This window comes from Hyaena hyaena, unplaced genomic scaffold (assembly GCF_003009895.1).
Source record: "Hyaena hyaena isolate Hyena2069 unplaced genomic scaffold, ASM300989v1 scaffold_40, whole genome shotgun sequence".
Taxonomy (NCBI): Eukaryota; Metazoa; Chordata; class Mammalia; order Carnivora; family Hyaenidae; genus Hyaena; species Hyaena hyaena.
In genome coordinates this window covers 1855219-1911567 of record NW_024080672.1, presented here as the reverse complement: position 1 = coordinate 1911567, position 56349 = coordinate 1855219, and the positions used below count along the sequence as shown (strand labels likewise).

Below are 56349 nucleotides of genomic sequence, written 5' to 3'. Positions count from 1 at the left end.
TCTGGAGTTTTCGAAGCGGAGACGGAGGCTGTCCGGGACTGCTAAGCCCCCCGACCTAGTGGGTTCGGAGGCGCCCTTCCGGATTTGCGGACCTCTACGGAAGAGACGCTAGGGGCTTCCTGATTTATGCGCATTCCTTTAAAGTTGATCGAATGCGTGTCAGCAGCCGAAGACCTGGCGAATCAGAGAAATGTGGCAGCGAGCAGCTCACATCCCATTTTTCATAAACAACGATGTGGCGTTATCCAAGCGGCCCGCGGAGATTTATGCCTAGGTTTTAGGAACCGCACAGGATAATTAAGTTTGCATCTGCTAGGCCGCCGGATAAATAACAGCCGGCCTCGTTCTCTATGAAAGCACCCACTTTCTGATCGGCTGCTTCCATCCTCGAACCTCTGCCTAGCGCCGCCGAATGCCTGAGAGGTGTCTGCTATTTTTAATTTGATTTCAAAGGGAAGAAAGAAAAAGAAAAGAACGCCGGCACAGAAAAATCTCCCCATGAAAGCAGCTACGGCCTGGTCACAGTTGATTTCATTTCTGCCCGGCGCCGTCGCGCCGCTGAAGAGCTGGAAGCCTCCGCAGAAAGCATTAGCTCGGCCTCCTAGAGACGTTGAAACCCTGGCGGGCGGCAGCGCGGCGGCGCGGGGCTCGGCCCAGGTGCGGCCGTGCGCCCCAGCCCGGGAAGCGCTCGCCGAGGGCTCCGAGCGCCGCCTGATGTCGTGCCCCGGGGCAGAGGCGAGGCTCAAAACTCTCCCTACCTCTAAATGAACCCTCTGCTCAAAATGGAGGCTCAGCGCCTTCCAGAGCCGGCCTTGCTTGGAAGGCTCGTGTGTCGAAGGAGGCACGCAGCAGAACGTGCGGCCGAGGCCGAGGCGCTGGAGCCCGGGGCCCGCGCCCCGCGGACTCCGCAGGCCGGCCGCGCACCCGCGCCGGGGGGTCGCCCCGCAGCCGCAGGCTGACGTCACGGTCGCCGGAGAGAGCCGGGCCTTCGCGGGCCTCTCCAGGCGTGATCTGATGAGAACAAGCCGATTGAAACGAATGTTTTGTGCGGGTGCTCGCTTCTCCGCCCCGCCCCGCCCTCCCCAAGAGAATAATCGGGTATTTAATCTCTCCCGGTCTTAATTCTTGGCAGCGTGGAAGGTGGTTTGCACGGGAAATAAAACTTGACAGGAGCATTTTCTCTAAAAGGGGTTCTGAGACGGGCTGAACAGAAACCGTGTTTTTTCTCTACCAAATACTTCCGCTTTCTGAGCCCCCGGCCGAGGGGTGGGGTGACATCCGAGGGAGCAGAGGAGGAGCTGGGCACGCAGGACCGCGCTGTGGACCCGAACCCGGGCGTTCCGGGCAGCCCCGGGTCTGCGCCCGGGCCTGGGTCGGGAAGCGGCCTCCGGCCTCGCTGCGTCCAGCGCCTCTGTGGTTCTGCTCGGCCGTAGGCCGGCGCCGCCCGCAACCCGAGGCCAGGGCCCCTCTCGCGGGAAGCTGGCACCGGCACGGGCCCGGTTGGCACCCACAGTGGTACCCTGGCATTGGCTGCGGGCGGCTGGGGTCAAGCGAGAGAAGAGGACGCTGGGCAGGGCCTTGGACCGCTTGGCTTTAGCCCTGAGCCTTTCAGCCAAGGGGAGTTGGGGACAAGAGCTCGCAAAGGAGGTGGTGAGAGCACTGCTGGGGGCTTTGTTTCGGCTGCGGGTCTGCAGACACTGCACAAAATGGAGGGGGGTGGGGGGTGGGGGGGTGGAGGTGAACGGCTCAGCCTGCGTGGGTTGTCCGGGCTGCTATTGGGTGGGAGAAGCTGGAGAAAGCAGAATCCCCCTCTCGGCAGCTCGGAGAGCGCCCTCCCCTTGCCGCGCCGCAAAGGTCAAGTCCTCTGCACGGCCGCCTCCACGGTCAGGGCCGTGGCGGACACAGGAAGGCCCGGGACCCACACTTGGCCGGCTGCAAGCAGGTTATGATGGCCTGGACCCGCGGACTGGAGGCGGGGGTTCTTTCCTGGCTTCCCTACTGAAAAGGAATTCCCGCAGCCAGGGGTGGCCCAGGCTTTGTCCCCGTCGAGTCCTGGAAGAGCGAGTCTGGGACACTTCGGAGCTCGCGGAGGCCTAGCCCCGGCGAGAGGCAGCGCCTGCAAGCTCTGGAGAGCGAACGTGGTTGGATTAGAGTTTGGGCTCCGGCCGAAACAAGAGACCCGCAGGGCCTGTGGGCCAGCAGAGCCAGGAATAGGATAGGGGAGCAAGGACCCTGCTGGGAGCCTCTCTTAAGGTCTTTGAGTCCAGTTCTGCTCCTTCAAGTGCATGCTGATGCTTTGTGCACTTTGATGCTCTTCTTCTGCCTAAAATCTGTGCCAAGAAGTGAGGTGCACCCTGCCAAAGGTAAAAATCCCTGACTCCTGGGGCCCCCAACCCCACTCACTGTGCTCTGGGGGCGGGTGGAGCCTCTGCCCATAGCTTGCTGGCCCCCCCCACCCCAGTTCATCCATCAGGCCCATTGGTAAGCAAATAGCTTACACAGAGTCAGCCCTGAGTTTAGGCTCCAGGTGAGTCAAAGAGGCCCTGTAAAGGGTTTCATCGCTTTTTTTCACAGAGGACAAAAAAGCTGGGCTTTACCTCTAGAGCTGTCCTGGGCAGAGTAGGGCCTTTGAAGGGACACTAGCTGGAGGAATTGTCCATGGATAGGTATGGTCGCAGAACAGCCTGGAAGGGCACTTGAGGGAGACTCCTAGGGCAGCGTTGGACTGGGCATGGGCTTGCTGTTTTTAAGTCTGGAACATGAGCCATGGATTGCTGCCGGGATGGACACGAAGGAACCTGGGGAGTTGCCCCAGGAGGCAGCTGGAGCTGGGCACGGAGGCTTCCTAGGAGCCACAGCGGTGGAGATCAAGACCCTGAGGGCCACGGCCAGCCTTCTGGTTGGGCCGCCCTCTTTTGCCCTCTTAATTGCAGATATCCCCTGCTGGAGAAACCCGTTTGGGCCGAAGTCTCTGGGGGAATGGAAAGCAGATGCTGAGAACCAGGGCTTTGTCCTTGAAAGTCCCCCCCCCCCATTTGTTCTCACTTGATAAGATGGGGGGGTGATTTTTTTTTTTAAATAATGAATCCACAACAATAAAAATAAATATAGTTCTTCTCAAAGGAAGTAACTCTCTCCCATCAGTTTAGGACCCACTAAACTAAATATAACCAGATTGCCTGAATGTCTGGGACCCTCAGCTGAGCCCTGTGCCCCATTCTTTAGTGGCCAGAAGAAGGATGTGGAGTTCTTCAGATGTTTAGGGACCTTGGAAGATTGAACCTGGGAGTCAGATGAGAACCAACCATAAGGTCAAGTTCAAGGCATTACCTGTTCTTGTGCTATAGGGAAGGGTAGAAGAGCTTGTGGACAGGCCCGGGCCTTGCCAAGCCAAGGAGATAAAATAATCCCTGCCTCCACCCAGTAGTGACAGAGAGGGTCTCCAAATATTTCACTGCAGCCTCAGTGGCACCTCTGGACACCGCCTCAAAATGTGATAGATTGGCCATAATCTGCCAATAGACTTCCCTGAGAACAAATCCTGGGCGATCTCTTGGGCTTTCCCAGACAACCCATTATCCAGAATCACCATGGAGGACAATGCAGGAGACAACTCCCACTTAGAAGGAGACAGCCCTCACATAGAAGCCTGGCCTCCAATCCCAGAAAGGGCTCAGTGGCTGTTTCTCTGCTGGGCCACCAGTTGGGTTTTGCACCTGTATGCAGTATGGTCACTGGGGTTGACATAGTCTTCTGTGTAGCTTTTCTAGAAATAAGTGTGAGATTTTAGGGGCAGAGGTAGCTAGGGGCTCAGTACAACAAGAAAAGGCAAAAAAAAAAAAAAATGTTGGTGCCCTAAGCGATCCATAGGTAAATGACTGTAGACATTTGTGAGCGAGTTTTGGTGTGTCAAGTGGGCCTGCCCCCTACCAAGCTAGCTGCCTGCCATCCTGGAGCTAGGTCCTGAGAAGAGAAGGAAATATTGATGAGAGAAGGAGAGAAAAAGAACACGGTAGAGCCTTGGAATGGAGTGTTCAGAAGGATGAGGTAAGAGATCTAGTTCAGATCCCTGGTGGAGGCCTAAATTTAGGCGGGGGGGAGCAGTCGGGAACCTAACAGTCCCCTTTTCTGCGCTTGAGTACTGGGTGCCCTCCCGTGGCACCTCAGTTCTTGCTCAGCCTAGGAGGGGCACAGAAAAGGCCAGAGGCTGCAGAAGGGGAGAGTCCGCTGGAAACAGGATGGGGAGCCAGGCGAACAGGAGCTGCAGGGAGATAGGACCAGCTAGGGAGTATGGTGAGCGGGCAGCCTGGTATTGGCATTCACTCTTTTGGCTACATGCCGATAAGTCAAGGAGCTTGACTGGCATCAAGAGGCTGCAAGGGCAGGCACTGGGGACTTCAGATTCTGAGATTTGGGGGTCAGTGAGCTGCTCCCAGTGCCCAAGCTAGCACTAAGGGGGAAAGAGGGCAGCCTAGCAGCAGCGGCACTTGGGGTTGGGAATCCCAGAGTCGAGTGTTGCTCCCTGCCCGCTGCTCTATTCTCCCTTTGAGTGAGCAGGTGTTAAGTTGCCTATCAAGTGACAGTCCTTTCAGCTCACGTCCCTCAAATGACTGTGCTAGAAACATCCGCAGCGTGACAACCCCTCCCCGTCCCCCTCCCCGTGGAAGAGCCTCGCGTTGCCCTGGTGCGAACCGACCACACCAAAGCTACCCGGCCTGGGCACCACCAGCAGGCACCCTTCGGCTGCAAAAAGAAGTGGAGGCAGCAGTGCTGGGCAGAGACACCTGGACACAATTTATTCCAGTATCTTGCCTGGGAAGGTGGGTGGAGTATAGGATGCAGGAATCATCTCCACCAAGGCGCATTCAGCCCCAGCAGGAGGATCCGAGAGGTGCTACCGAACCCCCCAACCCCTCCCACCCCCAATTTAGGGCCAAATCAAACGGAGCCTTGCAAAGGCTTGGTCTGCTTTGCTGAGCAAATCGCCTCGTTAGCCGTTTCCGCCTGACAAGGCTGGCGTGGGCGCCAGCTTTCTCCTCTCCTGGTGGCCATCTCCAAACGCTGCCTGGGGGACGAAAGGGCCCGGCCCTGCGAGGGCTGCCTAGACCTTGAAGTTTGGAAAAACAACAAGAAGAGATTGAAACGGCTCCCTCCCTTCTCCGCAGACAGACGCGCACCGTCAGGCCGCCGCCACTTCCTGCCTTTGTTTTTCTTCCTCCAAAACATTTTTGGCCTTTTGCATTAGCTGCCGTGGGGCTCCGGGTTGAGGATAAAAGGAAATACATGCTGAAGACTGCTTTCGGGAGATGGCTCCGCTTTGTGGAGCTCCTAAGAACAGCTCGTGGGAAACCGGTCGCCAGGGCCAATGTCACAGCCGCATCCACTGGATCTCTTTAAGAAATACAACTCGGACTTGGCATTCCAGGGTGGCCTTAGCACCCGTCAGGTCTTCCCCTGAGCCGGGTGGACTCAGTTCGGCTCTAGGGCCTCCTGCAAAGCGGAAGAGTCAGTTAGGCTCAGAACAAAGTCAAAACCAAGTACCTGCAACTCTGCCCCTCTGCTTGCCCAGATTTGGTCTGATGCTCCAGTCTGTGCCCACCCCCAACGCCCCCCTCCCACCCCCGCAGACATTCACACTGCCAGTATATTCTGGGCAAGAGGGGCAGGAGCAGGCAAAGCTGGGAAAAGTCCGCAGCCTTGGGGATCTGAGCACCCCCTCCTGTCTCTGCTGCGGAAGTAAAAACATTCGCCACTCCAGGCATTTTCTTTTCTCCTGGCATCAAAAGCCTTTCCCTTCGTCCATCTTTACTGTAGCACCCCCACATGCCCTCTTCTGGGCTGTGTGTCCCTCCCGGCACCCTGCGTTGGTATAGCCTTCTTGAACCACCCTGCCAGCTGCTTTGGGAGAGCCTTCCCCCACCCCAGCCTTTCCTCGGAAATTTGCCTTTGTCTCCTACAGATAACCCATGGGATCCAGACCTGCTGGCACCCTCTCGGCTTGGCTCTCAAGGACACGGGAGTCATTGATTATGCAGAACAGCCTATATCCCCATACTGACCTTTCTGCGGGTACCCTCTCTCCGTGGCACTAAGGGGAAAACCGACCTAATTAAGAGAAGGGCTGCGTGCAGCTGGGGGAGGCAGCCTGGCGTCCCCAGCTAGCGGGCCACCTCAGCCGGTCTGCAAAGGCACAAGCTGAAGTTGACTGCCAAAACTGCTATAAAACCCCAGGTCTGTCTAGAACTGTTTTCGGTTCTCCTAGACGCCCCCGGGTTCAATTATAGTCTTAAAAGCCCTAATACAAGTGCAAGAATTTGTTTGCCTTCACCCAGGGGCGGGGCAAGCCCTGAAATGGTGGCGCCTTTGTTATGGCAAAGTCACTGAAACCCCTCAAGCATTCCTTTTGTTCGAGGGTCGGGGTGGCGGGGACTGGGTGGGCTACTAGGAGATAGTTTGGGAGAGCCAAAATCAAGTCCGGGAATGGCTCAAATACCACCATTCGCAAACCTCTCCTGCTCCCTTTTATATTCTGTCTCCAAGAAAGAGATGCTGCGGAGAAATAAATATTTTGCCTTGTTGGTCACTGCTGGAAATCAAAGGTTTTTCCGCTGCAGGGCAATCCCGTAACTGTGATTCCCAGCTTTAGGAGGTCTCAGGCTGCCCTTCCCCAGCAACCCTCCTTCCCACCAGACCTCACTCACACCACTGCTGCCCTCTGTACGGTGGACAAGCCACAGTGGACAAATATGTCAAGCTGAAGATGCACAAATAATTTCAAGTTCAACTCGCAGGGATTCAAGGGGTATGAAAGTTCTTGCAGCAAATCCTGAATATAGAGTTCATTAAACCAATGTGTCCAACCAGTTTGATTTGTGATAAGCAGCCCTTGTAAAGAAAGGGGGTAGGAGCCACATAAACTTAATGCTAATAAATTAGTTTACTCCACTGCAGAGTAATTACTCGATATTACTGATATTTACAGCGGGTATTCAAATGCAATGGTGGGCCATCATTTGGAGAAAATACATAATGAGAATAGTTCTTTTCCAGTGAAATACATGATTAGATTTGTTATTGAGTCACTTACAGTCAGCTCAGCAATAAATAAATAAATCGATGTTGACACTTAAATACCAAAGATCTTAGAGTTTATACTCTAAATCTCCCCAAGATATATAAATACCTTCGGCTATTTCCTGGATGGGGAAAGGGAAAAGGTTATCCTTTTTCATTTTTCGACTTTCCTTCAGCGACATCCAGCTCCTTCCAAGAAGATAGGTGTGGGGAGGCCCCAGGGCTGAGCCCCTCCCAGCTGCCGGTCCTGCCTGGCAGCTCTATGCCCCCTTCTTCACTTCTCCCAAACGTTGATCATTCAATCCTGCAGGGTGGCACGCATTTTTCACCGTCTTAATTTTTTTCTCTTTCCTTTTCCCAAGAAAGCTAAGACTCCTACTAGCAGCTATGGCTCCCGTCTCTACCTTTGGTTCAAGTCTAGCCTTTTCGAGGCGATCTTGTCACCCACGGTTCCGCGAGTGTGGGAAACATTGCTCTTTCCTTTGGCATTGTGTTTCTTCCGTGGGATGAGTAGCAGAAAAGGCGCCGAGCCTCTGAGTTTCTCCTTGCACATCACTGGCTCTCGCGCTTTGCAAGGAAGGAGGGGAAGCATGTTAGCCCTTTCTCAGCCAAGGCTCCCTGTCCCTAGCCTCCTCCTCACTGCCCCCACTCAGCTCTGAGGCTCCGCTGGCAGCCTGGTGAGCCCGCGGAAGGTGCAGCATACCTAGGAAAACGCTCCTCGGTTGTCAGCGCCCCTAAAGCAGCCCGAGGCTCGCCTCAACTGCATGGCTTCCCGAGTCCTCAGCTCCAGAAGACCAGGCAGGCGGGCGGACCCGTGCACCGTGGCGCAGCCCCCACAGCCCCGGCTCTGCGGGGCGACTCCGAACCCCGGCAGGCAACGAGGACGGGGGGGGGGGTTCTTCAAGGGCAGGGGGTGGAGTGAGGAGGCCGGCGGGGAGAATGAAGTGGAGGTGGATCCCGGGTAAGACGAAGGCCCTTCCGGGACCTGCAGATGCCTGACAAACCGCGGGGGAAGCCGCCCTGGTTGTTGGCGGTTTAGGGACGGAAGGCACTAAAGCGCTTCGGAAGTGACCATGAATGCGAGCGTGTAATCAAGTCACCGTGCAAATCGGGCAAGCCACGAGGCAGGCACATCCACGGCTGCGAACCCTGGCCCCGAAGGGGGTCCGGCCAGAGACGGAGGCGGAGGTGGTTTCCAGAGCAAGCCTGTGGGAGGGGGAGAGCGAAGAAGGAGGTGCGAACGCGAGCCTCCGGGAGAATAGATTCCAGGACCGCGCACGGGCCACGCAGCGACGAGCTCCCACCCGGCCACCCCCAGCCTGGGCATCCCTCACCCGGGGAGTGACGGGTGGCAGGATTTGAGCTCTCTCACCGCCCTCGGCGCACTTGAGGGCCAGGACCGTGCAGCTGAGCACAAGCGAGTGGCGTGGGGCGCACCCCAGCCTCGCCGCGCGCCGGGAGGCCCCCCAGCCAACATGAGTTACACCGGCGATTACGTGCTTTCGGTGAGAACACCGAGTGACGATCTGTTGCTTCCCCTGAGGTGGCTACAAAGAAAGGAAGCCGGGGAGGGAGGGAAAGGGGGGGGGAGAAGGAAAGGGGGGAAAAAAAAAAAGGCCCGGACCAGCTCGCAGCTTGTCAATTTCAACATCGGGTCACATGACCAGCACCTCCCTGCTAAGGATGGGGATAGATTTCCACGTCAGCTTACGTCTCCAAATTTCTACTTCACGGATCCGCTTCAAAGAGGCAGCTGCAGTGGAGAATCATGTTAAGCTCGGCTACTGCGGAGAGCCCAAGGTAGCCCAATGATGGATTTTGATGAGCGTGGTCCCTGCTCCTCTAACATGTATTTGCCAAGTTGTACTTACTACGTCTCGGGTCCAGATTTCTCCAGCCTCCCTTCTTTTCTGCCCCAGACCCCGTCTTCGCGCCCAATGACATACTCCTACTCTTCCAACCTGCCCCAGGTCCAACCCGTACGCGAAGTGACCTTCAGAGAGTACGCCATTGAGCCCGCCACTAAATGGCACCCCCGCGGCAATCTGGCTCACTGCTACTCCGCGGACGAGCTCGTGCACAGAGACTGCCTGCAGGCGCCCAGCGCGGCCGGCGTGCCTGGCGACGTGCTGGCCAAGAGCTCGGCCAACGTCTACCACCACCCCACCCCCGCCGTCTCTTCCAATTTCTATAGCACCGTGGGCAGGAACGGCGTTCTGCCACAGGCTTTCGACCAGTTTTTCGAGACGGCCTACGGCACCCCGGAAAACCTCGCCTCCTCCGACTACCCCGGGGACAAGAGCGCGGAGAAGGGGCCCCCGGCGGCCGCAGCGACTTCCGCGGCGGCGGCGGCGGCGGCGGCGGCGGCGGCGGCAGCAGCGGCCACGGGCACGGGCACGCCGGCAACTTCAAGTTCGGACGGCGGCGGCGGCGGCTGCCGGGAGGCGGCGGCGGCGGCGGCGGAGGAGAAGGAGCGGCGACGGCGCCCTGACAGCAGCAGCAGCCCCGAGTCGTCTTCCGGCCACACTGAGGACAAGGCCAGCGGCTCCAGTACGTATAAAGGCAAGCGCCCTGCGCTTTATGAAAGGGGAGTTGGAAATCTAGCGCAGCACCGCTGTTAAATTTTTATATGCTGTTTTATAAGCATATAAGGTTTATGAAGGGCCTTTAGGTTTCCCCCAACAAAACTTTGTTATAAAAGGCGGGATCACGTGGCGAGTGCTGAAATTGGCCGTGAAATACCCACCGGCCAAGGCATGCCTGCAAAAAAAAAAAAAAAAAAAAAGAAGACGAAGAAGAAGAAAAAAAAGAAAAAAAACACAACACACACACGCGCGCGCGCGCGCACACACACACACACGCACAACTCCCCTTTTCCCTTTTTTCCCTTCTCAGTCCCAAGTCCGGGCAGCTCGACCCCGCTCAGGGCAGATCGGGCTGGGGAGCCGGAGGTGGGCGCCTGTAAATTCCCCCTGCAAAGGCTCCGGGAGCCTTTGATAGCGAGGTAATCCGGAGATTTTTATAAAAGCCATGTGTTGCTCCGGGACTCCAGTCCCAGCCGGGATTCAAAGGCATCCCTGTTTAACGACGGCGCTAGGAGCGTGTTGAACAGATAAAATAGCCCGCCTTAGCTGGAGCAATACATTAAAAGGAACAAATTAAGGCAAAGTTGGCCTTTTTATCCAAAAGGAAGCCATTTTCCTCCAGCGCGGTGGCAATTACGTGCCGCCTTCTGTCCAACTGCATGTTATTCACAATTGTTATTCAATCTGTCAAAAGCGGGGTTTTTTTCTTTCCGTCTTGTGAAGTTTTATTGAAAAGGGGAGCAAGTCAAGCCTGCCCGCAGCTTTGGGAAACCCCTCTCCCCTCCACCCTATTGAAAACAGCACCCTTGCCCTACTGGGGGCCTGGGTGGCTCTGTGGCCTTGGTGCTCAGGGAAGGCCCAGGGTAGGGGGCTTCCTCTGCCACCGCCTCACCTCGTGGAAGCCAGGAGGCTGGTCCAGGAGGCAGAAGCTGGTGGCCAGGACACAGACTGACAAAGCTCCCGCGGCTGCCTCAGAGGCTAACGAGGGCCGAGTGGCGGCCGCAGCCGGGAAAGACAAGGGCTGGGGCCGACTTTACTGCCTCGGGAACCAGCAGCCCAGGTGCTGGAAGGTGAAATGTCCGCGGGCGGCTGTTTGTTTAGTCTGGCGGGGCTGGAGGCAGCCGGCAACCCCCACACGGCGGCTTTGAAAGCCGCTTGTGCGGCCCAAGCTAGCCTGTTGCTGCAAGGAGCCCTCCTTTCAGCTCTGCGGGCAGCGGGAGCAGCTTCCCTGGGGGCCCATCTAGGAAGCCGGCTTTTATCTGGGGCTGAGTCTCCGCCTGCAGCCTGTCCCCAGCTGGCAATAGGGGACTGAAGGCAGGGGCTTGAGGAGACCCTGCCCGGGCTTGCGCAGGGCCTCCAGTCCCTTGGGCCAGCGCTCTTCCTCCACTCGGGGCTCCGGGGATGGATTGCGGCCCCCACACCTGGCTCACTCCCTGCTTCTCTCTCCCTCCACAGGTGGCCAGCGCGCCCGAAAAAAGCGCTGCCCCTATACCAAGTACCAGATCCGGGAGCTGGAGCGGGAGTTCTTCTTCAGTGTGTACATCAACAAAGAGAAGCGCCTGCAGCTCTCCCGCATGCTCAACCTCACTGACCGTCAAGTCAAAATCTGGTTTCAGAACAGAAGAATGAAGGAAAAAAAAATTAACAGAGACCGTTTACAGTACTACTCGGCCAACCCGCTCCTCTAAGGCTCCAGCCTGTTGGAATTGGGTGGGGGGCTTCATACACGTGAGATTAGATGCAGATTTTGCCCTTGACAAGGTCAAGGCACGTGGTGACTGTTGAAGAAGAGAGATGTACGAAAGAGAGGAGGCTACACGGAGACAGCCTCTGAGGAGGCGGCCCGGGATTCTCGGGGGGCATCTGGGGTTAAGATTCCTAGCAAAAATTGGATTTGGAGAGCTGTGCAGCAGCTAGAATAAATGGTTTGGGACCCCTGGTGGTTCATTCTTGGAGACTGTGGAGCTTTGGGCTGGGTGTGGTCTCCGTCAGGACTGGGCCCCCTGCCAAGCGCCCTGGAGAGCGACCTGGGCCCAAGACCCTCCACATGGAGCCTGCCCACCCCCGGGACCCCTGCGTCAAGAAGCTATTCTGTCTTTAAACCCAGTTCAGCTTGGGGACAGGAACAGGAGGAAGGGGGGAAGATTCCTAGATGTCCGGAGTGGGGCTGCTTTCCAAAGCCAATGTGAAAGACGGCGGCTGGACGAAAAGGGGACTGTGAGGTGGGAGAGGGCTGCTGATCCTGGAGGGAGAAGCGTCTATTCCAGGTGGCATTAGCGGCTCTCCACCCCTCGTAGGCACTCACTGCACTGTCTGGGGCCTGTGCTTCTACCAGTTGTCTCCTGCAGCCCACCTAGCTTTTCCTACCGATGAGGGTCTTCTTCCTGGCCTGCCACTCAAGCCTAAAGCCTGGTCACAGAGCAGACCTTTCCCGAGGTGGAAGACATCAAAAAGCTAAGAGGCTGTGTCCAGGCCGCTGGCCCCAAGATCTCAGCAGGAAATGCCTGTGGAGTGCAGCCTGGCAAAGTTTCCACCACACTCAGCTGAGGCTTGGATTTGCTCAGCGACACAGTGGGCCTGGCCAGCGGTCCCCTGCTATGAGGGGCTTGCGTCCCCAAAATACCCAGCTCTGGCACCGCACTCAGCCCTTCACCGCCCCAGAACTGAGCTTGGAAGCTTCCGGCGACCTTCCAAGAGCTCAAGAGCATTTGGAATTATTTTAAAAAATAAATATTATATTATATATATATATTTCCCTGCAGGAACCAAAGCGAATTTTAAAAGATGCAACGTGGTGGGGGGGGGGGAAATGATGAAGAGAATATTTAAAGGCTCTATCTGTTTACAGTGTTCCACGGTTAAACTCACTCACTGCTAAAAATATTTGAATGTACGCTTCATACAGGGATGGTGTTCAAAAGACTTGTAAATAAAAGAACCATAACCTATTTTGTTTGATTATGTTTTAAATCTTGCCATTAGTTGATTTCCTTGGGGGGGGGTTGGGGGGGTGGGAAGAGTATTGGGAATGATCTTTTTAATTTCTTGGAATGTTTGGAAAGCATAGGGGTAAGCTCTGACATAGTCTGGCCCTCCAGGGCCTGGGGACCTCATCCGAGAAAGCCAGGCACCCTCCCATTGAATCTCCTCTGCCTCCCTGTGTTAAGAAGTGTCTGGTGGCTCTGTGTGTAATGGAAGTGTTGGGCTGTCCTCCGTTCTCACCCACCAAGTATGTCACAGCATGTATACAGGCGACCGGGCACAAGGGAAATAAAGACTGTGGAAACTTGAGTATTGGGTCCTGGTGTGACATTCTCTTCCTGTTTGCTTTTTACTGCCAAATGTTTCCCCCCCCCCATATCCCCCTCCCAAAAGGGGCGAGTTACCAAGCCCCTGAAGGGGTGGGGAGGTGATCTGGCCAGGTCCTTTTGGGAAGGGGGGGCGGGGTCCCGGGAATGGAGTATCTCATGACCTGGAATTGGGGGTTTCATCCTTTCAGGTTGGAGAGAAAGCCCTGGGGTTTGAAGTGGCTGATGAGTTTGATCCAGGGTGGGCTCGCTCATCTCAGGACCAGGAGGCCTGAAGTAGAACCACTCTGGGGTGCCCTGGGGATCTCCTTAGGAAGACAGAGACCGGTCTGGGTATAAAGATTAGTCTCTCAGGAGCCTCTATGGGCACTTTGTCCCAAGCTCCCAGCTGAGGCTGCCTTTTCCCTTTGGGGAAAGAAAGATGCCGGTATCCTCTTTGTTTCCTGCCTTTGAACTTCTGCCTTAAATTTGGACATCACCCATAACCTTGAGGGGCAGAGCGGAAAGGCCAGAGCCTTTTGTTGCCCACCCCCCCCACCCCTACCCCCACCCTCTCCCTAGCCACCCAGGCAGGGCCAGAGCTGCAGAGAAGATGGAATTTGGAGAGAGGCCTCAGGCCCCAGACCCCGCTTTGTTTATTTGTTTGTGTGTTTGTCTAACTGGCGCGACTGGGGAAGTCCAGCTCAAAGGGGAATGGGACAGACCCCCTCGATGAATGTCTAAGTTGATGAACAGACACACGGAGGTGAACAACGACTCTTGGGGGCCAGTGAGGGGTGGGCAGGGAAGCCCAGGGTTTAAGGAAAGACTTCCTTTGGGACAGTTAAACATTAACCAAAGTCTTGCAAGTTGCTAGAGAGAGTCTAGCCAGGAGGACTGCTCGCGGGCGGGCGGCAAGCGGGCGCGGGTTTGATTTCTGAGCCCTATAAAAGCCCATCCTCCGATGGCTGTGACAATGTGGTCGTAAACCCGTCCCGGGCCGGCCAATTTGCATATTTGGAATGCGCCGCTATAAACCCGGCTGGGGTTTTGCAGCAATTTCTTAGATGTAAAAATGAGATCTCTTTAGCAGCGGGCTGGGCACATTCTTTCCCTCAGTCTATGCCTAGAGCCTGCTTCCTTCTCCGGGCTCCGGGCAGAAGTTCGGGCTAGGCCTAGTCGCTCAGCCGCCACGAGATGGCGCACGTCCGATCAATGTCAAAGCCGCCAGGGAGCCGAGAACCCCAGCGCGATTCTTGGCCTTTGTTCGCTTCTGATACTAAGAGCAGCACGTTACATTATTTCACTTGTCCCGCTCCCCTTAATATCAAAAAGGGGGGGCTCACCTTCGAGGTGTTGTAATTTAAGGCAACGCGCCTTCTTTAGGCCTCGCAGGCGTCGCGGCACGGAGAAGCCTGCTGTCCCTTGGCAGTGATTTCGGAAATGTGTCAAGGTAAGAGGCCACAAGTTTAGCAATTTCAATCTGGCTGCGGCGGGAGTGGGGAGGTGGCCGATGTCAGAGCAGGACTGGGAAAAGTGGCTGGGTTTGTGAGCTGTGGGTGATGCTATAGGCGCTCAGCCCACCCCCTTTTCTCCCATGGCTCCCCGAGGTTGGAAAGCAGGGGAAGGCCTCAGTGGAAAAGTTGACGATTTAAGCTCCCTGCGCCAGCAATTCACCCAAGGCTATCTTTCAGTTTTCTAGAAATATTCAGAATGGGACGAGCCAAGGATGAGGGGCATCCAAGCGAAAGAGTTCTCGCTGTACTGGGATCGGGGTTGTAGTGGCAACAAAAAGATAGACAGACAGACAGACAGAGAAAGAGAGAGAGAGAGAGAGAGAGAAAGAAGAAGGAAGTGAGAGGAAGAGAGAGAAGGGAAGACCGAGAGAGAGGGAAGACAGAGAGAGAAAGGGAGAGAGAGAGAGATGGCGGGGCTGGGAAAAAGAAAGTTTCTACTCCAAACAATTAGGTGGTCAGCAACTGTGGCCGCTGGGGCTGGCTGATTCCCTGGGGCAGGCGTCCGGGAGGCCGCTCGTTTCCTACTAGGTGCAGTCTCTCGGTCTGCCTGGCAGCCTGGGGAAAACCTTTGTTCTGAAGGAGGCCAATTCAAAAAAGTCACATATGATTTTTGAAGCGTCCAGAGAAGCCTGTTTTTGCTTATTTGGAATGTACCGTTATAAACCTCGCTGGGGTTTTGCAGCGGTTTCTTAGATGTAAAAATGATATCTTTTGCATATCTTGCAAAACATGCAAAAACTATATATATTGGTAAATACATATATACATCCATGTATCTATGTACATATATACATTTTCAAATGCTCGCATGGAAGATCAACTCTGATCACAATCTCTCCATCAGGGTTGTCATAAAACAAGTTTTAAATCAATCATTTTGCCTAACATTTCAGAGGCTAGACTCAAATGTCCTCTTTTCTTATATTTAAGTTTTTATTCCGATATTTTCATTAGTTTCTTGAAGTGGTTTATTTTCTTTTCACAAATATACTGTGCAGGGGTGAGTGGGGGCAGGAATCTCAGAGAAAATAGGTGCTGCCTGTGTGCATGTGCTTGTGCGCGCGTAAATTTGCCTATCAAAAGTCACTAGTCTTTGTTGAGCACGGGCTCCCAAATTCTGTCAGAATAAGGCATTCATGGGAACCACATCCAGTGGGCACCCATACTGTGCTGTCTGAAGCCTGAGCCTTCCCTAAAATCCCAGAACCACCCCTCTAGTTTCAAGGCCTGGGGCAGTTTATTATGGACAAAACTAAGGGTATTGTAATTTAGGGAGCATGAGAAAAGGCCCCAATACTCCCCCGTGAGGAAAGAAGGGCCAGTTTAATGGTTAAATTTAGAGAAAATTTTAAAGTGCGTCATTTATGGATAGATTGCACCTGATTAACTCAAAGCAGACACAGCAAATATCCCTGGAAATGTTGACATTCTTAAAGATGAATGAGAAAAGAACATTAGCACGTACCAAAAAAATATATTCTAACTATACAGTAAATGCAAGAATCAGAGTCCATAATTTTTGTTAAAACAGATATGTGAAAGTAGCGTTTATTTTTCCTCTTTGAGGCTGCAGCCTAACTCCACAACGGGTCAGATAATTCTGACTCTGGAAAGCACTGAGAACAATTTACAGATACAAATTGTTTACTGGCTGTCTCAATCTCAGTATTTAGTATTTTTAAAAAGGGTTTTGTGTGTGTGGTTTTTTGTTTTTGTTTTTGTTTTTTGTAACAACAGTTTGTTATTTCTCATCGTTTGCAAGGCCCTACTCAGGAGGTGGAATCCGCTATCCGGTGAAAGGGCTTGTAATCCTCGCCAAAGGGCTCATTCCACCGGCCTGGCGATTACTTTGGCTCCACAGCCACGGGGAGGGGGAGTGTTATTACCCAGGTAGAAACGGACGATATTGACTCCTAAATAAAACATAGGCTTTAGGGGCTGCCATATAACCACTACACAGGCCTGCTGAAGGAAGCAGGCACCAAGAGTTTTAGGTCAAAGGCATCCTGAAGGGGAGAGAGACAGAGAGACAGAGAGAAAGAGAGAGAAATTCAGCCGCTGGGAGGGAGGGAGAAGGGAAAAAGGAAAAGAAAGCAAATGGGCTAGTGAGAAGAGAGTGTCCAGAGCCTACCCATGCTGCAACTAAAACACTTTTCTTAATCTCTCTCGGGAATTGAGAACCTCGGGAAAGCCCAGGCAATCGATAAACGGAATATTCTGTTGAGAAAGTTAACACCTCGGTGTACAGTCTGGGGAGTGCCGAGCCTTGGGGCTGGTAGGGGATGCTGGGAGCTCCAAGACCAACTGAAAGGGCAGCAGCGTCTAACTTGAGCTTCTGCTGTGTGGATATCTTTTCGTCTGAACCATAGGCAGCAGGCCAGTCTGCGCCTGAGGCGCCTCGGCGGCAGGCTGTCCATTCGGCTCGGCTCCCGGCTCTGCATACCCCAGTGGGGGTGGGGTGGTGGTCCTGGGCCAGTGAAGAACTCTCTAGCATGGGCTTACACATTCTTCATCATCGTCATCTTTTTTTTTTTTTTTTTTTTGTAAGCAAGAAACAGCACAAACTGAACATCCCATTTGGTTTATTACAAGGGGAGAAAAGACACTGGAGAAAAACATCTGGCTCTCCCAAAGGTCAGTGAAGACCCAAGTGCCAATGCCATGGTCTGAGAGGCTGCAGCGAGCCTTCCACCTCCTCTAAGTCGGCAGCCAAGGAGGCCTTCATATAGCAGATGCAGCACCAAGCTGATTTTCGTAACCTTGGTTGGCACCTGCATGCTATTGGATCTCATGCAGTCTGGAAGTCCATTTGGTCATCCTGCAGGGCCTTGGCCAGACTAAGCCTGAGGTGCCTAGGGCCGGGGCACCCGGCTTGTCTTACCAGTCAAACTGGCAAGGCTGCTGAATTCTGGAGGGTCCTAGAACATTCTGGAGGGCCCAAGGAGAAGACTGTGAAGTCTGTGAACTCCTTGAGAATGATGGGTCAAATTGTGGGAATGCCCAGATGTGCGTTTTTCACAGGATAAGAATCAGAGCTTGGCTTTAGCTTTTCCAAAGGGGCCTTAGCTTTCAAAGAGAAAGATAGGTTTAGATCATTGACTTTCGCTTTATTTTCTTAGTCTCTACCATCTCAAGCATTCTCTCCTGTGGTCACTGACCCTTCCCAACCTACAGCCTTGGGAAGTTGCTTTGTGGATTTAGTGGGGAGAGAAACCAGGTCCTGGCCCAGTGGCCTGCTGGGACTCATTCTTTTCAAGGAATCCTCTCCGGTTCTTGGGACCTACTTCATACTCTGCGGAGCTTTCTTGATTGGCATTCACAGTGCTAAGGGGCAACCCCCCCCTCCTCAGGCAGCCTTCAGTTTTGTGGCATTTCTCAGTAGCACTGCTGAGCGCCACAGCCCCAATGCGTTACACCCTCCTGGTGAGCGGCACAAGGACCAAGCCCGTCCAGAGAAGGGTCCTAGGTTTCCAAGCTCTGAAGCTTTCGGTATGTAAGTTTGTTGACCTCGTGGGCCTAGCCAGGTTAGAATTTGCCTTGGCCTTGTTGGTGAGAAGGAGATGGGGAGTGAAGAACAGCCCCTGATCTCTCTACACAGACTTGATTCGGCTGCAGCTGCTACTTAGGCCTCAAGAGCTTGTCGGACTGGAGAGAATTAGTTCTCAGACTCTCTGCCCTTCTCTCCCCCTCTTCTTTTACTCTCCCTCTGTCCTTCTCACCTTCTGTGTCTCTCTGTCTCTCCCTGTGCTCCCCCTCTATGCCCCTGATGCCCAGTCTGCGGAGCCGGTCACCGCCAGGCGCAGGCCAGTGGGTGGAAGTAGCTAGAGCGCAGCGCAAACGGTGGCGCGGCCGCCCGCGCGGCGCGCGGAGCAGCGCCAACAGGCAGAGTCCGCAACTGCCTGCGTCTCAGAAGCCAGCGGCAGGGCTCTTCCGCCAGCTCTCCCGTGCACTCTCTCTGGGGCTTCTCAGGCTCGGCTTCCTTCTCGGTCTGGGTTCACACCGGGAGGAACAAGGCCAAGTGCCTGGCAAATCAGCCGGGTTGCAAGGGTCTTTTCCCCGCTGCAGGCAGAGGCCTGGGAGGTCTGCTTCCTGGGATCCTGGCGTTAAGCAGCCCCAGTCTTAGCAGCCCCAGTCGAGGCTTCTGCGGGGGCTGGAGATGGTGCGGGCAGCAGGCCTGGGACATCCCGGAGAGCCATAACCCACAGCCAAGGGGCAAGGCAGGGACCTCCTGGACTCTACTGGATCCGGCCCGGAAAAGGTCGCATTTCCTGAGATAGGTAAGAGGCCCGTGCAGGGGCTAGCGCCCTGGGACAGCAGTTTCCATTGACTGAGAGCGCGTTCCTACGGCCAGGGAAAAAGGAGGCCCCGGTGCCTGCTGAGCAAAGGGCCTGGCCTCCAAACGCTGCTATAACTGGGCCACGAGCCCAGCCCGGGCTTGCCGGGAACGGATTTCCTCACCGCGGGCCTCGTTAAAATGCGCACACCGCGGGAGCGAGGGCAGCCCCAGCCGCGGGTTTGGAGGGGAGGGGGGGAGAGGGGAGGGGACGAAGAGGCAGGAGTGTGGTGACACTGGTTCTAGTCATAACCTCCGAGAGTGTGCGAATGCCAAGGCTAAAGGAAGAGCTTGAGAATCGAATGGCAGAGGTGTCCCTCCGCCGCCCCTTCTCCAAGTTTCCCCCTCCAGGTCTTCGCCTCCAGTCAAACCCAAGACCCAGAAGAGCAATGTTTCTTTCACTTCCCTGAAACGGCGTAGGAGCTTGGAAGCCACCGGGGTAATGGGGCTGTGGGGTGCCTGGACCTGGCTCTGACCTCGGAATAGGGCTAGGGGAGTCTTTCAGCCAAGGTTGCCAGTCGCTTCTACCACCACCACCACCACCGCTGCCCCCTCCAACTCGTGCCAGCTCGCCAGGGTCCACCGAGGGCAGCTACAGAGAAAGCAAGCCAGGTGAGCACACCAGAGGCAAAGATCCTAACTAGATCAACGACTGGCTGAGGAGAGTGTGAGGGTTGAGAAGCCAGGGCAGTACATTTTGGGGGGAATTCTGTGTGGGAATCAAGAAAGAAGTGGCAATAGCCGGCTTCCAGTGCGCGCTGGATCTCGGACACTCCGCGGTCCTTGGTGGCCTTAGGGCCAGGTCGGCCACTTTTAGGAGACAGCTCCAGATCCGGGGCCGAATGGGAAGAGTCTGAGGCCCTACAATAGGCCCCCATAGTGGTTCGAGTATATGCAGGGCTAGTGGCTGATTCCAAAATAAGAGGGGGAGCACCCAAGGCGGGCCAGGGTGCGCACCATAAACACCCCACTTGTTAACTGCGTGGGGGCCCAAGGGCCCTTCAAACAGACCCCGCAGGAGGGCTCACGTCCGAGCGTGGGCGGGGCTAGCCCAGGAACCAGGCCCCCCACTAGCCACTTTGGGGCAGCCCCCACTGCTCCTGGCCTTTGGGCTGAGGTATTGGGTGTGCGTCTCCTGGCCCATCAATACAGATTACATATTTATATCAATCGTGGGCTCAGAGGGCGCCCTCGGAGAGCGGCCCCGCGCCTACGAAACCAAACTGGGAGTGGTCGCGCGGAAACTCTGGCTCAGGATTGGCTGCGGGCGCCCGCCGCGATGCGGGGGGATTGCTAATCGTATTCAGCATGTTTTGCACAAGAAATGTCAGCCAGAAAGGGCTATCTGCTCCCTTCGCCAAATTATCCCACAACAATGTCATGCTCGGAGAGCCCCGCCGCGAACTCTTTTTTGGTCGACTCGCTCATCAGCTCCGGCAGAGGCGAGGCTGGCGGTGGCGGTGGCGGCGCGGGGGGCGGCGGCGGCGGCGGCTACTACGCCCACGGCGGGGTCTACCTGCCACCGGCGGCCGACCTGCCCTACGGGCTGCAGAGCTGCGGGCTCTTCCCGGCTCTGGGAGGCAAGCGCAATGAGGCGGCATCGCCGGGCGGCGGCGGCGGCAGCGGGGGTCTGGGCCCGGGGGCACACAGCTACGCGCCCGCGCCTATAGACCTGTGGCTGGACGCGCCCCGGTCGTGCCGGATGGAGCAGCCCGAGGGGCCGCCGCCGCCGCCGCCGCCCCAGCAGCCGCCACCGCCCCCGCCGCAACCACCCCAACCCCCGCCGCAGGCCACCTCGTGCTCTTTCGCGCAGAACATCAAAGAGGAGAGCTCCTACTGCCTCTACGACTCGGCGGACAAATGCCCCAAAGGCTCCACCGCCGCAGCCGAGCTTGCTCCCTTCCCGCGAGGCCCGCCGCCCGACGGCTGCGCCTTGAGCACCTCCAGCGGGGTGCCAGTGCCCGGCTACTTCCGCCTCTCCCAGGCCTATGGCACGGCCAAGGGGTACGGCGGCGGCGGCGGCGGCGCACAGCAGCTCGGCGCCGGCCCCTTCCCCGCTCAGCCCCCCGGGCGCGGCTTCGACCCGCCACCCGCACTCGCCTCCGGCTCAGCGGACGCAGCCCGGAAAGAGCGAGCCCTCGATTCACCGCCGCCCCCCACGCTGACTTGCGGTGGCGGCGGCGGGGGCTCGCAGGGCGACGAGGAGGCGCACGCGTCGTCCTCGGCCGCGGAGGAGCTCTCCCCAGCCCCTTCCGAGAGCAGCAAAGCCTCGCCCGAGAAGGACTCCCTGGGTAAGCAGGGCGCGCTGAAGGGCCGCAGTCAGGCAGGGAGCCCCAGAGGAGGGAAGCAGCGGAGAGCCAGGACTCCGCGCAGCAGCCGGCCGGCCTTGGCCCAAGTTGCAGGCAGGCTGACCTTGTGAACTTGCTTTTTAATATTTGGGCGTGGGGACGCAGTTAAAATTCATGTCCGGCTTAGCGCCCCACACCAAGACGTCCTCTGCGCTGGCCTCAGCTCACCCCGGTTGGGGGCGAGGAGACGGACAAGCAGCCCCCCTCTCGTGCATGCCCTTCTCCGTGGCCGGGAGCACCCTAAGCCGTGGTCTGGGCCCAGCCTGCGAGGCGCGGCCCACGCGGGGGGTGGGGGAGGGAGGAAAGTGGCTCGCCCGCAGATAGCGCGGATGTTTGTAAGGCATCCAAAATAAGCAGCCGCCAGCACCAATAAATAAGCCCATTAACCGGCGAAGTTCGAGTTTACGATCCCCCATGCCTTTTTCAAAGTTGCTGGAGGGGCGGGAATCCTCCTTGCGGGGAGAAGAAAAGGCAAATCCGGCCCGGACGCCGGGGCCCTGAGCTGAGATTCCGAAAGGGGCCATTTCACTTCCCCTGAAACTCGGAATCGCCCAGACTTCATGTCCCTGGCTCCTGGAAAGACGTGAGGGACGGCCCTTGACCCCGAATCAGTTTTTCGTGCCTTCTCCAGGTCCCAACTGTGTCCTTGTCCCTCTCCTCATTGGGCCTTAGGCAATCAGGGGACTTGGGTGAGACACAGACGGCCCCCCTTCTAAGTAAGGCACCCATGCCCTCTTCCTGGGGGCCGCAGGAAATGCCTGTCTGCCTTGGGGAGAGAAGCAGAGAAAGGCTTAAGTTCAAGATATACAGCCCGCCCTCTCAGGCCGTTCTTTCGTTCTGCCAGCGCCCGGCAGTTTTGTGCTAAAACAGGTGTTTGGGGAGAAGAGGAGGAAAATGTAACTTGGGAGGGTAGGTGTAGATGGAAGGCCCTGTCCATTTTGCACATGCCTTTTGGAGAAATGCTCTTCTTGAGCAAGCCAACTGGGGGGCGGGAGGCGCAAAACTCTCTCTGTGACTTAGGGCATCCCTCTTATGGCAGAGAAGTCCCAAACTCACCCCTGCGCACAGCCTAGCGTGGCCCCGACTTAACCTTCCCCTCTTTATTCTCTTGCATGCCAGGCAATTCCAAAGGCGAAAACGCAGCCAACTGGCTCACAGCAAAGAGCGGCAGGAAGAAGCGCTGCCCGTACACCAAGCACCAGACGCTGGAGCTGGAGAAGGAGTTTCTGTTCAACATGTACCTTACTCGAGAGCGGCGCCTAGAGATCAGCCGCAGCGTCCACCTCACGGACAGACAAGTTAAAATCTGGTTTCAGAACCGCAGGATGAAACTGAAGAAAATGAACCGAGAGAACCGGATCCGAGAGCTCACAGCCAATTTTAATTTTTCCTGATGAAGCTCCAGGCAACGCCGTTGGGTTTTTGTTTGTTTGTTTGTTTTTTGTGTTTTTTTTCCCCCCCGCTGCCAGAGAGCCGTTCTCCTGCCTCCGTCTCCGGCCTTTGCCAAGGACCTCGCACCTGTGCCGGAGCCTCATTCCTCCCTCCCACACTCGCCTTCTCGCTGGCCGTTACATCTGTGCAGGGCTGGTTTGTTCTGACTTTTTGTTTCTTTGTTTGCTTGGTGCTGGTTTACTTGTTTTCTGGGGGAAAAAGCCATATCGTGCTAGATTTCTATAGAGATACAGATTATTCCTAAAGTGTCGAGTGGTGACTGGGCTGGTTTGCTGTCTCGGGGTTCCTGTGCTGGAAATGGCTCGTGTCCTCCGGGTCGAGCTGGTTTCCTGCGGGGGCGGGCAAACCTAGCCGGAAGGCCGAGGTCCCGTTGTAGGCGCTGAGGTGTCTGGCCTGAGGTCAATGGTGCAAGGAGCCGCCACCAGGCTCGCCTGCTTGGAGTGCTGGGCTGTGTTTAATCAGGGGACACAGGCCCCTGGGTTTCTTTTTTCTTTCTTTCTTTCTTCCCTGGCAGAGAGAAGGGCTTATAGGCATGGGCATGCAGGCTGGCAAAAGGGCTTGACTTTGGCTGATTAGAAAATTGAGAGTAAGAAAGATTAATCTTTCCTTCCTCTGTAAGATATCCCAGCTTTAAAAGAAAAAAAAAAAAAGAAGAAGAAGAAGAAAAAGAAGAAGAAGAAGAAGAAAGAATGACCAGGAGAAGGAAACTTCTCTTCCAGTTTGTGTCAGTCTTGCATTGTGGGACTAAATTATTTCACTTACCTCTGAATTTCCATTTCCTTCTGGCTGTAGATAAATAACCTACCATAGTAGTTTTGTTTATGCGTGAGGATTTAGTGGGGGGAGGGTTGTCATTAAATAATTGTTACCACTGGTAACACCCGACAAGCACACCACAATTCTCCCTATCTTGTGGAGAGTTTTCTTTCTCATTTTCTTTTTTCTTCTTCCCCTTTCTTTTTCCTTTCCAAGATTCACAGAATCCGAGGAGGGCTGGGGTAAGCGGAGTAGACTAGAGAAGGGAGACTTTGTTTGGGTTTCCTTTATACTGTGAAGTTACATGCATAAAAGGGTCAAACCTGTAGGTGCAGAAAAAGAAAAATTATAAATACAAATCTGTATAAATGTCTATTATTATGAAAAATTGCCAATCTTGTTTTATGCAAATGCATTCTATCGTTATTATAAATGTTAGTTCTAGCTCTATTTACTTCTAATCTTAAATCAGAATAAATTAATATTGTAATGCTGCTGTGCGTGGAAAAAAGACGATGTTTATGTTCTTATAGAAGAATAAAAGCTGTGGAATGAAGCTTTTTAATTTTACCTCTTTTTTTGACTTCTTATCTTCACCTTCCACTTTATTCCGGCCACCACTTTTACAACAGGAGTAGCCCGCGCCCCCTGCAATTACTTTAGGCATCTATTTAAATATTACCTAGACGGTCGTAATTTGTCTGGGCCCTATAGCCCTGGTGCCGTAAGGTTTGTCGGCTTTTGTTCAGTTTTATGACTTGCTAGTATATCTGGATTGTGGCTGTCTTGGACCAGTGGTTTCAGTTGAGAGGGGAGCTGCATAGACAGAGGAAGCCAAACAGGATTTCTTTCGGGAGCCCCAGGGAGGCTCGCAGACGCCGGTTGTTTTGTGGGTCCCCTGGTCTTAGATGACCCCCAGCCTAAGAATCCGGAGAGCAGGCTGGGCCAAGAGCGCGTCACCAGCGTCCGCGGCAGCAGTTAGGTAGACTGCTGCCGGCTGCATGGCCCCCTCCCCCAGCACGGCCTCCCCCACCTGGTCGCCCTCCGCGGGGCCACGCGTTTCCTGCTCGCGGGAGGTGGGGGGGGGCGACCGCAGGGGGAGGGGGCGCGGGAGCGCGCGCCCCGGCTGGCTGGCTGGCGGGGAGGGAGAGAGGGGGAGAGCGGGCGGCGGGGAGCGAGCCGGAGGCCGAGACCAGACTGGGAGCCGGGCTGTGTGCCGACCCTGGCGCTTTCGAGTTGCCCCGGGGCTGCCGCAGCTCGGCGCGTGCTCGCTGAGACGCAAGATTTGGGAAACCAGCACGCACATTGCTCGCTCTCCTCTCTTCTCGCTTTCGCCTCTCCTTCCATTTTCCTCTCTCTCCTTTACCTTCCTTCCTTCCCTGTCCCAGGTTTACGTTACCCGGGCGGTGGCTTCTCCTTCCGTGATGCCTTAGCGGCAGCGCGGCGCACACAGTGGCAGCGCAGGCGCAGGTTGGCAAGGGGGGGGGGGTCGGCCGGGTGCGATCGCAGGGTTCTCCCTTGGCGGCGGCGGCGGCGGCGGCGGCGGCGGGCGAGGCGGCCCCGCGCGGGCAGCACCAGAACTGGTCGGTGATTTAGGTAGTTTCCTGTTGTTGGGATCCACCTTTCTCTCGACAGCACGACACTGCCTTCATTACTTCAGTTGAAATCGTCTCCAGGTACCTGTACGCGCGGGGGCCGGGCGGGGCATCCAGGCCCTGGTCGTGCCAGGCCTGCGGTGGCAACCTCGGCTCATCCCCGTGCAGGAGCCTCGTCCCTGCCTCTTTCTCAGCGCTTTGCCAGGCTGCTGGCTTCACCTCCCACCCCATACCCACCTGGCCCCGAGCAGGTATGGTCAGGTTAGCGGCTCCTCGGCGGACGCCGGGGGCGTGGTAGGAATTCTGGGCCTCGAGCCATTCAAGGTCAGGGGCGCACGCTTCCATCCTGGGCCCCCCCCCCCCCCCCCCCCACTCCAGGCCTGTGCCTGGCCAGGGATCCTGCCATTCTTCTGCATGGCTGGGATACTACCTGTGCCAATCCAGGGTAGAGATCGCGAAAGATCCCTTTGACAAAGACTCAGGCCAAACTAGGAGGGACAGGGCGGAAAGGGACTGGGATCCCGGCCTTGTCACTTACCCTTCTTTCTGTAAGCAGCCGTCGGCTCCCAGGAGTCGCCTTTGACTCCTTTCTTCCTTCTTTTCTTCCCCGCTTCCTTCCTCTTTTTGCTTTTTTTGTTTCATCCTTTCTTTTACTTCTTCCTTCTTTTCTTCCCTTTATTTTTCTTTCATCTTCAGTCTCTCTCGGCCCAGTTTTCTCTCTCTACCACTTCTCCACTCTATGTCTTCCTTCGGGAAGGACCCAGGGCTGGCTTGGGGAGAGTCTGGGGCCGGGGTCTTATTTTTCTCCGCGCGCTCAAGTTGTGGTCGGAATCTGCCAAGGAAGGGCTTGCGTGGGACAGCTGGCCAGGGCTGTGGATCTGGGCCTGCTGTGCCACTGCACAGGCAAGGCCTCGGTTATGATCACGACCGGATGGCGGCGGCCTTGCGTTCTTACTCTGCGGATTGGCAACCACAGCCTAAGAGATCCGATTAGAGGGCATTCGCGGCGTTTTTGGGCGCCCACACCGAGGGCAGGGAGACCCTCGCCACCCTAACTGGGCATCTGAGGCTGGGATCTGTGCTGAGGCCCAGCCAAGCTCTGTGGAGCCTGGCTGCGCAGGGAATTCCGCCTGGAAGCCTTCTCCGCTCTCCTGGGCCCGCAGGTCCCAGCCCAGGCTTCAGTCGCCGTCAGGGAACCCCGGTAGGGCAAAGATTGGTTGCTTTTTTGCCAGTGGCTTCTATCAGGTTCCGAGTCTGTTAGATATGGCATCTTTGTGCGGAAGGGTGCTGGAGAAGGGGACCCTTCCGGCTCCAGTCTGTTTCAAATAATAGCAAAGAAATCCTAAATTCCAGAACCATTGTGATAACAAACTTGAGCCTTCGTTCCAAGTTGTAGTCCATCGCTGGAAGCCAGTGGAACCATTCTCCTTACCGAACTGAAAACCACTTTCATCCCTTCCTGTCTCCCAAACATACACGCACGCACGCGCGCGCGCGCGCGCGGGCCTTCAGACTCATGCCCACCAGCGGTGCTTCCCTTCCCCGCTCCAGCTGCGGAAGCTGTTTCCATCGCTCTGCCTGTGGTGCTGTTATCTGAAAGGCCGGCACACCGCATTCCCCTCAACTCCTCTGTGCCATTTTCCGAACCAGAGTATTGGATTTGTTTTGGAGGCTAAGGTTTTAGAACTCTCAGGCAAAAAGAGACGGTTTGTAATTATACCCATTTATTATTATTTTTTAATGCACACGCGGTCCCTTTCATTTCCAAAATAAAAGCTGACTCAAAAGGCTGAATATTTTTTCCCCAAATCTCTGGGCTGAGTAGGGATCATATTAGGTTTTTTTTTCCCCCCGGTAATTTTTCTCCCCTTCTAGGCACAAATTAGGACTGCTTAACACTCGGCGCCTACTAATTATGTAGTAAGTGTCCTATTCTGGGGGCTAAAGCCACTTAAAGGAAGGCCTTTTTATTTTAAAAGATACTACTAATAATTCGTGTCTTCTCTGGGCACAAAAGTCCAAAGACAACAAGGCAAGTCCAGCCTGTTCGCAGACAATTACAATTAGGAGCGAGGTTTCTTCCAGGGTTAATATGTCTTAATGAAAATCTCAGAGGCACCGCGAATTGCCAGATTATTTGGGACACACCGGGCCGCGGTGGGGGTGGGGATAACGCGGAGGAATTTACAAGGAAAGGAAAATATTAGGGGGGAGGAGTCTGAGGTGACCAGGACCAGCCCCGTCTGAGTTCACTGTGTCCCCCACTTCCCTCTTCCGGCGCGGGGGCGGATAAAGGGGCACCCAGTTGGTCTCCTCCCGGCTTCACAGCCTGGCCCTGGGGCAGAGCCTGGCATTTGAGGGTCCGTCAGGGACAGCGATGGATCAGGGTTTGGGGGAGGGTTACTGAAACTGTTGGGGAGAATGAAGGCAGAAAAAGAGATGGAAGCGCCCGCGCCGCCCGCCCTCGCCGCCAGGGAAGTGGGCTAATGAGAAACACACTCTTGCAGGCACAATGTTCACACGTGAATTTAATTACCCCGTTTTTAGGAGTCGCTGCTTTCCGTTCAGATTTGGGGGTGGGTACTTTCTTCCAACTGACAGAGGCTGAGGCCTTTTAATTTACCCCTTCGAGACTCTAAGGGGTGAGAAATACCTTCCTCAATTTGGCCGAGCTAAAGGATGGGATTAAAGTCAATGCCCCGTGCCCCTCCCCGTTCTAAATTCTAGCCCTGGACTTGAGCTGCGGTCGCCTGCCTCGCTTGGGGCCTTGTAACTCTGCAGAGTCGTCCGGCCTGGCCTAGTGGAAACCGAGGTGGGGGGGAGGTGGAGGGACCCGGGCAGTGGCCAGGGAGGAAGGAAAGAAGGGAAGAAGGGAGGAAGGAAAAGCAGCGAGGAAGGAAAGAAGAAAGCAAGGAAGGAAGGAGCCCAGAAGGGTTCATCCTGGGCCCCGAGGCCAGCCGCCCTGGAGCCGCGCGGTCTCGTCGGCGGCACTACCTTCTCCAAAGCCGATCTCTCCTTCCACTGAGGCCGCCTCGTGTTTTTTTTCGCAGCTCGGGTTTGGGGAGTGCGACAAAAGCCTGAAGAGCTCAGCGCGAGGGCCTTTGAGGTCGGGGCGCAGTGTTGGGCCGCCTGCTGTGTCTGCCTGGGGATCGCGATTCCCGGCTGACCTCAGGCAGGGCGCGCGGGCGCGGGGTTGGGAGCGAACCCCCGGCACAGCCAGGCCCTCCAACCCTTGGCCTGGGGACCGCGGGCCGCTCCACGCTGGGGCTCCCGCTTGAGGCGCGGCGGCGAATTTGGGAGCTGCCCGAGCGCCCTGAGATCCAATCGGGCCGATTTCAGGCCCCCACAATAGGCGGTGCCCCTCAGAGGCCTGTCCCTGCCCAACGCGCGAGGGCAGGGGCGGCGGCGGCTCAGTTGGGACGGATACTGCGTTGAATTTGACTTTTCGCGGCCGGCGCAGGGTAAACTCGCATCTCCGGGGACTGCAGGGATTATTTACAGGGAGCTCGCCAACCAAACACAACCGTCTAATTTAACCTTTCCAAGTCCTCGTAAATTTTTACAGCTGGGAGCCACGGCGAAGCAAACGAATCTGTCGGTCGTTCCCAACTTCCCACCAGCCGGTGTGGCTTCTGGAACAATAACTCCTTATGAAATATCATAAATATAGATTCAAATACAGTAGAGCGAGAATGCGATTTGGCTGCTTTTTTATGGCTTCAATTATTGTCTAATTTTATGTGAGGGGCTCCACCGGCCGCACTCGCACGCGGGACCCGCGCCTCGCTGATGGCGTGATTAATTGTGATATAAAATAGTCCGCTTAAGAAGTGTGTGTCTGGTGGTGGCGGTGGGAGGGGAGGCGAGTACAGAGGCAAGGCCGGATTTGATCTTTTAATCTTCGTTGGCCACAATTAAAACAAACCCGATCGTGGAGCGCCGCGATCCCTTTGCATAAAAACATATGGCTTTTGCTATAAAAATTATGACTGCAAAACACCAGGCCATTAATAGCGTGCGGAGTGATTTACGCGTTATTGTTCTGCCGGGCGGGCACGTGACGCGCGCGGCCAATGGGGGCGCAGGCGCCGGCAACTTATTAGGTGACTGTACTTCCCCCCCCCCCCCCTGGTGCCACCAAGTTGTTACATGAAATCTGCAGTTTCATAATTTCCGCGGGTCGGGCCGACCGGCCAGGCGCGGGACGCAGCGATGGCCACCACCGGGGCCCTGGGCAACTACTACGTGGACTCGTTCCTACTGGGCGCCGACGCTGCGGACGAGCTGGGCGCGGGCCGCTACGCGCCCGGGGCCCTGGGTCAGCCTCCCCGGCAGGCGACCGCGCTGGCGGAGCACCCCGACTTCAGCCCGTGCAGCTTCCAGTCCAAGGCGGCGGTGTTCGGCGCCTCGTGGAACCCGGTGCACGCGGCGGGCGCCAACGCGGTGCCCGCCGCGGTGTATCACCACCACCACCACCACCCCTACGTGCACCCCCAGGCGCCCGTGGCGGCGGCGGCGCCGGACGGCAGGTACATGCGCTCCTGGCTGGAGCCCACGCCCGGCGCGCTCTCCTTCGCGGGCTTGCCCTCCAGCCGGCCTTACGGCATTAAACCTGAACCACTGTCCGCCAGAAGGGGTGACTGTCCCACGCTTGACACTCACACTTTGTCCCTGACTGACTATGCTTGTGGTTCTCCTCCAGTTGATAGAGAAAAACAGCCCAGTGAAGTCGCCTTCTCCGAAAACAATGCTGAGAATGAGAGCGGCGGAGACAAGCCCCCCATCGATCCCAGTAAGTGTCTCCTCCCTTCAGACCGGCCGCCGCCTCCACGCCGGCCACCAGGATCTGCCAGCCCTTCAGCTTTCTCTAGAGCCTGCCTTCGCCTGCGCTGGGAGCCTCTTGAGCAGGGGCCGAACCAGAAGTTGCTGTTTAAGACGCCTCGGATGGGGCCCCAAGTCCAGGGAGCAGTGACAAGCTGGTCGCCGGGTTCAGGGGGGGAGGGGAGGCGGCTGCCGCCCAGAGAGGGGGCGGGGCGGGCGCTGCCTGCCGCGCCACGACCAGCCGCCCCTCTTCCTGGCTGCCCGATACCAGGACAGCAATACTTTGGGCCGTTCTTCGAAAGCAGCTCTGCAGAGAGAATCTTTTGTGCGGCTCGATGTCCTGGGGCGGCGGCAGCGACTGCAGCCCACACACTGGAGAAGACGACCGATTCCTTCCACTTCTTGCCTTCAGCCAGTGGCGGCGTAAATCCTGCCCAAGATGAGGCTGTAGGCGACCGGGCCACGAGGGTCCCCATGCCAGATTATTCAAATAAAGTGGAGAAGTGGTCAACGCCCTTGGGGCGCCTAGGGGCGCCCTGCCGACTGCCCGGCTCCCGCGGCCTTCCGGGGAGGTCGGGGAAGGAGTGGGGAAGGTAGACGAAAGGCGGAGAAGGGAGGCTAGAGAGCGAGAGCGCGCGCGCGTGATAGCGAGAGGGAGAGGGGAGTATTAACGCTGGACAAACACAGGGCAGCGTGGCTTCCCCCCGCCTGGCGAGAAGATCTGTTTCCAAAAATCCCTCTTTGTCCTAAGCGCAGAGGGTGGGAAGAAGGAGAGGAAAGGACGGAGGACAGAGGAGAAAAGAGGGCCTCTGGAGGGAGGGGGAAGCTGAGGTTTTACTGCGTGCAATTGTAAGTGACCGTTCCTCTGTCTGTCTGCCACCGTTCCATTGTGTCCGAGGTCCGGCAGCCTCCCCTGACCAATTCAGCAGCGCCCTGCACTTTGGCGGGAGCCGCTAGGAGGTTTCCTGGCCCCCAGCGGAGGGGGGGGGGGAGCAGGTCCTTGCCCTCCTCCTAAATCCCACGTCTCTTTCCCTCGCAGGCAACCCGGCCGCCAACTGGCTCCACGCACGCTCCACGCGCAAGAAGCGCTGTCCCTACACCAAGCACCAGACGCTGGAGCTGGAGAAGGAGTTTCTGTTCAACATGTACCTCACCAGGGACCGCAGGTACGAGGTGGCCCGGCTGCTCAACCTCACCGAGAGGCAGGTCAAGATCTGGTTCCAGAACCGCAGGATGAAAATGAAGAAAATCAACAAGGACCGAGCGAAAGACGAGTGATTCGACTGGAGTTCCTTTGGAGAAGAGAGCGCGAGCTAGAGAGAAAGAGAAAGGACTGCCCGTCCATCCCCTTCTCCCACCCCCGGTCCACACCAGCCCCCGCCCCCCAAAGCGCACAAAGCGGCTCTAAACTCCAGGCCTCCTCTCCCCCCCGGCAAACCCTGCTCAGGCTGGCTCCTCGGCCCGCCGCTTTGATGGAGGAGGTATTGTAAGCTTTCCATTTTCTATAAGATGAAGAAAAAAAAAACACCACAAAAAACAAAGGTGAGGGACATTAGTGCTGACGGCTGTGTGTGCTAGCTTGTATATATATTTTTAAAAATCTACCTGTTCCTGACTTCAGACAAACAAAAAATAACTACCTTTTTGTAATGCACAACTGTTGATGGCGAGCTGTATAGTTTTTAGTCTGTGTAGTTAATTTAATTTGCTCTTTGTGCGGCGGAGCGATCTGCCCGGATACTTGAACACTGTGTTTTATTGTGGTAATTATGTTTTGTGACTCAAACTTCTGTGCTGGGTGACGCACCCGTAGTGATTGTGAAAGCTAGAAAATTCAATTTCAACTCAGGTTGTTGAATGAGGGAGAAAAACAGTTGCATAGAGTATAGCTCTCGGTAGTGGATTATGTCTTCTGTATAACTTCGCTGTTAATCTTTGATCGTAAGCTAGCTGTGAGGATTTCCCAGTGAAATAAAATTTTGAAAGAAAGAAAGAAACGGTTCTCCAGGATGCATAGATTCATGGGTTTTCTCCTCTTTTGAAATGCGGGCATTCTAGTCTCTACATGCGCTATCGACCTGTCTTATCCATTGTATATATAATCCACATATGAAAGAAAAATTAATCAGACAAGCTTGAATATTGTTTTTGCACCGGATGAATATTGGAGGAAATTCGGAGCTATACATATGTGCAGAAGGTTACTACCTATGGTTTACATTTAATTTTAATCGGGGGGAAAAATGAATGCTTATTGTAATGGAGTTAACTTTATTGATAATAAATTATACACTATGGAACCGCCATTGGGCTACTGTAGATTTGTATCCTTGTTGAACCTGGGGTCTCCATCGGGCTGAACATACACTGTATATTTTGCAATAGTTACCTCAAGGCCTACTGACCAAATTGTTGTGTTGAGATATTTAACTTTTTGCCAAATAAAATATATTGATTCTTTTCTATGTATTGCGGGTCAGCTCTTTGCACCTTCTTCTCTGGGACAGGGGAGCGTGGGTAGAGTCTCTGGGTGGGGGCCCGGCCGAACTGGGGTGGAGGAGGACAGACCCCGGTTTTACCTCTGGCCGGCTTTTGGAGCGGGAACCTGCGGGGCTGGGCTCCCACTGGGGCCGGCTGCCCGGCGGCGCGAGCAACCGAGGAAGGCTGGGAAACAAGGGGAGGCGAGGCCCAGCTCCCGGCTTTGACCTGTCCCATTCGCTGGGAGGCCCAGAGGCCTCTGAGGAGCTGGGCTGCGGTCCCAGGTATCATTGTCCAGTAGCAGAGAAAGGTCACTCTTTGCTCCGGGGACCCCAAGAAATTTCCCCAGCCGTGGTCCACTGAGACCCTCGGGGCCTTCCTCTGGCATTGCAGAGAACGGGAGAGCAGGACCGAGAGCTGAAGCGCCTGCCTCCTGCGGCGTCTCCGAGCGGGGAAACCGAAGCCCGACTGCCCCGACGCGGCCGCCAGGACGGACGTGTGGGGGCTCTCAGGGGACCCAAGGCTTGTGCCCCCGCACCTCCGCATCCTGTCAAACTGGCGGGGGGCGGTTCTGGGTCCTGTACTGCGCTCCCCTCCCGAGCACAAGTCCTGACAGAGGCAGGGCCTAGGCAGCCGACGAGCCTGAAGCGCCATAAAAGAAAATGAGGGCTGTTACCGTTTATGGGGTGTAAAGGGCTGCGGGGGGAACGGCTACAGCTTTGGAGGCCCAAGCGCCTTGTAGATGTGGTCAGAGGGTTCACCCTAGTCTCCCCCCCTTTTCTTTTCTCGCTCTCACCGCCCTCCCCCCACCACCCCGAGACTTCTGGAAAGTTATCTGTGTCCTGACGCTTAAAGGGGGAACCAGGGCGCCGGGGGATGCGGCTTCCCCTCACACCCCCAGCCCCCACCCCGCCGCCAGGTTGGGACACCCTCTGTTGTTGCAGACAGAAGGAACTTCAAAGAATGGGCAGTTGAGGGTGTGCCATAAAGGCCGGGTCTGCGAACTGTCTGGAATTCGGCCCTTAATGAGTTTACAACTGTCCAGCCCCAATTAAGATTTTCCACCAAAGCCCTTTCATTTGTTTGCTCTGTCTGCAGCCGATAAAGCGGCTGCGGAAACAGCTTTTTTATGGGCACTGCCCTCTCGGCAGCGTAGATTCCGGGCTCCACGCACGCTCCCCAGGGACAGGGCCCTCGCGCAGCTTCGGGATGGGGTGCCCGGCCCGCGGCTCCCGCTGACGAAGTTCAGGCGGCGCTGCCGGGGCTGCAGTGCCCAGATTCCGCCAGCAGATGGCAGTATGGCTCCACGCAAGAGGCGTCCGCGCCGCCATCTCCCGCCGCCGCAACCCTGGGAAGTTCCTAAGATGTCGACTTGACGCTAGCCTTTCCCGAACGGGAGCCCTAGATTTGAATGAACTGCGGTCGTATATTTTCTGTGCTGCTCACGCCGGGCCGGAAACCTCGCTGGGAAACAAGAAGGCGGTGGGGCTCGCCGGACCTGCACCGTCCCCGCCCCCGTTCCTTTCCCGGATCCCGGAGGCCTATCGCTGCGTGGCCGCAGCCGTCCGGCAGCTGCGGGGCTGTCGCTCCAGGCGCGGGGGTGGTTCTAGGGTCATCGTCCCCAGCCCGGGACAACCCTTGGGGCAGCGCAGCGCTCGGAGAACCTGACTGACCAGCGGACGTTCACAAGGACTAAGGCCTACAGCCCCGGGACTCGGTGACCCCCTCCCCCCAGCGTGTGCAGGGGGCGCCTACTTTGGCCGAGGGCCCTGCGCGGGCGGCCGGGGAGGCCCGCTCACGCTGCGCCCCGGCACCAAGCCCTGTGAGCCAGCACCCGCGGGAGAGCCAGGACCCCAGGACCTGGCCGCCTTGCATCAGTGACAATAAAATTAGGCGGCTGCATATGGGGGGAAAGACACTCTTGGTGACTTTCTAGTGTGGGTTTGGTGGCTGAGTTGTGCGGGATGGGGAGTCCCTGGGAACAAGCACACCAGGAACTGTTTTGGTTGTTCTAACATAAATGCAATCTTTAAAATAACTATAATAACATATCCAGCTCCAGAACGGGAGCTCACGTCGTGAAAGCTACCCTTGCTTTCTCTCGCCACCGGATTTTCTTGGCAGTGGAGCTGCTTAAGCTACTCTAGTTCCCCCTGCTCAGGAGACGACGAGGAGGGAGGGGACCCCAATCTAGGCCCAGCCTATCCCGGACCCTGGGTGGGGAACACGCCCCGGAACCTTCCAGGAGGCGCCACGAGTGCGGGTGCGAGGATCAGCCGCCCCCCGCCCCCCCCCCGTGCAGAATGGTTTCAGAGGGAAAATGCAAAGCAAACAGAGAACACTTCGAAGCACCCCGGAGTCCTGTGAACCCGCCACGCGGTGTATTTATTTGGGTTGTAACAGTCTTGGCCAAGCCCACAAAATGTTTACAACCCGCATCTCCGCGCTGCACACGTTGTAAAACTGGGGACTGGATTTTGGCTGACAGATCTCCTGAGCGTTTCTCTCTCTGCTTCTCTCTTCCTCCCTCCCTTCTGCCCCTCTCCTCCCTGTTTCTCCATTTATATACACACGTTGGTATTGCAGACACACGCCCTCGTTATATTTCCTCGTCTGATACACAATATTTCACAGCATCCGATTGTAAGAAGGGTTTTATAGCTTCCCCGAGAGCCGCCCGTGGTCGTGTATCCAAGCTGCAGATACAAAGCTCGATGTATGTAACTACAGATAAATGGCGAAGGAGCAGATCGGTGCCACCGCTTCTCTCCACCGAGTATGGAGGCCCCAGGTAGGTGCGGGCCGGGTGAGACCTCAGAGGCCTCATGGACTGCCGCGCAGGGCCTTTCTTGCCCTTGGCCGAGCAGGGGCTGGGATCCAGCTCTCCCGCGTGGCGCCTGGGAAGCGCTTCCCGCCGCAGCCCCAGCTCGTCTGCACGCGTCGGGGGTGCATCTGTCCCCGCGCCGCGACCCGCGACCGTCCGGTGGATGGAGAACCGATGCGCCGCTCACGCGAGGGGCGCGGGTGGAAGCGTTCAGGGACCTACGTCGCCAAACACCAGACAGGCTCCCTTCGCAACCCCAGGGCTGGCCTTCCATTCTTAGCTGGATTTAAATATTGAGGACTATTTGGCAACAAGAAGCGAGAGAAATACATTCTGTCTGGTAGGAAGGATCCCAGCTCCAGAAGGGGGGGTGGGGGATGCCTTTCTGTAAAGACAGCTCGGCTGATTAGAAACCCACCTACGCGTGCCTGCTCCAGGCCAGGCGTCAACGAGTATTTCTGCGACTATTATCACAGATAACCCAGGGCGTTTGTGTCTTTTCAGCCAAATAAGTAGGAAACCAATGGCTCGAGAACACGCGATTAAGGGGCGCTTACTGAAAGCCTGACTTTGGCCTTTTCGTTTTAAAACCCTGCGCCAGAAGGCAGGAGGGGAGACAGAAGCCCAGAAACGAAAGAAAAAATTCGGCACCCGCGGGACTCGGCCCAGTTGGCTGACTGGGGCCCAGGAAGGCCAAGGCCTTGCCGGCAGTATCTGGATTCTCCTTGGCCCAAGCGGAGGCGCAGCGTGTCCTGCCAGGACCGTTTGGACCTGCGCCGGACACAACCTGGGCAGGGACCAGCCTGTGGCGCGCGCTCCACGCCCTCTTGGCTGGGAGCGCGTTCCTCCCCGCGCTCCCCGAAGTCTCTCCCCACTCGGACTGGGTCGTCTCGCTTCAGGGCAGGTTTCACTCCAAACGCCATCGCTGTCTGCCGCTCCAGCCGCCCAGAGTCTAGACAGACGGCGGCGGCGGCGGCGGGGCCGGGTCTTTCTCTTTGCATCTTGCTCTGTGTCACCCGGGGAACAATTTATTGGTCTAAAGCTGTCTAATTCCGCCTCTTTGATCTCTTTGCTTGCTTCGTCTTCCTTTAACTTTCTTACGTTTTTATTTCCTGCCAGAAAGCGATGCTATTTGGAATATTTGGTGTTTCTTCCCTTCCCATGATACATCCTCCATTCCCCAATCGAGACACGCCATCATCCTGATGCTTCAAAAAGGGCATCCCCGGATATTGCGCCCCCCACCCCACCCCGCCTCCTACAGCCCCTGTACCCCCAGGGGAAACCAGCAGGCGCCCACCTGCCGGGACAGCCCCTGCTTCCCCACCCACTCCCCTGGGCAGTCCATTAGGCCGGAGCTGGAGCTCCGTTGCATCCGGGTCTGAACCCTCTTGTTGCCTTTTGTGCCCCTGGGACCCCCTGAGAGGGTGCAGTGAACGGGGGGCGGCCTGGACTCTCTGAAACTGATGGGAAGTGCTTTGTACACAGGGAACCAAACTCTATAATTTAGGGGAGAATTTCCGGGGCAATTCCATTGTGAGGTCGGGTTTATGGTGTGCAATCGAGCTGAGCAGTAAAAGGCATACTGACCTGACGGCTGGGCTTCCAGCGAGGCCTGAGCAGCTTATGAGGCGTTTAGGGAAAAGGTTTGCCCCACCACACTGCACCGAACGGTGGGCGGCAGGGACTTCGGCTGTCCAACCCTGAGCAGGGGTTGGAGGCTAGGAAAGGTAAGCTCCATGCATTGCGGGCCTGATGGGAGGGAGGGAGGGAGGGAGACTATTGTGTGCTCCGCTCTCTGTGAGCCAGTCTTGGAAATGTGAAGCCGCCAGAGCTGGGTGGCCATTCCAGAGGGGTCCCCTTATACGTTTTGGTGGTCCCCCAAAGAAATGGAGATCCACAGTGGGCTGAAGTTCCCAGGCACCTGGGCCCCTTCTCTTCTCTCCAAACTGGCTCTAAAGTGTGTATTGCTTGTTCCCAGGCACCCAAGCCCTTGAGGAGCTGGCGGAGGCCCATGGGTGGCCCGCCGGTGACATCTTCCGGAACAGCCCCAGCGCTAGGGGTACCTGGAAAGGTGTGGGGCCTGCGGTTCCCCCAACCTTAGGGAAAGAGACCCGGTTCCCCTTGAGCCAGGAGGAACCAGAGGTTGCAGGGAGGACAAAAGAGTGGCCAGCTATTTCTTAGGCTTCCAGACACTAGCCAGGTGCCCAGGAGCGACTGCACATACCCTCCCAGGGAACCCCAGGTTAATAAATCTGTTGGCAAATGAGGCTCATTAATAGATAAATATTTCACTGCTTCCTTTAGGGCGGATAAACAGTGTGCCGCCGATTAAGGAAAGGAAGCTGGGAGACGTTGACTTTATTCGAACCACATGGTTCCAGTTTGCGGTGGCGTTCTCACTGCAGCTGGAAGCGACTCTGCTCTGGCCCCTTCTAGATCAGAGTCTAAGTCGGCCTATCGCCCAGTGGACCTGGGCGTGGGGGGCGGGTGGGGGAACACGGGCAAAGGACCGATTTGCCCAGCGCTGAGACTTGCCCAGGGGCTGCCGCAGGGCGGGCGGGTGCGCACTGCGCAGAGAGAGACCCAGCCTAGGCTGAGTCAGTGGACGGGACAGGGGTAGGGAGGGCCCGGAGGCTTGGTCCAGAGTTGAGTCATAGGCAGAAAGGAGGCTGTGCTGGGCCGACCCCGCGCGGCCTCTGCAGACCAGGCGTCCAGGGTGTGGAGGGCTGAGCGCTCGCGCGGAGGCTCGGGGTCCTTTTCCCGCGGGACGCGCCAGGCGGGCCAGGCGCGGGCAGATTCGTTGACCACATATTTGAGCCTCTTCCCCTTCCATTCTAGGCTGCCGCTGGCCCCGCGGAGCGAGACCACCTGTGAGGGCTGCTGAGATTGGCGGAGGCGGTCATGTGGGCGGTCACGTGCTGCGGCGAGCTCGGGCCAAAAGAAAATGGGGTTTGGTGTAAATCTGGGGGTGTAATGTTATCATATATCACGCTACCTCGTAAAACCGACACTGAAAGCTGCCGGACAACAAATCACAGGTCAAAATTATGAGTTCTTCGTATTATGTGAACGCGCTTTTTAGCAAATATACGGCGGGGGCTTCTCTGTTCCAAAATGCCGAGCCGACTTCTTGCTCCTTTGCGCCCAACTCGCAGAGAAGCGGCTACGCGGCCGGCGCCGGCGCCTTCGCTTCGACCGTACCGGGCTTGTACAATGTCAACAGCCCCCTGTATCAGAGCCCCTTCGCGTCCGGCTACGGCCTGGGCGCCGACGCCTACGGCAACCTGCCCTGCGCCTCCTACGACCAAAACATCCCCGGGCTCTGCAGTGACCTCGCCAAAGGCGCTTGCGACAAGGCGGACGAAGGCGCGCTGCACGGCCCGGCCGAGGCCAATTTCCGTATCTACCCCTGGATGCGGTCTTCAGGTAGGGCAGCAGCTAGGCGGGCCGGCTGGGGGCGCGGACGGACAGGCGGAAGCGCGCGCGGGGCTGCGGGGCGCGGGGCGCCGAGAGAGGCGACTGGGAGCCGGCGGCCCCGTGACTCCTGGCGGCGCTGCCTTTCTGGTTTTAATTAGAGTCGAGGCGCCATAGCGTGGAGAGCCCGTAGCATTGTATGTAAATGAGGCTCATAAAACTTTTTACGACCCAATTAATGGGTTCGATCCTCGTAAATTTATTTAACTCCATTTGCCTTGGAATTTTAACATTTTGCTCGCGATTCTCTCTCTCTCTCTCTCTTTCTCTCTCCCTTTCTTCTCTCCCTCCTCCTTTTCCTTTCAGCCTGGCTTTTCCTTCCCAAAAGCAGGAAGAGCCAAACCCTTCATCTGGGCCCCTCTTACGCCCCTGCGCCAGGGGCCTTTTAAAGAAGGGGTGGGGAACCAGAGCGGGGACGGGGGTCGGAGCGCCCTAGGAAGTTCCGGGGATGGGGGCGCGGTCTTCTAAGGAGGAAAGGCGCCCCTGGAGTGCGGACCGCCCGATGGTCACCCACTTGCCTAGCAAGGGGGGGCGGGGGGAGCGGTCCAGCTCGCCTTTGAATGGCGAAAGCGCAGCGTCTCCCACTTGCCCACACTCTATATTTACAATTTCCCTTTGTCAGGGGGAAGCAGGACATTGTGGAAGCCTAGCCGGCTGGAAAGGGCGGTTGTAAAGTTGGGATTCTGTGCCTTCCCTCCCCGCGGAGCTGCCCGCGCGTCTGGCACCGCAGTTGGGGTCTTCCGCTAACCCTCCCGCTCCTCCCCCAGCTCGGGGCCGGGGCGCGCGCGGAGGGGGACGCGCGCCCGGGCGAGCGCTGGGGGAAAGGTGCAGGCTCCGGGACAGCGGCCTGCCTAACGCACTGTCCTGTGTCTCTGTTGTCTCGACTGTCCGTGTGTCCGTGTGTCCACATGACTGCTCCCAGGGCCCGACAGGAAGCGGGGCCGCCAGACCTACACGCGCTACCAGACGCTGGAGCTGGAGAAGGAGTTCCACTTCAACCGCTACCTGACGCGGCGCCGCCGCATCGAGATCGCCCACGCGCTCTGCCTCACCGAGCGCCAGATCAAGATCTGGTTCCAGAACCGCCGCATGAAGTGGAAGAAAGAGCATAAAGATGAGGGTCCGGCCGCCGCCGCCCCCGAGGGCGCAGTGCCCGCCGCCGCCGCCGCCGCCGCCGCCGCCGCCGCCACGGACAAGGCCGAGGATGAGGACGAAGATGACGAAGAGGAAGACGACGAGGAAGAGGAATGAGGGGCCGAGCAGGGGCCCTGGCCGCACCAGACAGTCGGGAAGGCGTCTTTAGAGACTCACTGAATTTATTTACAAAAGTGGAAAAAAAATAAAAAGAAAACGTAAAAAAAAAAAATAAACAAAAAAATAAACAAAAAACAGTCCCCGACCTGCACCCATCTACTCCATTACCCACTCCAACTCCCACTTTTTCTGGACTAAGCAGCCGCCCAGCCTGGGTCCCCTTGGGTTTCCCTCTGCCCCCAAGGACTCCCAGCAGGCACTCTCCCTACCCCAGGCTGACCAGTTCTGCGCTGGCTCGGCTAAAATACTACCTAGCACAGGCCTCTGCCAGAGGCACCCCCAAACTACCTATGGGTCCGGCCCCAGTAGGCCTCCACTCCCAGGAAGCCCAGACGTGTCCCAACACTGGCAGACACCCAGCACCTCCCCCAGACCGACGAGGACCTGAATTTCTCAGCACTACCTAGTCGCCCCCAAACTACCTATTTTGCGCTCACTGGCTCGCCTGCTACCTAGTGCCGGCCCCTTCCCCGGCCAGGCTCCTCTTGCTTCTCCCCAGCAGCCTTTGGGGTCCCTGAGGCTGCACTGAGAAGGCGCTGGGGTCCGGGGACCAGGGTATTGGCTTCTATTTAAATTGAAAAATAATATATTTATTCCAAAGCATTCTAAGTGCTGCAACCTATGATCCCTCCATCTCTGGCCTGGGCACCCCAAGTTCAGGCCCTTTCCTCCCCAGGAGGGGAGCATTCCCAAGCGAGCTGCAGACCTCTGGGTGAGCTTCTGCGTAGTAGGACTGCAGAGAAGCTCCCAGGCTCCCGCACCTCCCCTGGCCCCTATGTCCTCCTGTCCAGCCATGTTGAATATGTACACCCTGACTTTTCCTACAATAGCAAATACTGTATATTTGAACAAGATTTTTTTTTGGTCATTTATATAGTCTTGGAGGTCATTTGTAAGGCAATGTCTTGACTTGGGAAGGATGTGTTAATGGGGTGACTTTGTAGCATGGTGTGTTGTCTTGAGCTAACTTTATAGCTGGTGGGGAGGGCCAATGCCCTTCCCAATGCCCTTCATCTCTTGTGTCGTCCTGCGTCCCCTCTTGTCCCTTAGGCTCTAGCTTGGGGTTCCAGGAATGGGAAGGCATGCTTCCTGTCTTGCCCAGCTAACCGTGTTTTATGTAACAGAAAAATAAAGATGCTTGGTGACAAAGAAACGTGGACTGCTTTATGGGGGGGGGGGGCTGGGAAAGAGAGGAGAGCATGGCTGGAGAGCAAGCCCTAGTCTTTGGGGCTAAAAGTGGAAGGATGAATAGTGTCCAGGTGTTGAGTGTCCATGTGTTGGCGTATATGTGTGTCAGGTCCCTTTTCGTGTGGATTCTAACATGCGGATCTGTATAGGTATGTGTGTACCTCTTTTGTATGCGTATTTTTATGTATGTGTGTATTACTACAGGAATCCATAATTTTTTATGTATTTCTGTGTCCATAACTGAGTGTGTGCATTTCTGTGTGTCTATAATCGTACATGTGCATTTCTCTGGAAATTTTTGTCTTGCTTTTGTGTGTGTGCACGAACATCTTCTCAGATCTCTAGAAAACGGAATCTTCCGCAGATGCGTTATATTCTATGAATCTCCCTGAAAACCTATAAATTCCGTGAGCCGATCCAAAATTCACCCTTTCCTCTAAGGGTGTGGGGTGGGCTTGGAAATGGGTATTACCCTGCCAATGATCCTGAATTTTCCACGAACCCAGCCCCATGCTAGGAGGTGGGATTCAGGCCCTTTGACGCAGCCCCCCTCCCACCCTGCATTCAGGCAGAGCAAGGGCTGGGGGACAGCGCTGCAACTTAGGGGCAGAGGACCGGGCAGGGGCCGCAGACCCGGGCTGCGGAGCCTGGGCGGGGGCGTCGGGGCGCGGGGCAGGATGCGGGTCTGCGTGAGGGGCGAGAGGCGATGGGAACCGCGCAGAACAGCCTGAGCCGGGCGGCCGAAGACCTCGACTCCCGCCTCCTGCCTCGGTTGGGCCCGCTTCTTATTGCTCTTTTCATAAAACCCGGCCCAACTGGGTTTGTAAAACCTGCCGCCCCAAGTCGGGGCGGCCTCGGTGGTAAGATGGCGCCGGTGTAAGAGCTGCCTCCTCTTAGTGATGGGGAAAGGGTCATAAATCCGTTGTTGTTTATGAAAATTTACAACTTTGCAATACAACTTTATGAGTTGTTCGGCCCTTCCATTGGCCGCTGTCGGTCATGTGGATGGGAACCGTGAACATGAACTTTTTTATAATTTCCCTTGCGAGAATAGAGCCGCATTCTTTTGCTCCGCTCCGTCCTGCCTGCTTCGGAGCTCTGCCTTCCACCGGGCCTGGCTGCGCTTTGTCCGGCGATGGCGAGCGGGACGAGGCCCCGGCCCGGCCCGGCCCGGCCGCTCCCGCTGGAGGTGGGGCGCGTGCAGTTCCCGGCGCCGCGGCGGCCGCTTCGCAACTCGCAACCTGGCTAATTTCCTGCGGCCTCTGGCACCAGGAAGGAGGACAATTCGTCTCCCCGGCGGCCCGAGCGACAGCTGTCAGAGGGGCAGGAGCTTCTGGGAGCCGCCATCTGAAGGTGAGACATGTGCGGAGACAGGAGCAAAGGTGGTGAGATGGCAGCCGGCGCCCGCGGCGGTGGGAGAGGGCACTAGGGCGGCTTTGACGAGGGGCATACTCACCCTCGCCCCCACTCACCGTTCACACTTGCCCCCCATCACACGTGCGCGCGCGCGCGTGCACACACACGCGCGCGCGCGCGCGCTCCCTCTCTCTTCTCCCTTGCTCACCATGGCAGTGAATTCCAGCCTCCTTTCAGGGGCACAACGCCCTGGCATGGGGCAGGGGCGCTGAGGTCTCTCCCCTCTTCCCCAGCGACCTTGCCGAGCCCCAAAAGAAGTGACCCTGCACTCCGCGTTCCTTGCCAGCCTCTCGGGTTTGGATTTTTTTTTTTTTCCCATTCAAGACCCAGTTGGCTCGGTTGAATTCTCCAATAGCTGGAGACAGTTCCTGACCTGGGGAGGTGGGAAGGGGTGAGGGCAGAGTGAATTAATCGACCTGCGTCTTATTAGTGTCAACACAGTACCTTCTCTCTGGAGGGAATCGGTTTCTGGGGAGAAAGGTAGAATGAGGAAAAAAAGGAAACAAAAAACTTACTTAATTCAGCCATGTTCCTCTGCGGGTTGCCTGCTTCCCTTCACGCGGTTTTCCGATGACAGATGTGTCTGTAGCGCGGGGAGAGGGACTGGGTGCGTGGGTGGAACTCTGTGTTGGAGGAGAGGATGGGGTTAATTGGCTGGGTGCTGCTTGGCGGGAAGTTTCGGTGCAGAGAATGTAGTGGTGTTATTGAGAGCGGCAGCCCCCCCCCACCCTCCCGCAGCTAAGGTTGAAGGGAGAACGCAAACCGAGTCTGGGTAATAGGGGGACCCCCCACCCCCCACCTCGGCGCAGCGGGCTGGCGGCCGCGCGCCCCACTTCCCGGAGCCGGGAGGGGACTGTGAAGCCGGCCGGGAGGCACGGAGGGGACCGTGGCCGTTGACTTTACGTGGCGCGGTGTCACAGACCGTGGCTTGGCCTGGGTGCGCGTCGGGCAGATTTGCCCCGGGAGCTTCCTGGGACTGCGACCAGAAACGATCCTGAGGGTCTGGGCTCGAGTTCTTTTTGTTTGTTCTGTGGTTCTGCTTGTTGTCGTTTTTCCACCTTATGATAATACCTCGGTATGCATTAGAAAATTAAGAAGGGGCTGTGGATGTTTGGGGCGTCCACCGGCGCTGTGGGTGCACTCGGGGCGGATAAAGCTGCGCCTTTGCGTCGCAGGGCCGCGGGCTGCCTGACTGCGGCTGCCGCGGGCAGATTATTTATTGCGACCGCGCTGGGCGCTCGCTGCTGCCACGCTGTGGCCGTCGCCGGTACCGACGCCAGCCGCAGCCCCGCGTCGTGCAGCCTGGCGCGACTGCCGCGCGGGCCCCTCAGAGATTCCCAAGCAGGCCGTGCAGAGGGGGGCAAGGGAGGACCTGAGGGGCGGCCTCTCAGGGCCTGTCGGGAACCTCCCCCGCCTTGGCCACCCCTGATAGGAGCTGGACGCCCGACTAGACTCGGGTCCTCCCCCCACCCCCAGCGCCATGGAGACTGGTTGCACAGGCGGCCTGGCACGTTATGGCTGCTTCTGTCCAAACTGCGCGTCCCAAGGCGTCCCCGGGGCGCACGTTGGTTCGGGGAAGGCGCCCGCTTTGGGATTTTTCAAATCGGAGAGACCATTCCTGGTCCCGAGGCCTGCAGGCCTGGCTGGCCCTGAGGAGGATTGGCTCTGGCAAGGAAGCGGGCTTTGGCGTCAGGCGAGGGCCTGTGACAGGCAGAGGCCGCACCTGTATGCTATGGGCTCTGGCCCGGGCTACAGCTCCAGGCGGCACGGGTGGCCCTCCAGGTCACCCCCCCACACACCGGCAGGCCTCCCTCCAGGCTGGCGGAGGTCGAGTGGGCAGCCCAGAGAAAGGGCGGACTGTGGGGCCCTCCTCGCCATCCAGTCCCCCTTGAAGAGCAGCTGAAAGGTAAGCAGACTTTCTCTATGGCTTTGACCTAGAAGAGAGAGTCCTCCTAGCCATTCTCACTATCCCGGGAGAGGCTCCCTCCAGCGTCTGGGGCTCCTATTCTTGCCTGAGTGTGTGTGTGTGTGTGTGTGTGTGTGTGTGTGTGTGTGTCGCTCTGTTTCTCTCTCTCTCTCTCTCCATATATATATATATATATATATATATATATANATATATATATATATATATATATATATATATATATATATATAGGCACCTAAAGCTGGTTGGAGAATAAATTGGGCCGTTGCCAACATGATATGTACCAGCCTTGGCTAACACGTAGAGATTTCCATTTAATTTATTTTTTCTCTCTCCCTGCCTATAGAAACTAGAAACACAATGGTTTTTGGCTCTTAGCTGAGAAATCAAATTCTGTCATTGTCTGGGCTAAGTCTTAGATCAAGAATCTAAGTCAAACCATAGCAAATAATAACAATAGTAGTATATGTAGTAAACTGCCATCTCTCCCAATATGCTGTGTGAGACCTGGAGGTATGAAGCAGAAATTATAAATGTAAACATTTCTCAACATCTCCCCACAGTTATTTTTGTCTTACATTATAATAATTTGCCCGGCATCACTGTCATCTGATAGTCCTGTTTAAGAAACAATAACTCATACACAATTTTCTTGGGATGTAGCCTTAAAAATAGTTCCCTTTAAAATTTTTGACTGGAGTTTTCCTTTCCACCCATCGGGTTTATCCCCTGAAGAAATTCGAGGGAAATGTTACATTCTAGCTTCTCCTGCCAGGCCCTTTTTATATATGCAAAAGAGAAACTGTCCCAGCGTGGACTGATTGGGGCAGAGGGAGAAGGCTTCTGGGTGTAGACCCCATCGGGTGGGCAGCAGCCACTTTGTAGGGTGCTCGCTAGCTTCTGCGGAGGCCGCCCTTAGCCCAGTCCTTTCCCAGTTTTCTCCCTTTGAGGGAAGTGAGGGCAGGGGGGAACAAATCAAAAAGCAAGGAAGAGATTAAGGAAGTCGTTGTCAGATTCTTAGGAGGACACTGCCACCCCCCAAGTCCTGAACCCCATCAGCCTGCATTCACCAGAGTTTTACAGATCTTAGAAACGTCCTCTGGAAATTCAACCAAATTCCATAAATAGTCTTTCTTCAGCGTCCACAGAATTGAGGATTTTAAAGCTAATTCAAGGGTTTTACAAGCCCAACAAATACTGTTGTAAAAATGCCATTGGAAAGATATCACATTTTACAAAATGAGATTGATCCATGTGCTGTAAAAGTCAACTATCTCCAAGGCACACCTATCAAGCCAGGGCAGCCGGGGACATGTTTTTCGCCTCCTGTCCGGGAAAGGCCAGGCCTGTGACAACGGCAAAAGCAATGCAGAAGGTTCCTGGAGCCGGTGAGGCAACTATGCTTGGTACTGGGGCAACTGCAGCCAGCAGGCCCCTAGCAGTTCCCAGGAAAGGCAGGGAAGAGGGTACACCCCAGGAAAGTGCAGGCTGTCGGGCGCCCCGGAAACCAAGCACATCAATTATCCCACAGCCTTGGGACATCCCAGCTGCCCTCTATGCCTGGTTGGGCAGGGACCTTGGGACGCCCGTGCCTCCGGAAAGAGGACAGAGATTCCACATCTGGATCTGGCTCAGCTCTGAGTGGTCCGGGTGTTGGGAGGGCCAGTCCCAGGGCTGGGTGAGGGGAGCAGGTCCCCTGTTTGGCTTCGAAGCTCAGTCTCAAGGCCACTCCTCTGTAGGTCCCTTTCTTGTTGAAGCCAGTGGTTTCTGGCCTTTCGATTCCTGGGTTCAAAGGTGGGGCCGGGGACGCACAGCTTGTGGGGTGCTTTGAGGCCAGGCGGTCGCTGGCCACTGGAGGGGAGCCCGGCTCGACTCGAAGGAGACGTGTCGTACGTGGGAGGCTGGGGCTGGCGGGGGGAGACGTTTGGCCGCGTCTTGGTCAGCTCGAGGTGAGCCTTCGGCCCCGGGGCGGCCGCGAGGCCCAGGCCCTTGGCGGGAGTGGGGAAGGAGGGAGGGAAGGGATGCACCGATTCCTAAGAGGCAGGCGTGAGGAGCTGGGCGTGAAGGCCTGGTGTCTCAGGCCCCCTTCTTCGGCCCCGGAACCCGCACCCACGGGCGGGGGAGTGCGGAGGGAGGGGCACGCCCAGGGCCCTGCCGGGAGGGCGAGCCGGGCCGCGCGCTGAGCCGTCGTGGTCACCGCCCCTCCCGGCGCGGGGCTGTCAGGTTTCCTGTTTGGAAAGAAAAACCAGCGAAATCCGAAAAGGCAAGAAGGGGGGGGGGGGTGGAGGACGCAGCGGGCCTGGCGGGGCCTCTGCGGCGGCCCGGACCCCAGGGCCCCTGCCCCGGCCTGATTCGCGCGCCCCTGCCCGGGCCGGGCCCGCCGCCGGCGTTCGGGAAGGGAGCCGGGCCGGCCGGCTGTGCGCGCCCATCAATCTGCCGGGCGGGCGGCGGGCGGGCGGGCTGGGGGCTGTTTGTAACTTTGCTGCCTCGGTCGCCGCGGTCCCCGGGGAGCGGGCTCCAGCGCTCGCTCCCATTGGCCGCCGCCGCGTCAGCTGGTGCGATTTGCTGCTGTCGCTTTTGGCGTTCGGCCATCCAGAAACAAACCAGTTCGATGACTACTAATAGTTATAGCCAGATGTACTAATACACAACAAATCACAGTCCTGCAGAGGGGCGCGCAAATGAGTTCCTATTTTGTGAATCCCACTTTCCCCGGGAGCCTGCCCAGCGGCCAGGACTCCTTCTTGGGCCAGCTGCCCCTCTACCCGGCCGGCTATGACGCGCTGAGGCCCTTCCCGGCCTCGTACGGGGCGTCGAGCCTCCCGGACAAGACGTACACCTCACCTTGTTTTTACCAACAGTCCAACTCGGTCCTGGCCTGCAACCGGGCGTCCTACGAGTACGGGGCCTCGTGTTTCTATTCTGATAAGGACCTCAGTGGCGCCTCGCCCTCGGGCAGTGGCAAGCAGAGGGGCCCCGGGGACTACCTGCACTTTTCTCCCGAGCAGCAGTACAAGCCCGACAGCGGCAGCGTGCCGGGCAAAGCCCTCCATGACGAAGGCACCGACCGGAAGTACACGAGCCCTGTTTACCCCTGGATGCAGCGGATGAACTCCTGCGCGGGTAAGGCATTTCCCCGCCGCCCCCCCAAGAGAGTGGAGGGAGAGGGGGAAGGGGGCAGGGAGAGAAGGAAGGCTGGAGGAGGCGGAGAAATTAGAAAGAGGAGATGGAGAGAAAGGAGGAAAGAATGAACAAAGTTCCTTTGGCTTTTTAAAGAGATTTTTAAAAAAAGAAAAAAAAAGAAAAAAAACAACCCATTCCCAGTGAGGCAGTCAAGCTGTGGCCGAGTAAAGGCACTGGTGTCCGTGTAAGGTGACACCCTAGGGGATCGAGAAGGGTCACTGCCACCCTGTGTGAGACCCTGTGAGGGGCAACCTGAACAGAGAGCGAGGCTGGATGGGAGGGAGTGCCTGCCCACACTTCCCCCTAGAACCGCCCTGCACAGATCCCCAAGCGGAGATGGCCTTCTGCACCCATCACTGATAACTCCCCTTCACCCCCCAGTCCCTCTCCTTTCTGCCCTGCAAAACCCATCTAGTTAGAGCCTCTCACTTGGCCACTTCTGGTGTCTCCCCAAAGCTTTGGAGGCCACATCCCCAGCCTCAGGATTTTTTTTTTCTCTTTCTCCTCCCTTCCCTCCTCCTCCTTCCACTCAACTGCTCACTCTTAGCCAACTTCTGCCTCCTTTTGAGGCCCTGCCTGAGTCTCACACACACAGCTTGGGGGGGGGACCCCCAACCATGGGTTCCTTTGGCACCAGAACGGATAGTCCATCACAGTCCTACATTTCCAGAAGCCCCAGATGGCCCATAGCTCCATCCCGTTGCCTCTGGTTTCCAAAAACTCAACAGAGAATCCTAGGACAGACCCCAACGCAGGTTTTTGAAACATATAGTGTTTTGCTTTAAAATCCACTTGGTGTTTTTTTTTTTTTTCCAAGGGAGCTCTGCAATTCTCAGAAGGGCCATACAGTTTGGGGGAGTCTGCAAAGATTTGAGAGGGCTGCCCATTTTTCATCTTCCGAAAAACATGGTTGAGTCCTGACGTGTCTGGCCACAGTAACACCTTTCACAGAGATCCGTGTGTGAATTCCGAGTGTCTGCCCTGCTCCCAGGGTTCCCCGCCCATCACTTCCAGACACACACACTACACTCCCACAAAACCACGACCCAGGTACCCTGAATTAAGAGCGCCCGCTCTATTCTTTTGCTTTGTAATGGTTTCCTCACAGAGCAGACTTTTCGAAAGCAGTAACTTCTCACTGCAGGTTGTTTTAGGTGGAAAACATCTCGCTTGGTATGAAATCATCTTCTCCCATCCTGCCCGCTTACGGCCTTAGACACACTTAGACATAGCTAAAGAGGTTGGAGTGGAGGCCGGTGGTTTCCAGCTCAGAGGCCAGGGGCGCGGGGCGCGGGTCCGCCGGTTCGGCCGCCGGGCCCTCCTGGCTCACTGGCGCCCGGCCATTTCTGCCCGCAGGTGCTGTGTATGGGAGTCACGGGCGCCGAGGCCGCCAGACCTACACGCGCTACCAGACGCTGGAGCTGGAGAAGGAGTTCCACTTCAACCGCTACCTGACGCGGCGCCGCCGCATCGAGATCGCCAACGCGCTCTGCCTCACCGAGCGCCAGATCAAGATCTGGTTCCAGAACCGCCGCATGAAGTGGAAAAAGGAAAATAAACTCATCAATTCCACCCAGCCCAGCGGGGAGGACGCTGAGGCAAAGGCGGGCGAGTAGACGCCTGGGCAGGGACCAGGCCAGCACCGCGACCTCCCTCGGCTTTGCCCCCTCGCCTTCGCCTGCTCCCCAACTTTCCTCCCCCGCCTGCTCCCATCCGGGGGGCTTCTGCAGCTTCAGGGGGAGCCGGGAGCTTTGCAAACGCCTGAGCATTTATTTCTCTCTCACACACAAAATCCCACACACAGCCAATCCCAGCGGTGGAGCGGGGCGCACTGCACACACAGTCCCGCTCTCCAAGGCTGCTCTAGCCGGCTTCGGATCCCAGGGCGCGCCCCGATTTCGTCCCCGGCTCTTGTGCTAGTGCCTTTGCGCGCCCCTGAGCTCGGGACGCGGGGTTGCTGGAGAGGAAAGAACCTGGGCCGAGCCTCTTTTGGTGTCTGGGCGTTTTCGCCTCGGTCCCTCGCCACCAAGTCCCGGAGGGCACCGCCAGATCGACTCTGGCCACTGGAAAGAGGGGGCACAAAGGCTGGGGCCCCAGCACTTCGGTGGCATCCCGGGCGCCCCTAGACAGGAAGAAGCGTGAGGAACAAAGGGGGCCCTGCGACAGCCTTGTCTCTCGGCCCCGCGCGCGCAACCGTCCGTGGAAGAGAAGCAGCCTCAGCTGAGCCGACCCAACCTGAGCGCGGGTGGAACTTTACAGCCCTGGGAGAGACTGGGCTCCCGAAGTCTCCAGCTCCGGATCCCGGATCCCGGCCTCCGACAGTGCCTGCGCTGCCACCAGAGTAGCTTTCAGGACCTAAGGAGGGGGCCCAGGGCCATGGGAACGGCAAGAGTCCTGGTTTCCAAATGTGCCAGGGGGGCCTGCGACTCGCAGCCTCCAGCGGGAAGTACCCTCTATGCCTTTCGGCTATATTCGTGATTTACTTTCGTCTTTCAGGACCCAGGAAAAAACTACGAAGATACTAGGCACTAACACGAAATGCTTCCATCAGCACCCTCATTTTACTCCTGGAGATCTAAGCAAGACCCTAACAACTCGGCCCACGGATTCCCAGCCCCCAAACAGCTTCTGTGGCTGCGGGGAGCCTGGGCCCACTGGCTGGGTTCACCGAGAACCCTCCGAATTTGGGCCCGGCTAGCTCGAGGAAGGGGACCTGGTGGTGAAGATTCTCCAGGCTGGATACTTAAGGCAAATCAAATAGCGAGCTAATGACACGAAAACCATATTTGCACGAAAGAAAAATCGACTCCGGTTATAAAAGTGTATGGAATTTGACCTCGCCTCGGAGAAACACTACACAAAAGCTATCTTTAATAGACGCCTATCATTTAAGAGCGGCAGGGACACTGTCCCTCATGCACTCACAAAAAAACAGAGCCGTAATTGTAGCTGCTGCTGCGGGCAGGATTTATTTCTCCAATTGGCTAAATGGCCTTCCCCCCTTCCCCGAAGGTGATATCTGTATTTTCAAATTTCAGAGCTGCCGGCACGACGGGCAGAACCGACCCCAACCTCAACACAAAAATAAGAGGGGCTGCACAGCGGGGAAATAAAGTTGTTGTAAATAAAATCCAAGTCACCGTCTCCCCCCAATCCTCTGCATCCTCGCCGGGCGCGCGATCGGCAGCTGACGGCCTCACAATTGGTACATCCTAATGGAACTGCGAGGGAAATGCAATAATTTTGCCATAATGGGCTGTAACCTCAATTCGACCCCGGCCCTTGCAGCCCTCGGTCGGAAGCGGAGCGATGCGCCCTGCCTCCAGCGGGTGGCGCTCGAGTCCGACTGAACGGCGGCGGCGGGTGGCGGGCACGCGCCTGGGGCGCGCGCGCCACCCCTCTTGCCTCCACCCAACTCCCCCATTAGTGCACGAGTTTACCTCTAGAGGTCATCAGGCAGGATTTACGACTGGACAACAAAAGCACGTGATTCGAAGTCGTACCCCATATTTGGGTGCCTACGTAGGAGGGAACCAAGTACATGTCCCAGTCATTTCCATAATTCATCATAAATTGTGCAAGGGTGCTATAGACGCACAAACGACCGCGAGCCACAAATCAAGCACACATATCAAAAAACAAATGAGCTCTTATTTTGTAAACTCATTTTGCGGTCGCTATCCAAATGGCCCGGACTACCAGTTGCATAATTATGGAGATCATAGTTCCGTGAGCGAGCAATTCAGGGACTCGGCGAGCATGCACTCCGGCAGGTACGGCTACGGCTACAATGGCATGGATCTCAGCGTCGGCCGCTCCGGCTCCGGCCACTTTGGCTCCGGGGAGCGCGCCCGCAGCTACGCGGCCGGCGCCAGCGCGGCGCCTGCCGAGCCCAGGTACAGCCAGCCGGCCACGTCCACGCACTCGCCTCCGCCCGACCCGCTGCCCTGCTCCGCCGTGGCCCCCTCGCCCGGCAGCGACAGCCACCACGGCGGGAAAAACTCCCTGGGCAACTCCAGCGGCGCCTCGGCCAACGCCGGCAGCACCCACATCAGCAGCAGAGAGGGGGTTGGCACGGCGTCCGGAGCCGAGGAGGACGCCCCCGCCAGCAGCGAGCAGGCGAGCGCGCAGAGCGAGCCGAGCCCGGCGCCGCCCGCCCAACCCCAGATCTACCCCTGGATGCGCAAGCTGCACATAAGTCATGGTAAAGCCAGCCTTTTTCTAAATCCACGCGGCCGCGGGGGCGCGGCTCTCGGTCCCCCCTCTCTCCTTTACCGCCCTCTGTCCCCCTCTCTCTCCGGGTCTCGCCTCTCCCAGCCCTGTGGAGTCTCTCCCCGCCGTTCTCCTTCCCTGCTTCCCTGCTTTCACCTCCTCTTCTCTGCGGCGCCCAGCGCTCGCAAATGGGGAAGGGGGGCGGTGGAGAAGGGCCGCTGGCCAAGCAAGTTTAGACGTTGCAACGGGGGGAAAAGGAAAAAATCCCATATGGAACCCGGCGCCTCGGAACGCGCTCCCGGGTCAAGCCAGCCGAGCAGGGCGCAGAGAGGTAGAGGATGGCAGTGGGGGCCGTGAATCGGGCTTGTCAGGGCGGATAATTTATGAGGAGGGCTACGCTGGGGAAACAGCGTTACTAATTAGAGTCCCCGAAAAGGGGCTTGGGGGGGGAATAATCGAGGCGAGAGCCGGCGGGATTCTGAAGTTTGGGAGCAGAAGGGACAGCAGGAAAGGGAAGAAAAAGAAAGCAGGCGCCCCAAGCGAGCAGGCTGGAACAGAAGGCGGCTCGCGGGGCTGGAACTTTAAGGGAGGGTGACCTGGAGGCCACTTGGACGCTCAGGAAAGGGCCTTGCTTCCGTGGGTTTCTGAGAGGTGGGCTGCCCGGGAGGGCTGTGCCCCGCCTCAGGGTGCCAGGGGCAGGGCCAGAGGGCAGGAGAGGGGCGAAGGAAAGCCGGGCGATCCTCCGGGACGCGGCTCCAGCCTCAGATGGGCCGATTGTTCCCAGAGTCCAAATTGTATTGTTTTCTCTCTAGAAAGGAAGAGGGAAGGAAATTCGGGAGGGGTGGGCGGGTGAGGAGAGAGGACTTGTTGAGCTTTGTTCTCCCCCCCGGTTCCTTGCTCAGGAGCCCTGGCTCGTCCAGCTGCCTCGGGTAACCAGGGGCTGAGGAGTTGGGGGCTAAACCGCTGACTTTTCTGTTGCAGATAACATAGGCGGCCCGGAAGGCAAAAGAGCCCGGACGGCCTACACTCGCTACCAGACCCTGGAGCTGGAAAAGGAGTTCCACTTCAACCGCTACCTGACCCGCCGAAGAAGGATTGAAATAGCACATGCTCTTTGCCTCTCCGAGAGACAAATTAAAATCTGGTTCCAAAACCGGAGAATGAAGTGGAAAAAAGATAATAAGCTGAAAAGCATGAGCATGGCGGCGGCGGGAGGGGCCTTCCGCCCCTGAGTATTTGAGCGTTTAAAGTACTGAGCAGTATTAGCGGATCCCGCATAGTGTCAGTACTAAGGTGACTTTCTGAAACTCCCTTGTGTTCCTTCTGTGAAGAAGCCCTGTTCTTGTTGCCCTAATTCATCTTTTAATCATGAGCCTGTTTATTGCCATTATAGCGCCTGTATAAGTAGATCTGCTTTCTGTTCATCTCTTTGTCCTGAATGGCTTTGTCTTGAAAAAAAAAAAATAGATGTTTTAACTTATTTATATGAAGCAAGCTGTGTTACTTGAAGTAACTATAACAAAAAAAAGAGAGAAAAAAAACACACAAAAAAGCCCCCCTTCAACCTCGTTTAGTGCCAATGTTGTGTGTTGCACTCCAGTTGTTGAACTGTGCATGTGAGTGGAAGTGTTCTTGTCTCAATAGCTCCAAGCTGTTAAAGATATTTTTATTCAAACTACCTATATCCCTTGTGTAATTAATGCTGTTGTAGAGGTGACTTGATGAGACACAACTTAACTTGTTTGACGTGTAGTGACTAGTGACTCTGTGACGAAAACTGTGACTCCGAGCGGTGTGTCCCTGCGTGCCTTTGTAGGACCCTTTGCACGAACTCTGGAAGTGGCTCTTATAAGCGCAGCTTCAGTGATGTATGTTTTTGTGAACAAAGTTACAAAATATTGTCCGAGTCTGGCTGTTTAAGCAAACTGTGATCAGCTTTTTTTTTTTTTTTTGTATTTGTTTTTAAGGAAAAAAAAAATACTGACTGGAAACAAAAAAAAATAAACTTTCTATTGTAAGTTCTCTTGGTCTGGTTTGTGCCAAAAAGCAAGCGGCTCTCTCTGTTCTTCTGTCTGTCCAGTGCTGGAAGGCAGCGAGTCTGAGGCTACCTGAGCAGCCTGCCTGTGCAAGGAGACCTCAGACCGACACCCTGACCCGCGACCACCCTAACTCTGACCCGTCAGAGTTCAGGGCAGAAAGTGGAAAAGCTGTAGGTGGCTCCAAAGCCTGAGTCCAACCTGCCCACCTCTGAGGAAACCAAGTTAACTTGCTGGGTACAAAAAAAGAGGAAGAGAGAGAAAAGGAGCAGAGCACAGGGCTTTGTTAGCAGCCCTCAGGGCCCACACGGATGCTGCCTCTTTCCTGAGGGCATCCTAGGCCTCCACTTGCTGAAGAGGCTGCTGTACCACACTGTGGCCCCCAGCCCCTCTGCCCCTAACCCACCCAGGCACCCCTTCCCATTCCTCACCCTGAGCCCAGTTGGCTTCTTTTGCTACAATTAATTTGCTACAAACGGAAGGTACTTACCCCATCCTAGCTCGAATGGGAAGCTCCTCAGAGCAGCTAAAGCGCAACTAGAGATTTGCACATTTACCGACTGCTTACACTGATGCCGTCTTTCCTTTTAAAAGTTATAAAACAGTAAACTTTATAAGCCCCAGTTCCGGCTATATGACATTTGGGTGCCAAATGAATAGGGTTTTGTCTATGAATTAGATCGTAAAATCATCCATAGCACAGACAGATCGGCTCACTGGCTATAAAACGTCACGTGGGGCCATTAAAGTAAGTTTTATGGTTTTGGGGAGTTGACATCCAACATTATATACCACATAACATATAATCTCACTGACGCTGGACTCCATTTGACTCTTTTGCAGGCTACGTGTGCCGCCTGGTCATTCAAATTGTCAATTTTAGGTCCAGAAGTGTCCAAACCACAAGTTCTCAAAACTCTCTGAAAAATGGCTCCCTCCGAGTTAAGGTAAGCTTGCCTCCTGAGCGCTTTCAAGTTTATTTGTACTCTGAAAACTTTCTTCCTCAATCTCCCTCCCTCCCTCCCTCTCTCTCTCTCTGGGTCAGTCACTGAGGTTGCCTCTGAATTCAGAAGGGCAGAGCCAACTCTTCTCTGCCCACATGAGCAGCGCCAGGAGCCAGCTCTGCGGAGGCACCCGGTGGAAAGCGCCTGTGGCCGCCGCGTCCCCAGGCCTAACTTTAATTGCTGCACAACCGCGAATGTTAATGACTTCCGCTGCTCTCGCCGGCGCAAAAGATGATTTTTGTGCGCGAATGGGCCTGCGTGTGGGGACTGGGCCTGGCCGCCCCCCGTCCCGGGGCCGGCGGGGCTGCCCCTTCGGGGGGCAGCGGGGCCCTAGGGTGGGGGCTGGGAGCCAGTGGGGCGCGGGCCGCGGGCGCCGAGGGCCGCGCTGCGCTGGGGAGTGCTTGGAGTTTGAAAGAAAGGCCCGGGCTGGGCCGAGGCGGACTCTGGCGGGATTCCTTACGGGGCTGTGGCAATATGTCTTCGCGGGCCGGGGTCATTTGGCAGCACTGAATTGCGGCGGCTGCCTTCGGGGGCCGAGTTTCAGGCTGGCTCGCGAGAGCCGGAGGGTGGCAGAGGCCGGCGGGGCGCGGGCCGCACCTCCAGGCTGGGCCCCCCGGGGTTGCCAGGCCGAGCCCAGGACGCCGGGGACCGCGCGGGTCCCCCACCTGGGGGTGGGGAGGGAGGGCTCCCCACCCCCTCCCCTGCACCCGGGACCAGGCCCTGAACCTTGTTTGCCTGCGCGTTCTTTTTATTTCGGTGGGACTGTTCTCACCCGCCTGTGAGTCTGAAGCAATAAACTTTATGGCCGGATTTAACTTTAGTCTTTGAATCCCCAGGCTAAATGAAAGGAGTTAAAGCGCTTTCTTTTCTTCCGCCTTCCCTTTCTTCTCCCTCTCTTCTTTCCTTTTCCTCTCTTCCTTTGTAGAATTAAAACATGCGCGCACAGGACGCTCAAAAGGCAACTTAGGGACCCCCCTAGATAACACTAAAGATTAAGAGACATTTACTCCCCCTCAACATACAGACAAATTCTCTCTTCCAAACTGTGCCCTAAAGTTTGAGGGGAAGTCGAGGTGTCTTCAATGCCCAACTTAAAAGTCCCCAGAGCCATTAGGTTGTTTTTCCTGACACATCATAAAGGGTAGTTTAGGGAAGAAATTGGTCGTTTGTCAGTAGGAGATTTCCGCCTTTCTTTTGTTAGCTGCTCTTTCTGTTTGATCCCAGGAAATTTACATAATCTATGATTTCCAAAACAGTTCCCAATATTGCACCAAGGGCGAAGTAAGGTGAAATAAATTTTTCCTGGGTACAATTCCAACTTGGCCTCAGCCACCACCCTCTCTGGCCCCAAAGTCTCACATTCTTCAGTAAGAAAGTGACTGGGGATGCTGTGGCCTGTCTTGGGGTCCTTCTCTGGATGGATACCCACAAGGCACCTTGCAGATTTCTCCCATTGCCTGGAAGAATTAAGCCAAACTCTCCAACTCAGAAATGAAACAGACCAAAAAAAAAAAAAAAAAAA

At 56.5% G+C, this 56349-nt stretch overlaps 6 protein-coding genes and 1 long non-coding RNA gene across 7 annotated transcripts; 6 read left to right on the top strand and 1 right to left on the bottom strand.

Annotated features, from left to right (window-relative positions):
- Positions 1 to 4802: 4802 nt before the first annotated feature.
- Positions 4803 to 8635, bottom strand: LOC120230288. Its single transcript, XR_005527963.1, has 4 exons — positions 7778 to 8635; positions 7479 to 7641; positions 7184 to 7378; positions 4803 to 5490 (listed from the first exon to the last, which is right to left on the bottom strand). It is a non-coding gene; the product is annotated as an uncharacterized LOC120230288 (long non-coding RNA).
- A 74-nt stretch (positions 8636 to 8709) lies between these two features.
- Positions 8710 to 12907, top strand: HOXA11 (homeobox A11). The gene is made up of 2 exons (XM_039229851.1): positions 8710 to 9624; positions 11115 to 12907. Exons 1-2 carry the CDS (start codon positions 8883 to 8885, stop codon positions 11345 to 11347), a joined length of 975 nt encoding a protein of 324 aa, XP_039085782.1. The 5' UTR covers positions 8710 to 8882; the 3' UTR covers positions 11348 to 12907.
- A 7169-nt stretch (positions 12908 to 20076) lies between these two features.
- On the top strand, positions 20077 to 23908 carry HOXA10 (homeobox A10). The gene is made up of 2 exons (XM_039229912.1): positions 20077 to 21087; positions 22264 to 23908. Exons 1-2 carry the CDS (start codon positions 20121 to 20123, stop codon positions 22536 to 22538), a joined length of 1242 nt encoding a protein of 413 aa, XP_039085843.1. The 5' UTR covers positions 20077 to 20120; the 3' UTR covers positions 22539 to 23908.
- A 5237-nt stretch (positions 23909 to 29145) lies between these two features.
- On the top strand, positions 29146 to 32233 carry HOXA9 (homeobox A9). The gene is made up of 2 exons (XM_039229885.1): positions 29146 to 29739; positions 30808 to 32233. Exons 1-2 carry the CDS (start codon positions 29160 to 29162, stop codon positions 31044 to 31046), a joined length of 819 nt encoding a protein of 272 aa, XP_039085816.1. The 5' UTR covers positions 29146 to 29159; the 3' UTR covers positions 31047 to 32233.
- Positions 32234 to 38012: 5779 nt separating this feature from the next.
- HOXA7 (homeobox A7) lies at positions 38013 to 40988 on the top strand. The gene is made up of 2 exons (XM_039229878.1): positions 38013 to 38499; positions 39470 to 40988. Exons 1-2 carry the CDS (start codon positions 38121 to 38123, stop codon positions 39796 to 39798), a joined length of 708 nt encoding a protein of 235 aa, XP_039085809.1. The 5' UTR covers positions 38013 to 38120; the 3' UTR covers positions 39799 to 40988.
- Positions 40989 to 47073: 6085 nt separating this feature from the next.
- On the top strand, positions 47074 to 49210 carry HOXA6 (homeobox A6). The gene is made up of 2 exons (XM_039229879.1): positions 47074 to 47515; positions 48932 to 49210. The coding sequence occupies exons 1-2, from the start codon at positions 47074 to 47076 to the stop codon at positions 49189 to 49191; spliced, it is 702 nt and encodes a 233-aa protein (XP_039085810.1). The 3' UTR covers positions 49192 to 49210.
- Positions 49211 to 49218: 8 nt separating this feature from the next.
- HOXA5 (homeobox A5) lies at positions 49219 to 53321 on the top strand. Its single transcript, XM_039229876.1, has 2 exons — positions 49219 to 51779; positions 52769 to 53321. Exons 1-2 carry the CDS (start codon positions 50885 to 50887, stop codon positions 53017 to 53019), a joined length of 1146 nt encoding a protein of 381 aa, XP_039085807.1. The 5' UTR covers positions 49219 to 50884; the 3' UTR covers positions 53020 to 53321.
- The last annotated feature ends 3028 nt before the right edge of the window (positions 53322 to 56349 follow it).

Bases quoted from the DNA above. Each gene is read 5' to 3' on its own strand.
- HOXA11 (XM_039229851.1), top strand. From the start codon at position 8,883: ATGATGGATTTTGATGAGCGTGGTCCCTGCTCCTCTAACATGTATTTG. The intron at 9,625-11,114 runs GTACGTATAAAG...CTCCCTCCACAG, and splicing joins GGACAAGGCCAGCGGCTCCA to GTGGCCAGCGCGCCCGAAAA.
- HOXA10 (XM_039229912.1), top strand. From the start codon at position 20,121: ATGTCAGCCAGAAAGGGCTATCTGCTCCCTTCGCCAAATTATCCCACA. The intron at 21,088-22,263 runs GTAAGCAGGGCG...CTTGCATGCCAG, and splicing joins GCCCGAGAAGGACTCCCTGG to GCAATTCCAAAGGCGAAAAC.
- HOXA9 (XM_039229885.1), top strand. From the start codon at position 29,160: ATGGCCACCACCGGGGCCCTGGGCAACTACTACGTGGACTCGTTCCTA. The intron at 29,740-30,807 runs GTAAGTGTCTCC...TTTCCCTCGCAG, and splicing joins CAAGCCCCCCATCGATCCCA to GCAACCCGGCCGCCAACTGG.
- HOXA7 (XM_039229878.1), top strand. From the start codon at position 38,121: ATGAGTTCTTCGTATTATGTGAACGCGCTTTTTAGCAAATATACGGCG. The intron at 38,500-39,469 runs GTAGGGCAGCAG...GACTGCTCCCAG, and splicing joins CCCCTGGATGCGGTCTTCAG to GGCCCGACAGGAAGCGGGGC.
- HOXA6 (XM_039229879.1), top strand. From the start codon at position 47,074: ATGAGTTCCTATTTTGTGAATCCCACTTTCCCCGGGAGCCTGCCCAGC. The intron at 47,516-48,931 runs GTAAGGCATTTC...TTCTGCCCGCAG, and splicing joins GCGGATGAACTCCTGCGCGG to GTGCTGTGTATGGGAGTCAC.
- HOXA5 (XM_039229876.1), top strand. From the start codon at position 50,885: ATGCGCCCTGCCTCCAGCGGGTGGCGCTCGAGTCCGACTGAACGGCGG. The intron at 51,780-52,768 runs GTAAAGCCAGCC...TTTCTGTTGCAG, and splicing joins CAAGCTGCACATAAGTCATG to ATAACATAGGCGGCCCGGAA.